The sequence below is a fragment of the Amphiura filiformis genome, chromosome 10 (genome assembly GCF_039555335.1).
Source record: "Amphiura filiformis chromosome 10, Afil_fr2py, whole genome shotgun sequence".
Classification (NCBI taxonomy): Eukaryota; Metazoa; Echinodermata; class Ophiuroidea; order Amphilepidida; family Amphiuridae; genus Amphiura; species Amphiura filiformis.
The window spans coordinates 46218649-46290737 of NC_092637.1; the positions used below are offsets into that span (position 1 = coordinate 46218649).

At 37.0% G+C, this 72089-nt stretch overlaps 2 protein-coding genes across 3 annotated transcripts in view; both read left to right on the forward strand.

The window, feature by feature from the left end:
• Window positions 1-32501: 32501 nt before the first annotated feature.
• On the forward strand, window positions 32502-57237 carry LOC140162299 (snake venom 5'-nucleotidase-like). Of its 2 annotated transcripts, none has more exons than XM_072185538.1 (9): window positions 32502-32618; window positions 37740-38103; window positions 41769-41982; window positions 42697-42888; window positions 44077-44280; window positions 45548-45808; window positions 47210-47356; window positions 55073-55276; window positions 56306-57237. In XM_072185538.1, the coding sequence occupies exons 2-9, from the start codon at window positions 37747-37749 to the stop codon at window positions 56398-56400; spliced, it is 1674 nt and encodes a 557-aa protein (XP_072041639.1). In that variant the 5' UTR covers window positions 32502-32618; window positions 37740-37746; the 3' UTR covers window positions 56401-57237. The 2 variants fall into 2 exon arrangements, with proteins under 2 accessions (XP_072041639.1, XP_072041638.1); XM_072185537.1 differs by lacking the exon at window positions 32502-32618 and adding an exon at window positions 32759-32835.
• Window positions 57238-71984: 14747 nt separating this feature from the next.
• The window catches only part of LOC140162944 (5'-nucleotidase-like), an 11220-nt gene continuing 11115 nt past the window's right edge, over window positions 71985-72089 (forward strand). The window contains exon 1 of the mRNA XM_072186264.1: window positions 71985-72089. This exon is cut by the window's right edge and continues 65 nt beyond it. The gene's annotated coding sequence lies outside the window, so the exon portion shown is untranslated.

Here is a 72089-nt window from a genome sequence, read left to right on the forward strand (position 1 = left end):
CTTTTTAAAAAAGTCACCTTTTCTCTGAAATGTCTTTTAAAAGGTCACTTTTTCTGAAATGACATCTTTTTAAAGTCACCCTTTTTCCTGAAATGTCCTTTTAAAAAGTCGCATTTTTCTGAAATGGCATCTTTATAAAAAGTCACATTTTTTTCTGAAATGTCTTTTTAAAAAAGTTGCTTTTTTACGAAATGTCTTTTTAAAACAGCTGCCTATTTCTGAAATGTCTTTTAAAAAGTCACCCTTTTCTGAAATGACATCTTTTAAAATAAAACTAGCCTTTTTACTCAAACGACATCTTTTTAAAAAGTTACCTTTTTCTGAAATGTCTTTTAAAAAGATCCTTTTTTCTGAAATGTCTTTTAAAATAGCCGCCTTTTTCTAAAATGTCTTTAAAAAAAGTCTCCTTTTTCTGAAATGACATCTTTTAAAATAAAAAGTAGCCTTTTTCTCAAATGACATTTTTAAAAAAGTCACCTTTTTTCTGAAACGTCTTTTTAAAAAAAGGTCGCTTTTTCTGAAATGACGTCTTTTAAAAAGGTCACCTTTTTCTGAAATGACGTCTTTTTAAAAATGACATCTTTCCAAAAAAGCCGCCTTTTCTAAAATGGCGTATTTAAAAAAAATTCGCCTTTTTATGAAATGACATCTTGTTTATAAATGAAACCTTTTTTCTAAAATGACATCTTTTTAAAATGTCAACCTTTTTTCTGAAATGACGTCTCTTTTTAAAAAGGTCGCCTTTTTTCTGAAATGATGTCTTTTAAAATAAAAACTAGCCTTTTTTCTAAAATGACATTTTTTAAAATAAAAAGTAGCCTTTTCCTCAAATGACATCTTTTTAAAAAAGTCACCTTTTTTCTAAAATGTCTTTTTTAAAAAAAGTTGCTTTTTCTGAAATGATGTCATTTTTAAAAAAAAAGGTTGCTCTTTCTGAAATGACGTCTTTTTAAAAAGGTCACCTTTTTCTGAAATGACGTCTTAAAAATGACATCTTTCCAAAAAAGACGCCTTTTTAAAATGGCGTATTTAAAAAAAAAATTCGCCTTTTTATGAAAAGACGTCTTTTAAAAAAAAAATGTAGCCTTTTTTCTGAAATGACGTCTTTTTTTTAAAAGTCACCTTTTCTAAAATAATGTCTTTTAAAACCACCTTTTTTTCTGGAATGACGTCTTTAAAAAGAGTCGCTTTTTTCTGAAATGACTTCTTTTTATATAAAAAGTCACCTATTTTTGAAATGTCTTTAAATATTTTTTTTTTTCTGAATAAAAAGTTGCCTTTTCTCAAATGACATCTTTTAAAAAAATCACCTTTACTGAAATGACATCCTTTTAAAAAAAGTCGCCTTTTTCTGAAATGCCGTCTTTATAAAAAGTAGTCTTTTTCTGAAATGACATCTTTGTAAAAAAAGTTCCTTTTCTGAAATTATGTCTTTTTAAATCAAATTTGTTTCTTTCTGAAATGACTTTCGGACTGACAGGGGTTCGGATTGACGGTGTTTCGGACTGACGGAGCAGACCCCACCACAAGTGCTCCTAAAAGCGCCCAAGGCAATTAGGGCAATGTGCAGGGACAGACTTAGGTTTCAGTTTTCTACTGGCCCTCCGGGCCAGTGAAACGGCAAATCTACTGGCCCTGCGATAAATTTACTGGCCCAACTTTTACAATATGTTCTACTGCAAAAAGTGCAAATAAAGAAGCATGTTCCCATGCCTGTAACCAGGGGGCAGGTGGTGAACACCCCCCCCCTCGCCAAATGACACAAAAATAGAGGTTTTCAGTCCCTGTCGGTCAAAAAGGTCAAAATTTTGAACAAAAGTCCACTTTAAAAAAATCCTGGTTATGGGCCTGCACGTTCCAATAAGACTTTTAAAGTTAGAGACTACCAATTAGGCCTACCAAACTTGACACATGTTACTCTTGTGTTAACATTATTTCATTCTGTGCCACCATGGACCCTAAAAATCTTTTTCCAGGATCTATGGTGCCACTTAAATTCAAGCAAACCTGAACATTTTTAATTGTTTTGTACTGAGCATACACAATATAGACTATAGAGAGACTAGTCACTACAAGTTCAGTCAGTAGTCCTCCCTTAATCTATAGTTCCAAAAGTTCAGAAAAGAAAAGGTTCAAGTATGCGGCATTTGCGATATCATCATCAGATAGAGCATGAAAGAGCTTGGAAATAGTACGTAGGCCTACATCGCCGTAAAAGCGGCCGTATATTTCCAACTTGCTTGCAACGCAAGGATCAGAATAAATAGACAAAAAAATCATTAAATAAAAATATAAATTACACACAGGTACAGGTGACAAGTGGAGCAGAAACTGTGTCCAATTGTGTTCATCACTGATTATATCTTGCCTCATTCATATGAGTTATATCAGGATCAAAAATCTAGTGGCCCGCCGGGCCAGCATTGTTGGAAGTTTACTGGCCCGAGGCAAGATCAACTGGCCCCGGGCCACTACTTAAATCCGTCCCTGGGCAATGTGTGTACTTTTTGGGTGTTACTAGTATACTGATGGGGTGGAAAAACAGCAAAAAGTAGGTAGAATCAGCATCTGAAAGTGTGGTACATCCCCCTACAAAAATCCCCAAATAAGCCTTGAACCCCCTTTTTGTTTTTTACAATGCCATTGAAAGAGTTAATGGGTGGTTTTAACCCAAGAATTATGAACACTTTTGGGCCTCATCCTCATAACTTGATGGATTCATCTGTGAGGTCAAATTTGGGCAAAAATACTAATTTTTGGAGAAAATCCCCCCTCCCAAATATAAACAGGTTTTTTCTGGCCCAAATTTTTATTTAAAAAAAGGCATTAATTTCTAAAAACAATTTGCAATCATAAAGCCCAATAGTTTCAGTAATTCCAGGGTTATTATATTTACCTGATAAGTCCTGGAAGATTACATAATAGGCCAAGTAAAATAAATAACATGTATATCGTCAGGAAGCAGTTATTATTTGTTACAAATTTACTATTCATTTCTGTGTAAAATTTCAATTGCAAAGGCTTTGTCAACACATAAAAATGTGGAGGCCCTGATATTTTTGACGGTATTACTACCACTAGCTTGAACAAATTGCCAAAAATGGATGAGGGAGGGGACAATATACATGTTATTTTACCTGGCCTAAAAAAATAATGGAGACTGAGATTCGCTCAATGAAGTGCAGTTATTTCAAATATAATTGAAATTTAAAAATCAACCTTGTATTAGTTTTGAACAAATTTGCAATTTTCACATCTAACCTTAAATCTTCTTTTTAATAGATTTGACCTTCAATATTTAGGATTGAACCATTAATATCATCATTAGGTGTCATAAATCCTAGAGTGACATAAATGTATAAAAATGTACCTTCATGTTTGGTGCATAATAAATGATCATGCTTCTTTTCAGTCTTTCTTTTCAGTCTCAAGTTTATTTCAAGTAGAACCTTTAGGATTTTAGGGTATAGTAATATTTTGTCATATGTAGGCTACATTTGGCCCCTGAATATGGATGAAGCAAACCCTTCAATATAAAGTCTACACCTACAAGGCTTTATCCATGTTCAAGGGCCAAAAGTAAATATGACTTTTTTCCTGCATGTACTTTGGGCCCTTGAACACGGATGAAGCAAACTCTTCAATATAAAGTATACACCTACAAGGCTTTATTCATAATGTTCAATGGCCAAAAGTACATATAAGGCTTTTCCCGCCCAGTGACGGATTTACCCGTTATTTCTTAATCAGATAATCTGTTACTCTCACAATCCAGAATTAAAAATGCTTCATAGCATTACTGAGGATTTTCAACCACCTTATTATATTCCGCTAATCTATCCTGTGAGAATATTTGTGCAATAAAGTGATTGCTTTCCTGATTCTCCACCAATTGGAAGTCATGATACTGATTGTGTATACGTATGTAGAACACCAACAGTTTTCTGAAATTTTTTAAGTTTAAAAGTCTATTTTCCACATTTCCCAGCTTCACATTTACTTGCCTGGAAATAAAGGTAGTATATTTCCACTTTGTGTTTAAGTGTCCAAGGCATTCCAGCCTGGTTGGTAGCTGCAATTGGTCTGAAAGGCATGTATTCCTATCGTAGTGAAGGCTAAGAATATGTAGAGTCTGAGCATTTTAACAAGAGTTACAGTGGAAGATGTGAGGTCTCCATGATATTGATTTTCAGTGATCCCAATCGACTACTTTCACTTCCACCATGGCACTGTCAACGCTGTTGATCAAGTCATGGTACTTTCTGACGGTCCTTTCTGAAACAACAAAATAACAATATTGATACAAGTTATAAACAGAGCTGTTGGACAATTTCATTATTATTATCCACAGCAGAAGCCTGTGAAGTTATTTTGTTATCCACAGCTGAAGCCTGTTATAGTGTAAAATGTTCTTAAAATCCCTGCACTTCCCAGGCTGCACTTTCAATCCTATGTTTTATTTTTACAGTCCATCTTATTTGTTACATTACACTACTCACTATAATGATCGATATTTCAAGCATACTGCTATCTTCAGTAGACAACAACTCCGACTATTTTAAACCATGTTGTTCAATGATATTTTGAAATCAACATCATTAAAAATCTTGAGGGTGTGTGACCAGATTGTGGTCCAAGTGTAACACTTTTTGTTTTCTACCTCACATCGAGGCACGTCACCCAAACATTCTTATTCCAAATTTGCTCCAATAATTTGGATTCTAGAATTATCTGTATTCCAGTTGTTCATAGAACAGTACATCTTGGCAGGCCTTGGGCAATGTTTGAGGGGTTCCCTAACTATGAAGGAGTTTCAATAGGAGGTTGCCCTTTAGCACACAGTAAGGGTGGATCAACATAATAATTATGTTGATCCACCCTTACTGTGTACCCTTAGAATTATTCTACCCTGTAAATTTTGTGACCATAGTGAACTGTCCACAAGGTTATCCGTCCCTTGGAAGAGGGCGCTGTTTTGAGATTTTATGCTCTGGGCCCATTTTTAACTCCACCCAATTCCAAACTAACTGTATAAAAATGCTGTGCTCATGATGCCATCAGGTCTTTTCCTTCGGCCGATCTAAAAAGCCTAGGCAGGCAAATTTGCGCCCTGTTTCTGGGGTTATAACCACTCAACTACCATGTTTTTGTTCACACTGCCTCAACTATCTATTTCAGTTCCAAAATTTCACTGGGGTTATGAGAAAATATGAGATTTCACCTGATAACAAAATCTGCATATTGATGGGATACCAATTAAGTGGGGATGAGGCCCGGGATGTGGCTGAAATCTAGTCACCCACCTTTACTAGTCCATGACAGAAAAGAGGGTGGATAATTTGCTACCAAAGAAGGGTACCATACCAATTCTAGCAATGCATTTTGAGAAAATACATGCATGTAGATGTACAGGGTGTCCCAGAACAATTAAATCACGGTACCGAATTAATTTGGTCAGCAAGACAGTTTGGAATCCACAAGTTTACTATCTTACCCACTTACTGTTTAACTGTGGTGTTTTATAGGAGATTTAAGATCTTTAAATTGCTATGTTGTCCTTCAGGCACAATTGATGAACTTGGCTGCATTTCATTAAGGTGGGACATGTGTAAACAAATATATAAAATGCATAAAAAAAACAGGTTTGAAAAAGAAATTCATTTAAAACCATACATTGTGACTTACAGTAATTCAGCGATTCACACTTACATTAATTTTGTTCTATTATTAGTCTGGTCAAAATAGCAATTTCATTGCGCAAATTTCTGTAAGTTGTGACTTCTGACACCTTCCGCCTTCATATATTGCAGCATTACATCAATTTACATGTATTTAATGATGGATCAATATGCAGAAAACATGCCCTCAATTGATACATATGTACAAGTTTTCTGTGATCTGAAGTGATCTGCACCTGAATAATAAAACAAAAACCAGACCCTTATTAGTTAATACCCCAGAAAATAAAAGACAAAAGAGATGTATAAATTTAAGCCGCCTGAAATTAATCATTTAAAATAGCAAATGAATAATTTGTTTATTTATTTATTTATTTACATAACTGGCTAAAATACATCAAAAATACACATACAAAGCATGTCATAAAATAAAAATTATAAAAGATTGTCCCGGTAGGCTAGCCAGGAGGAGCCAGGAGCGTGAACACTATCACCCAAGGGGTTTGACCCCTCATGTGAATATGATGAGGAAAATATGCATGCGCACCCACGCAAGTGACTTAGGCAAAAATTGCAACAAAATAACCAGCACAAAATTCAGTATTGCCTGAGGATACAGTTTTGTCATAAAACACTGGCCCAGATGCAAAGAAACATGTTGGAGTCCATGCCTCCTCCATCTATAGAACCCATTCAACATGTTCAATTCGCCTATTGCACGGTTCCGCCATATGCGAGGAGAACCTTGAACTGGCAAAAGACATGAAAGGAAGTATTATGTAACTTTTCACAATGTTATATGACTGGTTCAATTCCCATTCATGCATGCTGCCAGATCGAGGCTCTCCTTGCATATGGCAGAACCGTGCAATGGGCAAACAAGAACAAACTATGGATAGTGTTTGAGAAATACATACTGCATGGCTTAAGCGCGCTTCAGACTCCATATTGTACGTACAATATTGTATGTACAATACTTTTCGTGACGTAAAAAAGTATTACACGTGCAATAAATAGTATGTACCGGGAAAATATATATTGTGCTACAATCATTGGTTGCTTAATTGATACGTAGTTGCCAAATTTCTAAGAGTGGTAAATTTAGTGAGTGTTCGTGCACGGAATGATGAACATCTTTTCATGTCTTTTTGTATTCAACTGTACTTAAGGGCTGGGGTATGAACGTTTGGACAGTATTTATTTTGGGACATTAGAGCACATCAGACATATCGAATTGCATTCTGAATACGAAGAATATCCTTCGGATATCAAATAATTTTGACTTTTTGAAATTCGCAATTTAATACACATTTTATGGCAAATCATTAAAAATTGATATTTTTGATATTTAACAGTACTCGAAGTAAACTTTACAAATCTGATGATTTATACTTAAAGTGTATGTAGGTGGGATGAAAAGCCGACGATCAATTGAAAAATTTGACCTTTCGGAATGAAGATATGGATTTTTTCCCAAAACACCAAAGAAAAAGGTCTTTTGGGGAAAAAAATCCATATCTTCGATATGAAAGGTCAAAATTTTCAATTGACCATCGGCTTTTCCTCCCAGCTACATACACTTTAAGAATATATCATTAGATTTATATAATTTACTTCGAGGACTGTTATATATCAAAAATTTGAAAAATATTAAATTTTTATAATTTGTCATAAAATTTGTATTATATTGTGATTTTCAAAAATGAAAATTATTTGATATCAGAAAGACATGCTTCAGTATTCAGAATGCAATTCGATAGGTCTGAGGTGCTCTCATGTCCCTCAAAAAATACTGTCGAACGCAATAAACGCTCATTCTAGATCCCTTAATATTAAAAGGCCTATTAATACTAACGATATTAATAATATTAAAATTGTAATAATAATATAAATGGCACATTCAGTTCTTATTTATTTATTTATTTATAGATTTATTTATTTAGGCCTATTTGTTTATTTATCTATTTGTTTATTTATTGATTGATTGATTGATTGATTACTGATTGATTAATTGATTTAGCGATTCATTTATACTGACATTTAGTCATATATTGATTTAGTCAGTTTCTTAAGTATTATTTGTAGGCCTATGTATTTATTCTGGTTTTGATTTGATTGATACTGATATTTTCATTGTTTTTTAAAGTTTTGGCATATAACATTATACATTATAACACGTTGTGTTATGAATTTGCAACAGCTTTTTACATGTTGATATCGTTGAGGCATGTTATGATGGTGTATGTTATAGACCTACTTATGATCATCCCAATACATCCATAAACGTGTTAATGTGAAAGCGAGATTACTTGAAATATATATTTCAGAGTTGAAAGAGTTTCAAATATCTGAACATAATTCTGAAATATGTCTCTCTGATTGGTTGATGGTCAAGAGGATTACGGCATCCTCAAAGCCTCTTGCTGTAATTCTCTAATCGATATCTATTATAGGACCGATCTTCTGAAATCCATACAACCGTGTCAAATGAAATAGTCTCGAATCATAATTTGTGCACGATACAACGTTGATACGTCAGATTTCTGAATTTTATTAAAAATAGGCATAAATCACATTGAACAGGTTGAATGCTGGCAAAAGTAGATAAAATAACTATGGGTCGAATTTACATTAATCAGTGTCCTGGGGCCAGGATAACATTTAGGACTCCTTCGAATTCTAAAACAATACTTCGCCAAATGTCCTTGCTTTCATTTTCTCATTTAATTTGTTTTAATTTTAATTAATTTCTTTATCAACTGGCTCTCTGGTAAATCCGGTATTGCCAAATATTTCTTGTCCATTACCCGTGTTAATCTATTTATTTATTAAAATGAACCATCTATTAAATTCCTATAATACAATGTATAGGCCTAGTGTATTTGATAACAAATTTGTTTTTATTTTTGATTGGAATTTGGGTTCCACTTCCATTACACGATTTCATAATAAGATATGTTTGGGCATGGCGGAATTAGTATATGATTAAAAATAGACATACTCTTAGGCCCCCTTTTTAATGTTTGTAGGCCTACATTATTGATATCAATATTTATGTACAAAATGCAAAAGAATGTATATATATTTGATTGTTTTGTAAACATTAAATTTGATGTTTACTCATAATTATGTCTGGAAAGTCAGGGAAAAACTAAGGAGTATCGGTATTTAGTTTCCTGGGAAAGTGGATAAGATGAGCAGTGAGTAAAAACATTTGCCCTAAATCTTTATTTGATTTTTATTGTTTTATGAATTTATTAGGCTACTGGTAAAGTGCAGAAAGAACCTCCAAACGCACTCTAGGATTTTTCATCAGCAGCAGTAGAAATTTCTCTTGCATAGATTTTCTGGTGACCTCGCTTGGATTTAGCAAACAATGAACCGTCAGGGTTATAGCGCGTTATTTAATCTGATTCAACTCGTCGTGGCACGTATATTTATTGCACGTGTAATACTTTTTGACGTCACGAAAAGTATTTTACATACAATATTGTACGTACAATACGGAGTCTGAAGCTAGCCTTAGTTTAATCATCTGGTTATGGTGTGGCCTGCTCTCGGATCTTGCCCTGGGAAATAAGGTTTTCCAAAATTGGGTCTTTAAATTTTCACACATTCTAAGTTCTCTCTAAATACTTTTAAACATAAAATTGTTAAGTTTTTTACAAAATTATGAAAGTTTTTGTAGCCTTTTATCATGTATTTAATAGGGGCAGTGGAATCTTGCAGCCTGTGGATCCTTTATAGGGGAGTGTTCAGAAATACTTTGGTGGGGGCTGGAAAATATTTTTTTCATGTCGAAAATTTTAACCCCCCTCTTCATGAACCCAAAACTTTTTGACCCCCGTCTTAATGGACCTAAAACGTTTTTGCCCCCCCCCCTCATATAGGTTCAAAACTATTTTGACCCCCCCCCCATCATAATGTACCATTCTACATCAAATGGCAGAGGAAACATTAATGATGCTAAAATTTGTATTCATGTGCAATGAAATAGTACCCATGTCATTGATATAGAATATGTGGAATTGAGGAAATGTATGCAACCCACTGAACCCAGTATTAATAAACTATACATTTATGATTGGAATCAGTGGCAACGGAAGCATTATAATGTAGGTGGGGGTTGGAGACGAGTACATTTTGTTCTGGTTTTACCAGGACTTTTTGTTGCGATGAAGCACAAATCTAAGACCATTTTAGCCCAAAATACAGGGGCGTAGCACAGTTGCACAGACGAAAAAAGAAATTGCAGTTGCAAATACATACCGGGTTTTTTTTAAGAGAGACTGAATACATCTCAGCTCCCACCCAGTAAATTGGTACTTATCCCTGAGGGCTAGGGTGTCTGTGTGCTCACTACTCACTGCACATTTGTCTGGGACATTTGTCCAATTATCACACAGCCAAATATTTCTGAAAAGGTAATTTTCAGTCATTATTATTATTATTATATATGATGATGATGATGATGATGATGATGATGATGATGATGATGATGATGATGATGATGATGATGATGATGATGATGATGATGATGATGATGATGATGATGAGTTGATGATGATGATGATGATGATGATGATGATGATATTTTTCTTTAATATTTGAATACATTGCCCTTCATTTACATGTATGAGGCTATAGGGACACTGCATGTTAACTGTGAGTTGACAATTTACATGCAGTGTGTAGCTGTGTGTCACACCCGTACCCCGGCACACACTCAAATACCCCCACATGACTGCTTTCTGGTACAGGTGGTCTGATACATGTAGTTTTTACCTTCAGGAGTTACCTATTCATGTGTATGGGTCTTTGAAGTGAAATGTGTATGGTTGGTTGAAGGGGTGGGGTGGGGTTTGGTATAGTGGGTTTGTATAGGAGAGCAATAAGTGGTGTGGTGCAGTGACCTTTGACCAATGACCTTCTTTTTGTACAATTTTATCTTCAAAATTCCATATAATTTAAAAGCAGGAACTGTCAAATTTTTAAATTAGAAACAAAATATTAAATTTTGCTCAATTTTTTGAAATTATGTTCTACCCGGTGATCCATTTTTTCCAAAATGTTATATACCAAATGACCCCCTTCTTTCAAAATTTTATACCCAATTTTTTTACACCAAATGACCCATCTTTATACAAATAGGCTCCTACTAAGCAATGTCAGTAATGACCCCCCTCCCCCCCCCCAAAAAAAATGGCATGGACTCTGACCGAGTCCGGACTTGAGCGCGGGGACTTGGGGCTTATTTTTGTTGGACTCGGACTTGGCTCAGACTTGTCACCACTGGACATGGACTCCAATCCGGACTCAGGCAAACAAGGATTCGGACTTGGATACAAGTGGACTTGACTCGGCTTGGATGGACTCGGATGAGCTGGACTCGGGTACAAGTCTGGAGGCCAGGCATTTTTTAACACTGGATCAAATGCACTTTTGTTGTGGTTCAATACTCAAAACATTTGCGCGCACCCGCAGCACGTGAATTCTTTCCCCCCCCCCCCCATGTGCCAAAATTTTTGAACCCCACCTGTTCATACACCCAAAACTTTTTAATCCCCCCTATTCAGAACTCCTAAAATTTTATGACCCCCCTATACTCTGATCAGCTCTTAATAGGCGGGGACTCATAACATTGTGGATTGATATAGAACCGCGTACACACAGCTGTGCGCAGCAGTTACGTAAACTGCACTTTGCGTTTTGCGTGGACACGCATGCTTTTGTCATTTGTGAATTAACGTATGCGTAAGTTGGAACTTTATTGACTCGCCCAGTAACAAAATGGATCATAGTATACATATTTTCCAGCCCCCCCCCCCACCAGAGTATTTCTGAACACTCCCTAGGTTAAAATTTACTTTTTGATATGATTATAGTGAAGGGCGTAGCTTTTGGGTACTTTTTGCCCAATTTCACTTTGTGCAAGATGTCCCGGGTTCAATACCCCGCAGGACCAAAAAAAACATTAATTTCGCTCTTCCTGTGGCTCATCTGATAATGGCAGGGCAGATGACCCATGACAAAAGACCTTGTTACAGGCGGTTCCAATCAGGGTAATAAGCCAGATTGTTGGCTACAAGTCACAATTTACACTTGAAATTCATAATAAGCATGTGTCAGTCACGCAATATATACATAAAGCACACTTTGTGCAAGAGGTCCCGGTTCAATTCCCGCAGGACAAAAATAAATAATTCTGCTCTTCCCGTGGCTCATCTGGTAATGGCAGGGCAGATGACCAATGACAAAAGAAGCTAAAAAAGCCCCGGGGGCACATCAAAAATTTTGGTGGGTATGCTCCCCGAATTTTGAGGTGGTGGGTCTTTGGGAGCTGACGGCGTACCGGTAAAAGGGGTCTTTCGGAGCTGCGAACCGGGCTGTGAACAAGTAAAATGGGGTCTTTTGGAGCTGCGAAAAGTCAAAATCAATGGTCTTTCTTGGCTTTTTGGTTGAAAATCGCCTGAAAAAACAAGAAATATGAGGAATGAGCAATTTTTGGGGCTTTTAGAGCTGAAATTATCAAAATCAAGGGTCTTTCAGAGCTTTATTTTGGTCAAATATAGGAGTCTTTCGAGCTGCGAAACCCAAAAGGGGGTCTTTCAGGGAGCATACCCGTATGGTCATTTGTGTTGAGTGCCCCCGGGCTAAAAGACCTTGTTACAGTCGGTTCCAATCAGGGTAATAAGCCCGATTGTTGGCTACAGTAGGTATGTTCATAAACATATCAAAACGTTAGGGTACCCTAGCGTCATTGATCATTTTCTTATTTCATTCCATTAACAACCGTCCATTGACATCAACAAAATTCAGACATTTTCTCAAAACATTTGTATTACTAACCCCACAACTTTGACATTATTAGTCGTATATCATGCTTCTTCATACCAAAACAATCATGAGAATGTCCTGCAATTTAAAATCGATCGAAAACAATGTAGATGATATTGTTTACTCGCAAATAATTTTTATTCACCATCGCCTATGTATTACAAATGCTCCGATCTGTGCCTGAGATCCGCGTTTTTCAGCTTTTCTACTGCTTTTCTATGTATTTTGACCATTTATCTCAAAACGTTACAACGTCGTGGCACCATTTGTATACCTGCTTCCTGGTATCCAATTGAAGCTTGGGATGTTTCCAAGCTTCTCATCTAATAAAGAATCTGATTTGCCAAGTATCTCACTCGCTTATAGAGAAAAAACTATAAAAGGAGTATATGAACTTCTGAAGCAAAACCCCATATCACCTCTGCATGAACCAGGTATATTGGTCTCTCCATAATCTGTATACAGTGCGTGCAGTGACACGGTTGGTATGCTGAGATTTCACCAAAGGTTAAGGATGGTAATCTGAGAATGCATAGAGCCATACACAGAGATTGGGTTTGACCTTGTGATCCCTATAAGCAGTGTTGGAAAGAAGTAATAAGTCGCAGTGTGCAAAGGGTCTCTCACAGCTAAAACGTTTTGATATGATTTTGAAGTTCAATATTTTTAGCTGAAAGTTCTTTTAGTTGAAAGAGAATCAAATTATCTAAACAATAAGGGGTCAATCATGTTTCTAGTGCATATACTTTTGAAGTTACAGACAAAAATAGTGTCACCAAATTCCCCAAATTGACCAAAATTTTGTGTGTGAAATTGTGACAGCAGGCACATGTACAATATACACTACTGTATGTGACCCCAGATGACCTCCTATTCTTTACTGTAAGAAAGCTGTTTTGGATGGTCTTGATTTACACACAAATTGCTTTTGAGCTAAATCGAGTGTCGACTTGATGGAACATGGATTGCACTATGTGATAGTTTATGAATCCAGTATCATGCCAGTACCAACATAAGTCAACATCACTTAGGTTTTGGTTGTCAAAATTAATTTTTAGTAATTTCCATTGAGCCCCACAGTAAAGCCATTTTTGGACTGTACAGGCACATTCCACTTCCCTATGGACGAATAGCGCCACCTAATAGTGTGTGATATGAGCCTGACTAGCTACAGTACACTTGACTGTCCTGCAAAAAATCTTTCCTTCACCAGGTCACTAATTGTGCCTAGTCGAAGTTTCGTCAGCGTTATCGCCCACTATGATTTGAGCTGTTAACATGGTTAATGCCTAGATATGCTTGACATAAAAAACACTGTGCTCACAAATGTGCACACTTTCCAGTCTCTATCAAAATGTTACGAGTCAAATGAGTTGAACAAAGTTAGAATGGTAGGCCTACACTACATGTAGTTCTTTGGCACTTTTTTGCCAGTATAGCGTACAGGCATTTGGTAAACCGTAAACACAAAAGTGGGGTTTGGATTTTAGCCAATTGAATTGCATTTATAATAAAACATCACGGTTCATTATTCGCCCAAAGCCACATAATATTGCATTTACCACCACTGGCATGACTTTTACTCAATCATAAGGCCTGTTCCATTTTGGGGTCAGGCCAGTATCATTTTATGAATGTGGTGTCAGCATTTAATACTTTTCAAGAGCTCAGGGTTGGGGTAGGCAGTCTTGTAATAAGACTAGTAGAGTTGCACCCTATTCGGCAATCGCTCCCATGATTCAATTAGCATGTTAACAACCCCACTTTCCGTTTTTACGCAGCAAGTGTAGGCCTACATGTATGATAAAGTCAAGTGACAAAAAGTGACAAACTTCTCTGATAACTACATGCAGTCTGACTGGGGTGCCCGACATGCACATTACATGTTCACTGCCAAGGGTGGAAAATAATAAGTTTTAAATAGCGGCCCAGTCATGGTTTGTGCAAACAAAATTCCCACTGAAAAATTTCTCCCATCTACCTAATCTACCTATGATGACCAGTGGCGTGGCCAGCACATGCATTGAAAGTGGGGGGGGGCAGGTTGTTAAGTTCCGAATGGAGTCTGATTAGGAGCAAATTTTGCCGTTTTTAACATTTTCCCCGAATGACCAACAAAAGTGTGGGGGGCATGGCCCCCGTTCTTTGTGCACGCCACTGTCACTGATGATCACTATACCTGACAATTATTCAATTCAATTCAATTTTTCAATCAAGCTTAATGATCATGATGATATTTATACGGTGACATACCCAACTGGTCAGAGAAATTGAAACAAAGCAAAGATATTAATAAAAACAATCAAAAAGTGCTAGGCTTTAAATGCTGGTTTCATACCTGGGGGCACTTCAATATGAAATGGATATAGGTGTAGGGCTGGCACTTACGCACTAAGGGGCATTCGGAGAGAGCAAAATGTAAAAATATGGGGTCATTGGGTGAGAGCATGATTTTTGGCATTCGGTGAAAGCAAAATGTAAAAAATATGGGGTCATTGGGTGAGAACATTACCTTTTTTTTAAATGGAATCTTTGGGTGAGAACCGAAACAGCGCCACAAAAACCTCGAAAATCAAATATCTAGTTCTAAATGGCTTCAAATTTCATTGTTTTTTTTTCAAAGTAAGTTACAAAATCAGTGAGAAATGAAACTTGCTGTTCAAATTGAACTTGTAAGGGTCTTTGGGTGACAGATCGCGGGGACAGATCAAATTGTGGTCTTCAGGTGACAGAGCATGTGTTCGTAAAAAAATAGGCCTATGGGTCTTTGGGTGACAGCGATGCTGAAAAAGGGGGTCTTAACAGCCCTACATACGCGTCACCTCCAAAGTTGGAGTGCCCCCTCATACTACCGCGTTTTGGGTCAAGCTGGGAGAAAAAAATCCCAGGTCGACCAAAAATAGCGTATCGCACACGATAGACCACCTAAGTTATTGTAAATCGGTTTCTCCCAGGTCGACCGTAAATTTTGGGTTGCCACATTCGGCCCATAAGCGCCAGGATTTTTAGCCAGGTCGACCCATGACAAGCATGCAAATAGCCCTACATACGTGTTCCCGACCATGGCGATATACATGTGATGAGTATAACCATTGTACGGCATTCATTCATAACTTTGTGCAAGCGCCGGTGTGACTTTTACGATATCAGTTTCAGTGTCTTGACTTGGCATCTAGGCCTAACTTAATTCAGTCATAGGCCTACTCTCATTCTCGTATATATTTAATAGCATAGGCCCTATTCTTGTTTTAGTTTGCAAAATACAGAGGCAGATATAATCCCGGGATATACATGTAGTCATACTTCCAAGTTTTCTACTTTCTTGAATTTGCGTCAACGTGTAGGCCTAAACTCGCTTAAGCTTACATCCAAGTTTGCATGGACGGTACTACGACTCGATGTTTCAGACAAGGAAAGAGGTCACAAATAGGATCAAATAAAATAATCCAACAAAGAATCACCCTGCCTAAGTGCCGGACATAGACTAGGCCTACATGTTTTAAACTTTATTATTATCCACCACGAATGGAGTTGCCAATTTCTATTAGCCTAAGCTGTCTTTCTATCAACAAACGTGGAATCTCCCAGCTTGACCAATTTGGCCATACTACCCTGCCGCTTGCTGTCGAGCGGCGTGGCGCACGCGCATTGCAGACAAACGGACACAATAAACATGATAAAGGCTTGCCATTGGTTGAAACGCCTTGCCGCAGCGGCAGGAAAGTATGCTGGAGGCTTTAGCCATGCTATACTACAGTGACTATGCATGCCATGCATACATTGATACAATGATCATGCATACAATGATACATGCATGCATACTCATTTCATGTCATATATGTTGATTTACTTACCGTATAAAACACCACGGCCGGTGTTGAACTTCACTCAGTAGTTCAAGCTGTGCCAAACTCACAAACCAGTTCACACGTCTATAAGACTGCTTCTTCATACTGCTAAATGTTTGCTTTTTGGGTAAATAGTACTGGTTCCGGGAATAAATCCAATAACCAAACCCACTGCGACCCATGAAAATAATTTTAATTTCAGGCAACTTTAGGGACAGCCCGTGGTACTACTAGAACTGGGCCAGTACTTGTGGCTTGAACTGGGCAATTGCGAGTACGCTAGAATTGGCCCAATAAAAGTGTCACTTTTGCCGGCCTAGTATTGGGGCTTTTTTTATAGCTCAATCCGTGCCGCTAGATCTTGCCCAACCCTGGCCCAGTACTGGGCTTAAAAAGTGGAAAAACTCTACTCTAACCACATGTCAGTAACCAAGCAGTTGTCCAACTGACACAACAGTAAAATGCACTGACACGGAACAGCTTCCGGGACCACATTCACAGGCGAATAACTGGAACCCAGCAAACGACATCTGTGAGAATGCGTTTAAGATCCTTACACAGGTTATTATTTCCAAAGAGTAAGTGGAACCATGTGGAACGGGGCTGCGCCTGCTTTTCACACAATTTCTTTAAGAAACAGGTCTTGTTCAACACTATTCCATTTACTCACAGATTTCTTGTGTTGGGTGCCAATTATTGGGCTGTGAATGTGGTCCAGGAAGTTGTTCCATGTCAGTACATTTTGCTGTTGTATCATTTGGACAACTGTTCAGTTACTGAACAGTGTTTAGAGTAGAGTATTGAAGTAATCTCGTGTTCAATTCTGGTTCATTTTATGGACAGGAATTTAAGATATGACCTTGTGAAAAATTATAAATTTCTTTTTGAGGCCAGTTTAGTTATAGTCACTGCAACCCATACTCCCCCAACTGCTGCATCAATAGATCTTTTTGCACTCTACAACCATTGTCTTCTTCGTATTCACGAAGGTTTTGGCCTCTTTGATGCGCTTCAAAAGATCATAAAATAGATAGGGTATTAAATAAAAGGCACTAAATTTAATGCCCACTTGACCCATGGGCGCCGCCATACCAAGACCACCAAGTGAGCAGTAGATGTGCTACAATGCTAAGAGATAGGAATTTTTCAGACAAATATCATCAAAATTGCTGAAAATTTAATAGGCAACTTAATTATACATACGGGGATTCTGTTTTTTGTATGTTTTCAAAAACTAAATTTTGAAAGTTTTGGTCGACGAAAAAAAAAAGTTATCGACGGAAACTCTTACTACAAAGTTGCAAACAAATGACAAATTTGCTAGAAAAATTTGGACATGCATCCCGCATTTCCAGTTGAAATACACAGGAAGACCACCCGCTGTGGCTCGAGCAAACTGGCATATGAAAATATTGAGAGAGAAAATCAGGACTCAGCGGGGATTGAACCCCGGTCGCTGGATTACCGGTCCAGAGCTTTACCACTGTGCTACCTGAGTTCACAGTCGGTACTCGGGCAATCTCAACTTAAGTCCCCATGATAACTGTCTCATGGTGTCTCAGAGGCCAATTATATATTAAATAATGAAGAAGGAGGCGGCCTACATGCTTCACCCTAGCAGGGCGTAAGACAATGCGAAACACAAATTAATGCGAGGATCGGAAATAAATGATGCAAGCTCGAGAAATTATAATTTAAATGGCGTCATTGGGGCTCGAGCAAACTGGTATATTTTCATATGCCAGTTTGCTCGAGCCCCAATCACGTTATTTAAAAAAACATAGAAATAACCACTTTTTGTATTAACAAAATGACGGGAGTGATCAGGTAACTTTATCCAGCAAGACTATTGAGATGTACATTGCCCGTTAGGTAAAATTAGCCAATAGGCGGACAAAGTTTCAACTGGGCGTGAGAAATAAAGCAATGAGAAATAAATCAATGTCGGAGTTTATGTCTAGAACTGGAACCATAGACCCTGGAAATCCAGGGTCTATGCTGGAACTTATGCGTATCAATTGATGATATAATACCAAATATTACACAATATCTACAACAGTTGCGTCTTTGGTTCAGCAATTGTAGCTTGTTTCCAGGTTCAACTAAACTGGCTTTACATAGACTTTTACATACCCATTGCTGCAATCCATTTTTGTTTAGGTAAGTGTTAATTGTTTAATTATTAGCCAATCCGAGGTCATCCCCCCTATTCACTTTATAAATCTGACGATTTATACTTAAAGTGCATGTAGGTGGGATGAAAAGCCGACGATCAATTGAAAATTCTGACATTTCGTATTGAAGATATGGATTTTTTCCCCCAAAACACACAAACAAAATTAGGTCTTTTTGGAAAAAAAATCCATATCTTCAATATGAAAGGTCAAAATTTTCAATTGATCATCGGCTTTTCCTTCCAGCTACATACACTTCAAGAATATGTCATTAGATTTATAAAATTTACTTCGAGGACTGTTATATATCAAAAATGTGAAAAATATCAAATTTTAATAATTTGTCATAAAGTTTGTATTATATCGTGAATTTCAAAAAATAAAAAATATTTGATATAAGAAAGACATTCTTCGTATTCAGAATGCAATTCGATATATCTGATGTGCTCTAATGTCCCACAAAAAATACTGTCGAAACGCTCAAAACGCTCATTCCAGACCCCTTAACAAAGTCATGGTTTTTGTATAGAAACCTTTCCATATGCTTCGTTAGATGCATGCTGCTGGTAAATATAAGTATGAATGGTTAAGTTGCTTAACAATGAGTTTTATGGAGATGGCTTTTCAACACTTATTACCGCGGTTGCAGCAAAGTTTAAACATAAAAGAAAGGATACGAAGAAGAAATTTATTTCTTTTACTATTCATCTTTTCAAATTTAAACACTAATGTAGCACCAAAAATTCTAATTTAAATTAAATTCGATTTGCCTTTCTTTTAATAGACAGCCAAAAAAATACAAAATAACAGTCTTGGACCTCTTAATCCTACGTTGATATAAATTTGAAAATACATGTACAAGCTGTACCAAAATGGTTGGTATGATCCTTCAGTTTTCATTTAGGCCGTATAAAATTAATGTTTTGGTTCTCGTCCAGAGGATTTTCATGAATTGATGAGGGAGGTAGGTGTTTTTTTTTTTTTTTTTTTCAATGTAAAATTAGCATTGTCAGTAGTTTTGGTCTTCTCCAACAGTGCTCGAGGAAACGATGAGGCCCTTTTTTTTTTTCAAATGTGAGATTCTGAGGGATAAACCCCTATAGTACCACAAAAAGACTTGGAAGTGATGCTTGTTCTCTAATAAACTTATTTATATGTATGAAGATTTCATAAATCATTCCAAAGTCTAAAAAAATTGAAAAATCTAAAAAAAAAAAAAAATCTGACAAATCCCAGAAATTAAAAAGGGAGGGGACGAGAAACAAAATATTAATTTTACACGGCCTTATTATGGATTAGTTTGACACATCAAAATTCAACATAAGAGAACAGTTAGTTATTTTTAGATCAATTGTATAATAAGTCATACACTAAACATTCTGGGCATTTCAAGAGAATCCATTGTTGAATTTGGGAGAGGCAGGCTTTTCAATAAACATCAAAATTGTCTGACACGAACCTCTCGTTCATACACTTCAAACATATCTAGTTAATTAAAATAAATCAATTAAATTAATTACATCAATTAAATAAATAAATTAAATTAATCAAATTAATCAAATTAATTGAATTAATTAAATTAATTGAATTAATTAAATTAATTAAATTAATTAAATAATCAAATTAATTAAATTAATTAAATTAATTAAATTAATTAAATTAATCAAATTAATTAAATTAATCAAATTAATTAAATTAATCAAATAAATTAAATTAATCAAATAAATTAAATTTATTAAATTAATTAAATTAATTAAATTAATTGAATTAATTGAATTAATTGAATTAATTAAATTAATAAAATAAAATAAATTAATTAAATAAAATTAATGAAACTATAAATTGAATAAATTGAATAAATTAAATTATATTGATTAGTAATTAATTAATATTCTCTGTACATCTTCCGTAGTGTTTCCATATAATTTCCATATAATTTGTCTTCTTCAGAAATGTTGCATGTTGTTGCAGTTTGTTTGTGGCATACGGCTCGTATATTATTGAAACAATTTTTCATTGGTCGGGAACTGTACACAGTGTCAACACCCTGTATTATAAATATTTTTTCCATACAGCTCAATACTCCGTTGAAATCAATATTTTATTATTGACACAGATAAAGAAAGTTTACATGTGCATTGTGTTATAGGACTTGCACCTGGAACTTAACTGAATGGGCTAAACGCGTTCCTTTATACCTATAAAGTATAATTGTAATTCTCAAAATTAAATATATCATAATTTTTACTTTGGATTTCAAATTTTTTACTTATAAAATGCAGTAAAAGATATCCACAGCAAGCTGCTAGGCCCCGCTAATTAGTGTATTGCTTTTCGAGTGAGTGTACTGGAAACAAAACTCTGGTTTTTCCTGAAAACAAATCGATTTTCTTGTAATAGAAACATCATATGGGGTACTAGAGCATGCACAAATCGTAATAATGTGTAGAATATAGAAACTCTGTAGTATCTCATATGATAGTCATGGTATGCTTAGCCTGAGTCGCTCGGCCTATCTCGAACAAAATCGCGATGCGTAGCTGTTGAAAAACGAGAGGATTCGCTGTACTATCACGGCAATTTTTGACACGAAGATATAGGGATGATGACGATGTGCTGTATATTACTACATGCCGACGAAAAAAGATTTCAGTACTGGTTTTTTGTTCAGATTTTTTAAATCTTTTTTTTTTATCAAAGTATTGGGAACGTAGAATGAATGGGCTATTCCAGTTGACATTCATACACCCCCTGGACAACACCAGGGCCGTTCCTAGGGATTTTGCCGCCCTAGGCAAAGCCTCTCCCTGCCGCCCCACCAAAGCATACCAAAAAGTGTTAAAGGTGGTTACCCCTTGAAAACTGGTCAGTTTTGACCTATTTGTATACTGCCCACCAGTGGCGTAGTTAGGGCTTGTGACGCCCCCTCACCCCGATTCTTGAAACTATTGCGCGCTGAGCGCGCGAAAATTTCCACAAATAGGGCCTACCACTAATAAATTTTGGCTGTAATTAATTATTAATTACACAGTGGTGTAGTAAAATACCACGTAAAAGACTAAGCCTGAAGTGCTTTAATAAGAGTAAAATAAACTTTTTATATTAAAAGCGGGTCGACCCGGTTTTATTCAGAGTTCATCGATCGACTGCTTGCTAACATCTCCCGTGGATGTCAGCTTATATGCACACACGTCGAGCGCGATGCTCCGTGCAGTATTGCATGTTACGATCGGCGAGCGTAGTACACGCATTGTAGGCGCTGGAATGAAATTGCTATTTTCTTCGTTATACCTAATTTGTTTGGTTCGAAATTAAAAGGGGATAATGAGATCAGTGAAAACAAACATTTAAATAGGTATCTATACTTTATGCAAATCACACATTATTGCTTCAACATGTTTGCACTTCATGATCACTGGAATTTTCTATACACTTGGAAAAATAATCAAAATCAAAATCAAAATCAAAATATTGGGGTAAATTTGTTTTTTAAATTGATCCTGCACATTATGACACCTCATTAAATCCAATGTGACTTCAAGAAGCAAAGTTACAAGCATTTGATTAGACGAAGGTCCAGTTTTAAAAGTGACAAACTGGCCTATCAAAACTCCACGGACTGGACATCTGGTTTGAGAGTGGTGAATGGCTAATTTATGCGTGCCTTCAATTTTTAAAAAACAAAAGGAACAAAAGAAAACTGAAACAAAAGAACTGGCAAATGAAATGAGAGTTATGAAAAGTACAGAGAAACTGTGTTGTCTCTTTGTTGCGCTTGTTGAAATCTTTTTGTGCCTTGTATAGGCCAGTCACTTTTAAAACTGTAACTTCGTCTATCCAATTGCTTGTAACTTTACTTCTAGAGGTCACATTGGAATCAATAAGGTGTCAAAATGTGCATGATTATATAGTGCATCTATTGAAAAAACAAATTTACTACAATATGGTTCAGTTTTAAAATTGTGATTATTTTCCAAGTCTAAGGATACTTTTTTTGGCGCAGTATAGTTGAGAAGGCCTGGCCCTACTCCCTCTTTACAGGTTCCACGCCACCAAATAGAGTTCCTATTCATTTATGTGTTAAAAGGTATGGAGGAATTGGTCGTTTTCTCATTGTTAAACCTACCTGGTTCATTCAAAACACCATTTTACCTAATGTTTATGATATCGTCTACCATATAACCAACAAATATTGGGTAGGTAAGCAGCTTGATTTTTCGCAGTGACGCGTCGAACACTATGTACATCCTGTCAATCTTACAGCACACTATTCTATGTAGTGACGTCATCTGGAGAAGAAGAACAAAAATCGTGCCTCAAATTTCAGCATTGTGACAAATGTAATCTTTTATGCTTAGATAATGAGAAAACCATCCACAAAGTACAGCTATCACGGCTAAGCTTTACTATACCCTACCACATTACTCGATGATAGGATTACATTGAATGATGTATGGATTAAGTGCAAAAAATAAATCACTTAATTCAGCAAATTAAATAAACGAACGAGAGAGATTCAAAACAACATTGTAGTAATTTAATTAATAATGCCACTATATAATGAAGAAGAGGAACATTAGTAAATTTTAAATTTAATTAATATTCATAATTATTGCTTTGCTTCCCATAATCAGCCAGGAATCATAAATCTGCATAATGATCGGTTTCCATTCATTAATTATCTTATTTAAAGAAGAGAACATTAAATAAAAACATTAACTTTTAACAATACTAAGTCATTAATTACCGTATAATATGTAAATTATGATGCACACGAGGAAGCTTACCGTTGTTGCAGGGCTACAGCGACTTCGCCGTTTGATAATTAATCAATTAATTAACGTTCTTAAACAATTAAGAGGGACCCCACCTAACTATCATATATGGTTGGCAAAGGTCAAAAAAAATTTATGGTGTTGGTCGAAAGGGCTTTGGGTGTAGATTGTAAAAATCCACTTTGCTCGCTCATATGTTACCCGTTGCCATGGCCCATGGTAACGACCCGGAATGTATTTTAGGTGATTTTAGCTCATTTCAGGCTGAAAATGCTGAAATTTGCCTAATAAAGAACAGGCCATAGCTCCATTATTTGAGAAGATAGAAGAAATTTGATTCGATCCGTACAATGGGCTATCACAAAAAAATAGGCACATCAGCCTTCTTTTATAATTTTTTTCCATTAAATAAGCCCTGGGGTCTATTTCACTAAACTTTTAACCCTTCGTAACTCGGGTAACCATTCGTAAAGTTACGAATACCCAACACTAGACGTAACTTTACGAAGGGTTCCTGTAGTAAATCCCTATTACTTACGAAGGGTACCATTCGTAAGTATGTTTAGTGAAATGGAACTTACGACTCGTCGTAAGTTACGAATGATTTTGAGACTTACGAAGCTTCGTAAAGTTTAGTGAAATGGACCCCTGGTGTGGTTCTCACAATAAAAACACCGATTTTGTTACCAGCCATTTACCTTGGTGGTGTGATTTGGTTGGACTCTACACGTGTATGGATTTCAACTTGAATAGTCCATAGATAGTTGGATCGAAATAATTGATGCGTTTTACGCTTATTCTTCGTTTCAGATTTATTCTCTGCTTTTCTGCATTAAACATCTGTGTGACGTCATAGTGATCCTACTTCTACCCTGGTAAGCATGGTAAGTCAGATCAATAATAATTATTATTCGCGGCTACATAATTAGTATCGGCAATGATGCCCGTGAGGTCACAAATGTATTACAAAAATGAGTGATTTTAATACATGTACGCGATTTTTAGAAATCTCAGAAACTCGACTCAAGGCTGGGAGACCCTCGACCCGCAACTCCGCCCACCATCCCACTGCAACAAAAGTAACTACACTTGCCAACGTAAAGTGACTTTTTCCGCCTAAAAACGCCCCTCCTCTGGCACTTGTAATTTTTTTTTACGGCAGTGAAATGATGCCACTTGCACCCACATCTCATATGCACAGTTTATCCCTTACATATCCTGTGTCTTGAATAGCTATTTTGGCTCCAGACTGACCTCAAATGAGATGGTCAAATTAACAATATGGGCAAGAATTCCAATAGAAGGCTATTCATGCTTCGCACTCTTAAAAAGTTCGGGGTCAATAGGCCTACATCTGAGTTAATGACTGCTTACAGAGGATATATTAGACTCCTGGTTGAATAGTCTGATGTCACATGGCACTCCATGCTCACTTCCAAGCAGTCCATCAAGCTTAAGGACATCCAGGAAAGAGCTCTGAGAATTATCCTTGGGTCCAATTATGGGTCTTATGAAAATGCTCTTGTTATGTGTAAAATCGATCCATCAAGTTGCTTCCTCCCAGCAGAGGTCAAGCTCATTAAGAAACAACGCCAATCCCACCCAGTTCCGTGCGCGTACAGAAAGATTTGCTATGAGCCAAATTCCCTACTTTGTTACCCATCATAATTCTGCCTACTCTTCAGCATTGGCCTTGCTGGTCCTGATTCTTTGTGGCTGTCTTGGGTTCTGATCTCATCTGATGTTTATATTTATTTAATATGTACAATGTAATTCGGCATCCGGGCCATGATTTTGTGCGAATAAAATCATATCAATCATCATACCATAATAATAGTGAATCAAGTTTTTTGTTCACAGAACACGAACAAATACGCAAATACTTACCATTTCGAAGCTAAAATATTAATTATGATGAAAATGGAACAAATTTGCTCGAAGCACATGCAAAATGTGCAATTTAAAAGTTAAAACAATAGGCAACTATAAGGTTAATTTTCCTTCACTAACTGTGACAATTTTTTTCCATATGGAAAGGTTTCTATACAAAAACGATTCTCTTATAAACCATCATGCGCACAGTTTCCACCTCGATACACCTGAGTACACATTTGCGTCCACAAGCTTCCAAGCAGAGAACAACAAGCAGTGAATGTCTCCACCATAGTCTTTGATTACGCTACACGATTGAGTGCATAGCAATGTAAGACCTGTGGAGCTTCTAGCTGAAAAATGGGCCTCTTTGATTGGTTTTTGTTGAAACCTCAAGTGTTCCCTTCACTCAATCAGAATTTTTTTTATATCACACGAAAGCTAACACTTCCCCCTAAAAACACTTTTCGTCACTAGGTCAACAGATAACACAATTCAATCTGTTGAAAACTACCTATCCAAGCACATTTTTTGACCAAAATGTAGGTTTTAAAAGTCAAAACCTCAAGTGTCCGATGTGGGGCAATGTTTTTGATATCTAATGGTGCGTCCTTAATTAAAGTTTGTTCTAAGTCGGAAATTATTTGGCTTTTGTTACTGCGCGCGTCAATAAAGTCCCAACTCATGCTCGCGTAAATTCACATAAGCGTGCGCCAGTCACGCATAACATGCATAACGCAACGCACAACTAGCGTAAGCATTGCGCCCAACTGCGTGCATGCCATTTTATATCAATACACGGGTTATGAATCTTATTTTTTCCGAGCTTCCCGAACAAACTTTAACTGTGGTTTTATTTTGCTTTGAATTAACAGATTATGGCCGCACCGGACAAGACCTGTTTTGTTATTCTCATTCTGGTGTTTTCACCGTTGCTAGCTATGGCCCGGCCTGCAGAAGAAAACGAACATGACGAACTGGACGATGCGGCTACTAGGTTTTTGCGTGAAATCCTCGGCCCCCAAGGTGACCTGGGAAATGATCTCGAAAAACGCCGTGGTCCTGGAGTATCTAACCAATCTGGTGGTAGACTTACAAGAAAGGGAGATAAATGTAAAATGGAAGGTGGATATGGGTTGGACGGGTGTCAGAAATACGGGTGGTGGTATCTTTGGTGTTACACGTATCCTTACGGTTGGGAATCGTGTTGTGCAGATGGTTGCACGTATATTGAAGGCGTGTTTACATGCGATGACGGGGACGGTAGCCGAGAAACTTGTAGTTCATTCGTCTTTGGGAAGAAATAAGGATAATTTACTGGGTGGGCAATTTAATTTATTTTTGCCCTCAGATTAGGGAAAATAATTTACTGGGTGGGCAGAAGTAATTTTCGGATAATTATGTAGACCTCTTCCTGTGAAGAATTTGGTTTCAATGTAATAGTGCACTTTACCCTTCCCATAAATGGACCGCACAGTGTCATCGCCCCGATATCTTCATGGCAGAAATCGCCATTGTAGGTTGAATCCACCGCCACGCATGGCCATTTTGTTCCGACCTGTTTAATAGTTTTGAGACGCATAATGGTTTGCATTTAGTTTATAATGAAGCCAATTCTATATACATCAAACAACCGTGTTATGCCTTAGATGTCACTGGACCTGGAACGGATAAAGGCCACTACAGACTTTTTAGTTGATGTAAAATATTCGATGTAACAACATTATTATTTTTAAAATCTATTCCCATTCTATTGATTAGGAATGTTTGATGACGTAACACCCATAATTAATTTCCACCAGACATTCTACATCGATATTACGTCATCAAACATTGATTTCGTTAGGGATTAGGGTTAATGATTAGTGTTAGGGTTAGTCTTCCATGCTAATGACTAATTTTAATGTAAAAGCATTACTAGAAATAAATCAGAATAAAATAAATAAGGAAGAAATGTTATATCTCATATTCTGTATGGACCTTTATAGTGCCTACGTAAGGCTTGTAACCTGTACCATAATACGCCGTATAAGTGACGTAGTTAATCGGATTAACTATCATAGCAATAGATGAATACAATTTTGACTATACCGCCCTGCACTACAACGTTCACGCGGTACCGATGCATTGAACCATAGATGTCAAAGAAAGGCTGATCACTCGCACCTGTAAGATAAGTATCTTTGAAAAGAGTATTGTATTCAAGCTATGTTTGCTGACATACACAGGTGATTAGTGCAATCTGCTTGTAGTGCAGGGCGGTCTATTAAAAAATTGTATTAATCTATTGCTATGGTAGTTAATCCAATTATGAGGTCACTTCTACGGCGTATACTGGTTGTACGATGATATATTGAAATAGTATCGGTATCATTACCAGGGATATAAGACGGCCTAAAACATTGGTACTCATTAGGTAATTAACAATTAAAATCAAAGACGGGTCTCTGGTGCATGAGGTGTCACATGACCTGGAACGCCTAATAGTGTTTATGCGTAAAGCTTGTAAATTGTACGATGATATTTAAATAGTATTGGTATTATTACTAGGGTTATAACATTGTTCTCACTATTTAAACAGGTTAATAATTGGTTATTAGTATCTTTTAACATGTTTAAGATTACTAAAAGACTTTCGAAATAAAATAATTTGGGTTGTGGGTAATCTTTCAGTATAACATTTGTAGTTTCCTGATTTTGTGAGAGTGTGTGTCGGAGGGGGATGGGGTGGGATGCACTCAACTTTGAAAGTGACGGAAGTACAGCAACCAGGTCTTTCGTCGAGAGATGTGACCCCCGGGATTCAACCCCAGGGAGCCCTAAACTTTTGTAAACTTTTGACATAACTTGTCCGTATACCTGTTGATTAGGCTCTCTTTTCTGAAGTCGAATATTTTAAAGTCCTACCTGTACCTGATGACCCCATTTTTAACGTTCGGTTACCCAATGACCTATCATACCAGACTTCATCAGGCAACTGACCCGTTGGACTGGTCACGTGATAGACGGCTAGGTATCGATCCGATGGCCCGGTCCCATGCATGAGATAAGTTAAAGCGGAGTCCTCCTTTCTTGTTCAAACATAAAGTGAACACCATTTCCCAATTGCGCGTGGCTGAGAGGATAACTAATACTTTTCGCGGTTGCACTGCAAATGCACCGTCAAACTGCCCTTATATGCATGCGTGTACGCTCTGCGCGATTAGATTTACGCGCGTAATTCGATACTGAGACCAGCGAAATATGCAGCTGCGTCACTACCGAACTTGAGGCGAACCAATGTATAGCTACGACAAATACACTCTTAAAACAGCGTGGTCAAATTGACCCCAATGTAGTCAACTGTGCACTTTTGGTCAAATTTTTACCACAAAAAGGTCAAAATTTGACCACAATTTAAAGGTAAGGTGCATAGTTGCCTACCTACGGGTCAATCTGACCACGCTGTTTTAAGAGTGTAACAATTTAGACAAAATTGACCAAATCAGGAAGAAAAGTTAATGGAGCACGACTTGCTTGTGGGCGTAAGTGAATTAAGGGTATACGACATATTGTTGGTCGAAGCAGCAGAAAAAAGTAGTTCACAGCATCTTGCGAATTGTAGTGAGCTCAATTGCTCAATTCATAGCGTGCGTGTAGAAGAATTCAAATATCACAGATATACTTTTGTAGGTCATGTGCTTCTTGAGTTATGTTGTAAAGAGGGCTGAAACAACAACACTTTTGTAAAACGTACATAACTCATTAACAACAATAAATGTAACGAAGTTTTCAAAGTATATGATTTGTAGAATGAACTTTTGCAAAACACCAAAGTTATTTTTCAATAATATATTGATTCAGATAATGAAAATCGACTGCTTCGACCAACAATATCTCGTTTAATATCTCGTTTACCCTTAAATAAGTTAACGTTGGTGATCTGTAATAATCCATACACCTATGGGTCATATCTTGCTTAAATATGCATCAGATCAAAGCGGTAATACGACAGCATATTGACCAGTAACAAGTTGCTTCAAAAATAATAATAAAAATAATCAATGCAGTTGGATTAAACAGTGTACCGGTCTTCTTTAATCGTCAAGAAAGGATCCAGAAAGTGTATAATCAACGGAGTAACTTCGGAATCCCCTTCACATGTGTAATGGTTGGACAGAAGCACTGAATATTGCAATAGACTATATTCAGGTAAATATATAGTTAAGAGTAGGATGCACAGGGTATTATTTTGAGCTAATTTGAGCCGACGATAATAAGGTAAAAGTGCATTCTTAAAGTTAGCAACTATTTTAGTTGCTAACTTTAATTGCATTGATCATTTCATAGCGAGTGTGTAGAAGAATTCAAATATCACAGATATACTTTTGTAGGTCCTGTGGTTCTTGAGTTATGTTGTGAAGAGGGCTGAAAAGGTACATAACTCATTAACAACAAGCAAGATTTCAAAGTATATGATTTGTAGAATGAACTTTTGCAAAATATGAAAGTGTTATTTTCAATAATATATTGATTTAAATAATGAGAATCGCTTTTTTGGCTGCTTTAACCAACAATACCCGGTCTACCCTTAAGGGAGTACTACACCCCTGCCCAATTTTGTGCCTATTTTGCATTTTTCTCAAAAATTATAGCGCATTGGTGACAAGTAAGATATGTATATTATAGGGGCAAGGACTACAACTACTGCACTGGAAATTTTATTTCAGCACAGACAACAGTAACAATAACTACTTGCCTTGAGTTGCTGAATTTTCAGTGCAGTAGTTGTAGTCCTTGCCCCTATAATAACCATATCTTACTTGTCACCAATGCACTATATTTTTTGAGTAAAATGCAAAAATAGGCACAAAATTGGGCAGGGGTGTAGTACTCCCTTAAAAATACATTATTAAATTGGAGTAAAATAATTGAACAGAGCAAACATCTAGTTAACATTGAAGTGTTTTAGAATAAAAGTTAAGCACAAATTTGAGTAATAAATGACTCAATATGTTGAGCTGTTTACTTTTTATACTCAATATTGAGTAATTGTATTTATAGTGTAGGTTGTGCAGGGGTAATTTCCTTCGTGCTGTACTTGAATATAATTGAGGTATGGAGTTTTCTTCAGGTACACCTTAACACACGTTATGAGATGGTGCTATAATTAAATTGACGCGATTAAAAAAATGGAATCATTTATGGAATGGATTATTTTGGTGAGGTACAAAAAACGTGAAATATTGTACCACCTACATTTAATGTAGAGGCTAAGTACAAGGTTGCATACCACCAATAGGCCTGGGCGATACATGGAAATATGACGAAAAAACTGCATTATAATCGCTGAAATTGATCAAGTTATATAGCCAAAAAGTACTTTTTAGGGTTTGATGTTTCAAAATGGTATATTTTCTCTCATTATACGACGTTTTTGTTATTATAGCACCAAAATTCATACGCACGGCTTCGGTTTTTAGTAAATATTCGCCCTACCATATTGTAACTTTCGGCTTCGAGGGCGCACTGCCGTTTTAAGGTGTTTACGATTCAGTGCGTTAAAACAAGATAAGTCTCATGTCAACCTATGTTGAGTTTTTGATCATTTGGCATCTAAATCATATAGTTTCACCTGATATTAGTGGCATTTAACTGTGAGAGTTCTGAATATGAGAAAATTCCACCCGAAATTAGCCATTTTCCCATTGAAACACGTGTAATACATAATTAGTGGTATTTAACCATAAAAGGCCTATGTCCTTTCAACTCAACATCTACCAAAAAAGAAGAACTTGGTGTGGATCCTGTAGTAATTAAATCCACGATATTCTGGTCAGATCTCGTGCGCGCTAAGCAACGGTATGTAGCGGGTCAGTTCGAGTTTAAATATCTCAAGTGTGACGATCAACACTAAAAAGCTGACCAAAAGGGCACTGTGAATTCTGCATTTCCATAAAGGTTAAAGAATTTCATATATTTAATCCTTGATCCTTTTTGTATAACTCAACACGGTGGATGGTTAAACATAATCGCAATTACCAGAATTGCCACCTTCTGTAGTCATGGACTGTGCCGCTTAAGGGATGGGAGTATGAGCGTTTGGACAGTATTTTTTGTGGAACAGGAGAGCACACCAGACATATCGAATACGAAGAATGTCCTTCTGATATCAAATAATTTTGATTTTTTGAAATTAGCAATATAATACACATTTTATGGCAAATGATTAAAAATTGATATTTTAGTCCTCGAAGTAAACATTATAAATCTGATGATATGTATTTTTAAAAGTGTATGTAGCTGGGATGAAAATTTTGACCTTTCGTATTGAAGATATTGGATTTTCCCCTTCAAATACCCCCAAAAGTAGGTCTTTTGGGGGAAAAAATGTATCTTCAATATGAAAGGTCAAATTTTTCAATTGATCGTCGGCTTTTCCTCCCAGCTACATACACTTTAAGTACATATCTTTAGATTTATAAAGTTTTAAAAAATATCGAATTTTAATAATTTGTCATAAAATTGGTATTATATCGCGAATTTTAAAATATCAAAATTATTTGATACCAGAAGGACATTTCTATTTAAAAAGCAATTCGATACGTCTGATGTGCTCTGATGTCACACAAAATACTGTCGAAACGCTCATACCAGAGCCGCCCTTAAGACGCACTTCCACCCCTCTGGAAAAAAACGAGGTATTTATAAGCAAGAATAGTATTTTGCAGTAAGCCTTTGACGAGCGCGTATGTTGCAAAGTCAGAGCTGAAACGCACTCTAATCGGACACATTAGAACAATAAAAGAAATACGCACGTACGTCACTATCGAACATGAGGTAAGCCAAATTATAATGAATATTAAGGTTATTAATTATTTTAAACTGTTGTGATTTTGTAGTTCACAGCATCTTACAAATGGTATTGAGCTTTGGCAAAAACTGCATTGCTCAATTCATAGCGAGCGTGTAGAAGAATTAAAATATCACAGATATACTTTTATAGGTGCTGCGATTCTTGAGTTACGTTGTAAAGAGGGCTGAAACAACAACACTTTTGTAATAGGCTATGTAAATAACTCATTAACAACAATAAATTAAGCAAGTTTGCAAAGTATACGATTTGTAGAATGAACTTTTGCAAAACATCAAGGTGTTAATTAGGTTGCTTCGACCAACCATACGTCGTCTACCCTTAATTGGCAACATTTACCAATATGTGAGCGCTCAAGTCGGACACAATAGAACAATAAACCCTGCAGTGCGTTGGGCATGTATGATAAAAAATGTCAGACTCGAAGTAGTCCCATATTGTATAGAGTTTCGTGGAGGACAAATCAGTCGATATCAGGGCTTTATGTGTAAGTACTGAACCGTTACTGAAATAGTTATAGACGATGACATACCAGAGGTGACAAATAAACTAAATAAGATGTACTGATTGGGAACAAGAAGGTAAGCGTTAATATAATATTATTAAATCGAGTGTTAATTGTTTTACTCTAAAATACTGGTTAATAGTGAATGTGCCCCTCACCATATTGTGTATTATGACCATGATGACGTCCGGGGATGACGTCCAATTTTGTCATTATATTGGAAAGGAACCGTCTGCATCACGCGTCAGCAACACTCAGGTTTGACCGTTCCACACCAAATACAGCAAGATAATGTAAGAGAGTAAATGTAAACCTGTATTTTAGCTAGAGTATTTTATCTCAAGCTATTCCACACCAGGTCTCACACTATTAATATTACATTTAACCTCGTATAGTTTTGAACCGTCTATTTTGAGTTTATTTTGTAAAATTGTCGGGTTTTGTTTTGGGCCTCATTTTTCCTAGTTCCCCCCAAACCATGAAAATAATAATAATAATAATAATTTCACACCCAGCAAATACAAAAACGTTTTTAAAACGTTTTAAATAAGTTATATTTTGGGTTTTGGTTTAGGTAAAAACGTTTTAATAACATTAAAATGTCGGGTTCTATAAAGGTCATGCATGAAATCGTTTTAAAACGTTTTGTATGAAAGCACGCTACAACAATATTTTAAAAATGTTTTCGAAATGTCATTGTAAACTATTTTTGCAAACATTTTTGGCCAAATATTTTGTCAACACTTAAGGGCTGGGGTATGAACGTTTGGACAGTATTTATTTTGGGACACTAGAGCACATCAGACATATCGAATTGCATTCTGAATACGAAGAATGTCATTCTGATATCAAATAATTTTGTTTTTTTGAAATTCGCAATTTAATACACATTTTATGGCAAAGCATTAAAAATTGATATTTTTGATATTTAACAGTACTTGAAGTAAACTTTATAAATCTGATGATTTATACTTAAAGTATATGTAGGTGGGATGAAAAGCCGACGATCAATTGAAAATTTTGACCTTTCGTATTGAAGATATGGATTTTTTTCCCAAAACACCACAAAAAAAAATAGGTCTTTTGGGAAAAAATCCATATCTTCAATATGAAAGGTCAAATTTTTCAATTGACCGTCTGCTTTTCCTCCTGCTACATACACTTTAAGAATATATCATTAGATTTATATAATTTACTTCGAGGACTGTTATATATCAAAATTTGAAAAATATCAAATTTTTATAATTTGTCATAAAATTTGTATTATATTGTGATTTAAAAAATGAAAATTATTTGATATCAGAAAGACATGCTTCGTATTCAGAATGCAATTCGATAGGTCTGAAGTGCTCTCATGTCCCACAAAAAATACTGTCGAAACGCAATAAACGCTCATTTTGGATCCCTTAAATAACATTATGTTAAAATATTTGCACCTAGCAAACACTGAAATGTTCTTAAAATGTTTTTAACAAAACGTTTTAATAACATTTAAATGTCGGGTTATATAATGGTCGTGATAACATTTTAAAAACGTTATTGTAAATATTTTGGGCAAACATTTTTTGCAAAATATTTTTTCAACCTCAAAATAACATTCTGTTTAGAATGATTTGTACCAAGTTTTCAAATATGTTTTTGGAATGTTATTAAACCGTTTTTATACCCTTTAACCCGACAAATCGTTGAGGATGGATATTCTCCTTTCAAAAATAATGCATATACACATGAATGCTGATCATCCAATCAAGGTCTTTTTGCTCATTTTTTTAATGAAAAGTAATAAGACCTTGCTTATCGTCAAACCAAGGTCGCGTTTTTTTGCAATGATGTAACCAAGGTGTCTCTGATTTGTATGATCTGTACAATTGACTCGTTTGTAATAAGTTTGTGCAATGATTCCCGTGGTTAAGGCTACATGCTCTTTTTGGTTGAAATTTTTGACGGGAAATAAATAATCCCGCCAAAACATTAAAGTAATCTTTTCCCAAAACTAAATATCATAGTTAGGAAATTAATGATGCATCTGGTAGCTTAGATCATAACTTTCATTATACTTAGTTGCAATAATCCCAGATAATTCTTGATTTGCTTTTACATAGTCTTGAATTGTCGATGTTTTTGATCAAAAAACATCACTCGGTGTATTTTGAAACTCGAGGCATTAACTCTTCTCAAATTAGCCACAAATCATAATTTATTATATGCACGTGTAGCAAACACCAATGGGAATAATTGGACGTTGTTTGCGGAGCCTAAATTTGGTTTAATTTTATTTCCTAATAATTCTAAGGTGAGAATTTTGACTTGACATTTCCTTTTTGGATTTCCAATTTAAATTCATTGATATGTGATATTTTGAATAAATAAAGAGTACGCTTACCTTTCTGCAATACTTCCCGGTATCATTGAGCATCTGCTGATAGCCAACATTTGAGCTGAAAACAGTCCCTTCCTATCATTTTTGAACAAAATATGGTTCAAAAGTACGTACACTGCGCGTATATTCTGGCAAAGCGAGGTAATGAAGAGAGCTATTTACGGTGGGGTATCTATTGTAAGCTATTAGGGTAGGCCTATAGTATATCTTCCCGCAAGTGACCAAATGTGTCAAACAGGTGCATACATAAGGGCGGTATATTCAAACGGTATTGTCTGGATCATTGAGTATCGATTGCGCACGTATACACGGACGTGTGTGGTCATGGTCCTCCCCAGGTTTTGACTTGAATTACAAATGACGTCGTGAATGACCCAGCGTTTTCATTTTATTATTACAAAATTAATCGTCGTTTATCACGAGTCCTAGTTCAATTCATCAAAATTAATTTGTATTAAATGACAAACAAACAGACAAGTAGAGTCATATGTCTTTCTATGACTGTATTCCTACCAAAATCTGATTTTCAATACAATAGAAATGTGTTGATATGTATATCTTTGAAAATCGCCGAATGTTAAGCACAGTCACCGTGGCACAATATGCATCTTTAGCATTCATAGTTTCTTGGCAGTGGTTCGAACCCTGGTTAAAATTTTAGTATTTTTTATTCTTTTTACTAATGCGCTGTGCCGTTTTTCAAACACATCCCTGAATGAAATTCAGATTTTGGCACCTTTGTTAGTGCCATCATGGTCTATAATAGATGTGATAACGTAGCCTGCTAGTGGTAAAGCTGAAAGCCATAAATTAAAGACCAAATACGACATTTTACATGAATCTGTAATTTAATGTATTTGAATGGGGCTTCAACTTGATCAATACTGCTCAATTTGTCTTCTTTTTTGCCTGCCAAAATTTTCATTAAAAAACCTAATGACAACTTTGATAAGTTCTACTTGACTTTATGGCAATTTATACACAACTTTAATTTAAAAAAATCCTTGGATCACTGAATGGGCTTTTTAAGGTGGTGTTACACCCCCTGCTAAATTTGTGACTATTTTTGCATTTTCTCAAAAAATAATAACACACTGGTAACAAAAGTTATATTATAGGGGCAAGGAATCCACTTACCTTACTTAAATTTCAGTGATTCAAGACAAGTGGTTTTTGATATATGTTAAGAAATGAGGTACATCCTAGCGGTACCTCTTTTCTTATCACAAATACCGTACCACTTTTCTTGAGTCACTGAAATTCCAGTGTAGTAATTGGATTCCTTGCCCATACAATATACATAACTTTTGTTACCAGTGTGTTATTATCTTTTGAGAAAAATGCAAAAATAGTCACAAATTTATCATGGGGTGTAGTTCCACCTTAAGTCTTATTTTATTGAGAAATTATTGAGGTATATGCACCATAATTATGATTGATGGGGGGGCTCTAGTTTAGAAGTGGTGGGTCATGTGCCTGTCAATAGACCCCCTTTCTGAAATCGAATAAGTCATACCCGATGATCCCCCTTTTTAGGTTCGGCTACCCCAAAAATTAGGAGCAAGTCCAACTAAAAGCTTGATCGGGCGCGAAATGTTTTCTCAACTTTTGTGTCAAAACTCCCACTCCCCCACCACCTGGCATAAATATTGAACGGTCTCAAAACACCACGATACACTCATTTAAGGTTCCCATAGTTTAATTATGATCAAATTTGTTATAAAATTGGATTGAGTGAGCGTTTGTTTCCAGAATCCTGTCTTCCTGAATATGCAAATGAGGCTAGTATCGTCCCAGCAAACACAAAACGTTTTAGACATCATTCGCCAAAGGTTAGATAAGGTTGCCAGAAAATGTTTAAATGTCGGGTTTTATAAAGGGTATAAAACGTTTTCATAACATTAAAAACATTTTTTGATAACCTCCTACAAATATTCTAAGATAATGTTATTTAAGTGTTGACAAAATATTTGGCAAAAATGTTTGCAAAAAATATTTTACAGTAACATTTTGAAAACATTTTAAAAATAGTTCTGTGTGTTTTCATACATAACGTTTTAAAACGTTTTCATGACCTTTATATAACCCGACAATTTAATGTTATCAAAACCTTTTTACCAAAACCAAAAACCCAAAATTTAACTGGTTTAAAACGTTTTAAAAAGTTTTGTTTGCTGGATGGGGTGGTGAAATGGTTGGATCAAACTTTGACAGATACCAAAGTTCACAAGGACCATGCTGTCACAAGGCCTAAGGGGGATGTCATTTTCTTCGGAAGAGGGGGGTGGGTGGTGGTCATGAATATGTCGGTGACCGGGCTAAATTTTTTACGACCCGCTATCTCGAGTCGAAAATTTTTATTAACCCCCTTCCGCCTACACAGACTGACGACAAATTATTCATTTAATACCGGAACTAAGGCGCGGAGCGAGCAAACTTTAACTTTAATGTAAAGGAAGTACGCGTAGTGCATTAAGGTTTAGATTGCATGTGTAAAGAAGGCGCGAAAGAAGGTAAACAATTTGGAATTATATAATTTGTGCGTACATTTTGATCGTAAGTTAAAAGAATGCGCGCGAAAATTTTGGGTCACCAGCCCTTAATAATTATATAACCCCCCTATTTTTGGTGTAAAACAATAATACCCCCCTATTTTTGGTTTAAAAATTAAATTCTATAAACCCCAGTATATTCATGACCACCCCTTCTGAAGAAAATAACAGCCCCTAATGAAAATGATCTGTAATCAGTTGATAGATGTTGGAGCCCATTTTGAGATTAATTATTTTAATTTAAAACAATCATCGATTTCAACAGGATCATCATGAGGTCTTCACCCAGGTTACTGGTTCAAATCCTGACGCTTGTTGCAATCGTTACAGCCACCATTGCACAGGATGACGACTTCCATCTCACACTTCTTCATACAACGGATGTTAGCTCTCGCTTTGAACAGTTTCTATCCTCTGGGATGAACTGCACAGAATCTCAGGCCGAGATGGGAAAATGTTTTGGCGGCGTAGCTCGGCGTGCCACCGCAATTAACAAAGTTCGCAATGAACGAAATGATATCAACGTTTTGTTGCTGGATGCAGGGGATCAGTTCGTCGGGACGTGGTTTAATTTCTTCGAAGGAGAAGCAACATCATATTTCATGAATTTACTGGGGTATGATGTAATGGTATGTTTATGTATTGCAATTAAAGTCATGTACGTTAACGCTTCTTCTATTTATTTCACAAACCTTGCGTATCACCTTTAAAAATCGTTTAATCGTTTAATCAAGGAAACGCAATATGGTGGATTATACTGATAAATTGCATTACTTTATTATTTCAGAGAAGTAATAATGCTAATATTAGAGAGATTGCGAAATTTACGTGAAACGTGATACGGGAACGCCAACGGCAAACTACATTAGTCAAAAATAGGTTAGTGTGCCCTCTAGAGGGTGAAATCTATTGTGAATTGGTCAATCGTGGAATTACCGTAAGGCGATTACGTTGCGGTTGGTAGCAAAAAATGACGTTCCAAAATGACAAAAAGACGCATTATAAAATGCAGAAAAATGTTATGTTTGTCTTGTTATGAAGCGAATCCAAGTATCCTAATAGAGCAAGTAGAGTCCGACATGTAATAAAATCCATTTTGGCGGTTACAATTTGACCTAGTATAGACCAGAAGAAGTGAATAAATTTCGATTTTTTTCGACGCAAATTCGAACGGGAAGATTACCTATTCATTTGTGTGTGGAAAATGCCGTCCAAAAATCATCTTGCGAAGAGGCGTTTTAGGCAAGATCATGTCGTGTTACGGCAAATTTGCCGTTGAATTTTGTTTTTGTACGGGGGACAGAAGTTCATGCAACGCCATTTTCCGCCTTGCTTTTTCATTGTTTTAAACATGTTAAACAGCTGTCAAAGTGTTTTGCTTATGGGATTGAGATTTGGCTATAGCCGGCGCCTATAGGGTAAGCACAGATTTGAGGTCAAAGGTCATTATGTAATTCCAGTACATAACAAAGAGCTTCAAAATGCTTCTTTTCCTGCAGATTACATGGTATACAGAGGTGCGACTGACACATAAGCATTGACATTAGCTGGTGTCTATATTGTAACAGATTTTGAGTTCAAGATCATGTAGGGTCAAACATAGTTTATTACTGAAAACAACTTTGAAATTCCCTTTTGCTGCATATTAAGTGCTGTGATCATCAGAACAATGGCATCATGTGCATAGGGTTATAATTACAGTTGGCTTAAACATGGGGAGGGGTCTGTTTTGGGGGAAATTCTAAAAGTTTATCCAATTTGAATGAAATTAGTATTATGTGATGTTGATTCAAAACACGATGGAGGTCTTTTTAAGGTCATCAGAGGTCAAGTCAAGGTTAAAATTGTTTTTATTAGATTGTCATTAAACTTAGTGCCTATATTTTTTCACAAAAAGACAATTTTGACCAAAGCCATTTCAAGGTCATCAGAGGTCATTTCAAGGTCACGACTGGACTTCGCGGTCTTACAAGACCGCAACATATCTATCTCTATGTCTTTCTTTTCGATCAGTGTTCCGGGGGAATTCGTTGTGACGACGAGTCATAAACTCATAATCGATGCACGAAGCAGTAAGCGAGCATGAAAAAGAGCAATGATGAACAGAAGAAAAAGATTCACCCGTTCACTCAATCATGAACAAATAGAACTGGAGCACGCAATATATCATGTCTAGAGTTGAAAATGATGTAAGAATAATAATAGTAGTAAATCAATAATAAATATGAAGTATAAATAAATTAAATTAAAGTAATAAAAGTATTTACTGGAGGATATTTATAGATAGAAGAGAAATATAATTGAACAAAGTGCAAATAAATTAATTGATCCATGGATAAGTAGTGTAATAATCAGCATGGTAAAAAGCAGATGGTCTCACAAACAGAGAGTTTGCTCTGAAAAAAATCAGTGAATGGATGGTACAGCTAGCAGGTGAAAAGGGCAGTTAGACCAAGCAAAAAGGGTGCCATTTCCATTGTTCTTGCCCTACAGTGTGCGTACGCATCGTAGTTTGCTCAGGGCACGTGCATTTTAAAACGCCTACCGCATTTCATATACAAGAAAGCCATTGAACAGTGTAGCGGCTCGTTCATGCATATCGATAGACGATGTCAAGTGGTCTATAAACAAAACCATGAATGAAATAAGATTGTATAACTATTTGCCGTCGTAGTGTGATGTCAAAATCGATCGATGCCAAGTTAACTGGTTTACTCACGGAACCACGATCAAAACGAACACAACACAAAGCCAGTGGATTTAAATTGGCACAATTTCGTACAAACTGTATAAACTCTGTTTTTTACTGATCATACTCCCTTCACCATCGGACACCAAACTCTTGTTTTGGTTATTTAGACAACTAATGACATACACCTGTTAAAAAATACTCGTTTAAAAAAAAGCCCGCAAAACATCGATGCTATGATCTAAACTGGACTGAATGCAGCCAATCGTATTTCATACCAATACAAATGTGGGTTCGATACACCCAAGGGTGAAATGGTGATTCATATCTCTTTATTGAGGTTGTGCATATAACGTATCATACCGTGAATATGACGGACTACTCAAATGCATTCAACAAAAGCATGATCCAATCTACCGCGACATTTAGTCTCACACACAAAGCAAATGCACTACGATCATATAGGTTGATGACAACATTTGTTTGAATGGACTGGACTGCGCCATGATTACGGTGAAGGACACCGGTTAAATCCTTTGTTTGGAGCCAATCGATAAAAACATGCAGGGCATCTATAGATATATTTGTTTCAGCATAGCGCCACCATAAATTTATTGTAGTTAAGTTTCGAGGCGAACGGCATTATGAGGTCCGCCCGCACAATGCCGTAACAGGTAACCCGTATGGCGTTTCCAGTGAACGCCTCTTCGCAATCTCTCTATTAATAACACTATGTAATACCTCTCGATGGTAAATTAGAGTAGATTACGTTATCGATCATGTGTGAGCACAGAGGTCCACTATACACAAGAGCCGAACCACTGTACATGTTCACGTAACCGCCTCAACTCATTTGCATAATTTTGGAGGTGGGCTGATCGTATTCTGATTCGTCGAACATCTAATTTGCATAGTTTTGGAGGTTTTCATATTTGGGTTTACCTAATTAATGACCCGGACGTTGTTTACATCATGACGTCATAGAGCTTGTTACTCGTCCGATTCGAAACACGAAAAACATTTGCACTTTTCTTTCTATTAATGTTATATCATGAAATACCATATAGCGGAGGTGTTAGTTTTTTTATATAAGGAAAATATTCCTGGCGATGACCACATGTTGACAATGGCTAACTATGATGTATTAGTTCTGGAAAGGGTCCGGCGACGGTCCGCCATTTTGTTCTTCAGATTTTGAGATCATTTAGTAGACTTGCTTACCAGTCGTTTTCATTATCCTAACTACAGTTTGCACATTGAAAAGTGAACTTCGACCTTTTTTTTTTTTTTTACATGCATGTTTCAGCCGAGACGGTTACGTTTGCGGCCACGCAGCGGTATACAAATAAGCTCATCTTGTTTTACTAAAGTAAAACATCTTTGTGTGTTAGGGGGCAATGAACTGCTTCAAAACGACGCTAGTCTTTTACTAAGATAACTGTACGCAGGTAGTTACAATAGTAACCATATTCAATTTGAATTTAGGTTTTAAATGGGCCAAAGAAGATGCACATTGTAATATTGGTTCAATTCGTGCCACACCTAGTAATACGACATTGCCTAAAGCTTATTGACCATATTTTGATGTTTTATTTTCAATGTCAGACATTTGGCAATCTGGAATTCGCTGCAGGTCTGGAGGTACTGGCACAATTTCTTGAAGATATCAATTTCCCAATAGTTAGCGCTAATTTAAACATCACCAATGTACCAGCATTACAGGGATTGTTTAATAAGAGTACCGTTATAGAATATGAAGGTGAACGCATAGGGATAATTGGCTACGGGCACGAGCAGATCAATGTGATAGCACTACTTGGTAAGTCTGCCCTCCCACTCTCAAGTAGAAAGTAATAATAACTAAGGTGAAGGCAGATACAAAATCAATCTACTTTAACACTAAAATGCAGTATCTAAAAGTTACAAGAACACCAGTGGCGTAGATTTCTTTTTGACATTGGGGGGATGGAGTTGGAAAAAAATTCTTGAAATATAGTCAATCCAGCACCGTATGGCGACAGAATAAGTTTATGGTACAAATGCGTGCGAAGCGCGTGAAAATTTTTGTTATTTTGAAGCTAAACTGATAAAATATGGTGTAAAAGTAGAGTAAATGCGCCCGTAGCGCGCGCAAATTTGCACTTTTGGGTCTAAAATGGGCAAATAATGAGGTTAATTTCGTCAGAAACCCATTATCAGGCGTCAACATTTGGGGGATGATTGTATGGACCATCCCCCCTGGCAAAATATTGGGGGGATTTATCCCCCCCCCCGGGATCTACGCCTATATGAAGAACACAGCATATACTGACTTGTAGCTTTTTCTTTATTAAACAAATCAGACCTGTCCCTGAAATGACCACTTTACCACACAGCCAAGTCAACATCGGCAGCTGTTTCTGATGTCGACAAACATGATGACATAATTGCATGTCGATGACAGTACTAATTAAACATTATAACCGTTAATAAGATCTTTTCTACATATTCGAAACAATAATGTATTTATATTTTCTCCTTCTATATGAGTCAGGTGGTGCCGAATTCACCGATCCTATCCCAGCTATCCAATCAGAGGTAGATGCTCTGACGTCACAAGGAATCAACAAGATCATCGTTTTAAGTCACCAATGGGGATCTATCGACACAGATTTGAAAGTCGCCCAAACTGTGAAAGGAGTCGATATTATAGTAGGAGGTGGACAAAACCACTTCCAGTATACAGGTAGGCCTATTTTTAATCAGAAAGGTAGACATACGCCTCATACACACAGGTATAGATGCACATTTAAAAATCACCAACGTCACCCCAATCCATGAGATAACCCTGTTAATATATTGCACTAATCACACCATTACGTGGAATCCCATTGAAAGCGAGGTCGCCCACACACTTTACCCACATACATACAAAATAAAAAGCTATGAGCAGATGAACAAAGTACTATCAGAATTATGGAAGGTATATATAACACGTTGTCATTGCTGATAGCTAAAGTATTTAGAAACAAGAGGTCAGTGACGGCGCTAAGGAGGGAATTGGTCATTCTCCCCCGAAATTGGGCTCCCAGGTTTTTTCCAATCAGATAAAACAAAACGAAACACAAAAACCTAACCACAGCAATGAACATATTACTCTTCTTGATGCCGCCAATGCAAGATGCTATTACTATAAAAGATGTTTTGATGTAGGCTATATCAAGAGAGAACGGGGATCAATTGCTATATGCCCAATCTTGAGAGTTACAAATTATCTTTAATCTGAGAATTTGTTTAAAAACAATACTAATCCGTACATGTAAGGCTGCCGAATTCGGATAACATGCGTTAACTGGTCAGCAATGGAGACATAAAAATCATTATTGTATCATCAAAAAGTACGATTTTAAATTTGGATTCAAAGTGCCTCATTTTTGTAGATAATTTTTGCTCATTGCTCTTGGTTAAATACCACTAATTATGTATTACAGGGGTTTCATGGGAAAATGCCTAATTTCGGGCGGAATTTTCTCATATTCAGAACTCAATGCCACTAATATCAGGTGAACACCTTAAAATGACAGTGCGCCCTCGAAGCTGAAAGTTACAATATGATAGGGCGTATGTTTACTAAAAACCGAAGCCGTGCGTATGAATTTTGGTACTGTTACAACAAAAATGTCATATAATGAGAGAAAATGTACCATTTTGAAGCATCAAACTCTAAAAAGTACGTTGTTGGCTATATAACTTGATCAATTTCAGCGATTTTATTAAATGCAGTCTTTTCGAATGCCATGAAAACAAATAGTTCCTCGTCGTATTTCAATGTATCGCCCAGGCCTATTATTAGTGGTATTTAACCTCTTGGAGCAGTTAGGCAAAATATCTCCCTATGTATTTAATTCCACTTACATCTGTTATGATACACCAGGTTGTGCTCCGGATGTAGAACCTATCTTGGACGAGTACCCTATCGTCATCACCCCAGATCACGATCCCGACGGCACAGTTCTTATCGTCCATGGAACCGTCTATGCTAAATACTTAGGTCGACTGAACGTAGTCTTTGATTGTGATGGTAATGTTACAGAATGGTATGGCAACCCTATTCTTCTCGATGATAGTGTTGAACAAGGTTGGTCTCTTTTTTCCCGTCGAAATCTTAAGTGTTATACGCTACATCTCTTTAAAAAAATCAATCCATTTTCTCCAACGGTTGAGCTGAAATATGGGTAATCTGGTCTGTACAAGGTTATCTGATGTTAACTGAAATGATTCACCATCTGGGTCACATATTGCCCATGTCTTTTAGACAACAGGTAAAGAATTGCTATGAAACACTTACAATGGGTCTATAACGTAACCTTGGTAACACAGTGAAATAAGTTCTACAAAGGAATCTTATTCACAGGGCTTCCAAGTGCTAGCACTTTTTGAAATTAGTACTCTAGGTCGGCAAACATGAATGAGATTTAATTTTTCTCTAGAAAAGTCCTTTCCCTAGAGAAGTCTTTTTCGGATTTCAGCTAAAAGTTTTATGGCAGACGTAATGTCTTTGGTCCTCCGCTGGAATCTCTGCGACAGACATCATGTATTCGGTTCTCAGCTGCAAGCTCCGAATTGGACTGCAAGCTCTGAAAAGGACTTCTCTAGGGAAATGTTAACTTGGATATAATTGACATTTAACTCATGCTCAATATCCTTAAGCTGTGATCAGGAATTTCCTTTAGCAAACTATGATTGCGATCGTCCTTAAGGGGGTACTACACCCCTGTGGTAAATTTGTGACTATTTTCGCATTTTTCTCAAAAACTAATAACATACTGGTAACAAAAGTTATAACAAGTATACTCTACAAGTGACTAATTTTGGAATTTAGAGTGCTCAAACCCATTACAGGTGAGCTATAGAAACAAATTCAAAGTATAGACCTCTGGCAAGGCAACCATTATGTATATTATTGGGGCAAGGATTCAAATTACTACACTGAAATTTCAGTGACTTACGACAAGCGGTTCAGTATATATGATAGGAAATGAGGTACATCCTAACGGTACCTTATTTCTTATCATAAATAACGAACCGCTTGTCTTGGGTCACTGAAATTTCAGTGTAGTAATTTGATTCCTTGCCCCTATAATATACATAACTTTTGTTACTTACCAGTGTGTTATTAGTTTTTGAGAAAAATGCAAAAATTTAAATGCAAAAATTTAAATTTATTTAGGGGTGTAGTACACCCTTAATAATTTTAGTAATTTAATTTAATTTAATGTGTAGACGTATAATTATGAAAGATTTTACAAGTATATTGCACTCAATAAAAGGTATTCACTTCCTTATAGATTAAGTAATAATCGTAATAATCATTATTTATTCTCGATCAACTCTTTTCATTTTAGATCCAGAAACGCTTTCTGAAATCGAAGAATATCGTAAAGGCATCACTGCAGTGACGGACAAGGTGGTTGGTAGGTCGTTGGTTTATCTTCAAGGATCTCCAAGAGGTGTTCTGACATGTCGCCAGAAAGAGTGTAACCTGGGTAATCTTATTACTGACGCAGCTGTGTGGTATTGGGTGACGGTATTTAATGATAAGGAATGGAACGACATATCTATGGCGGTGACTAATGGAGGCGGATTAAGAGATTCCATAGATAAAGGTAAATACGTGCTTTGCATAAAAATAAACGGCTCTTTTCAGAGCCACCACAAAATCGTCATGATTTTCGCATACTGGCGTATAAGATATTACTTTTAACCCATGTAATTTGCCGAGTACTGAGGGGTAACGACAATACCACAAAGCGTCGAGGATAGTGAGGGGGTGTGACCTAAAGCACGGACCACCCTGTCATTGACCGAGAGGTATCTTCTGCCATCTGAATGCCCGAACTGTTCTCAGGATGCTTTCAGTTTAGGTCATGTATATTGGACACCCCACCGCACCGCTTAGGTGTGTATCTGGGGTGAGGGGGCCAGCAACCCCCACTCTAAGCTGCAGTGAACCACTGATTAGCAGATGTGGTTGTCTTTTATAGTAACTATGTGCCTCCCGGGGGGGGGGGGCACTCAACTTTGGAAGTGACGGTATGTGCCTGTCAATAGGCCCCTCTTTTGAAGTCGACTATACCCGATGACCCCCTTTTTTAAAAGCCATACCGATGACCCCCTTTTTTAAGTTGCGGCTACCCAATGACCCCCTTTTTTTTGGTTGAGGCTACCCAATGACCCCCCCTTTCTAGAATAGCATCATCAAAATGGAACAAAAAAATGCCGAAACTGTCAAATTTTGCTCAATTTTTTCAAAATTATGCCGAAATTTTCAAAATATTGCTCCATTTTTTCAAAATTTTCTACCCGATGACCCTTTTTTTAAATCTTATACTCGATGACCCCCTTTTTCTTAATATTGTACCCAATGACCCCCTTTTTTATTTTGTTTGTACCCAATGACCCCCTATTTTAAAATAACGCTTTGTACCCGATAGGCCCCTACTTCGCGACTCCGGTAGGCACATACCCGTCACTTCCAAAGCTGAGTGCCCCCCCGGGATGTGCCTATATAAGTTCTTGACCTGTGTCACTCCTCATGGGCTATTGCTCACCCTAGCAAGACATAAATCATTTGGAAATGCTTTTGTGTACTCGTGTAATGAAATATCATCTTTGCCGCGGCCTTCACTTGTTACAAGATAACAGTGCTAAGTTCCAGATCTATGTACCTTGAAAAAAGTCAGCGATGATCCTCTGCATATATAAAAATGATAGAAACTATAGACCACTTGGCATCTGACGTCATTGCCCGGCAGTATGCGCGCGCATTATGGCAATTTCAATTATTCTTTGCCCTGCAGTGTGCGTACGCATCGTAGTCTGCTAAGGGCACGTGTATTTTAAATCGCCCGCCACATTTCATAGTACAGGAAAGTCATTGAACAGTGTAGCGGCTCGTTCGAGCATATCGATAGACGAGTCCCTCGCCTTTGTTGATACACAGTGATGTCAAGTGGTCTATAATATCTCAAGTTCTTACTTTTGTTATTTTTGTTTAATTCACATAGGTGCAATTCTATATCGTGAAATCACCTCTGTGTTTCCATTTGCGAACACATATGATGCGTTACAATTAGAAGGACGTTACGTTAGAGAAATGCTGGAACATTCTGTGGCCAACTACCCCACATCGGGAGCATTTCTACAAGTCTCAGGTCAGTAAAATTGGAAGATATTTTCCTCCCACACGGTTGTCAGCCCAAGAAGACTATCGCCTCAGGATAAAAACTACTCCCTATTCCAGAAAAAATACAGTGTATATCCACTCGTATAGCGTATATCCTGTTTTGCCAAATGAAACATAGCTACCTCCTAATCCTTTAGTTTTAAAAATTAAAAATTTCTTTAAAATCCTTCACATTTTTAATGTTTGGCCAATTTGTGGAAATAAGGGCCAAAAACACTGCGTTTTAGGGTGTTTATTTCAGTTTATGCATTCTAATTCTGGAAAGACATGTTTTAATTTTACAACCAATCATTCAATTAAAGAAACAAAAACAACTAGATATATTGCATCCTTAGTAAGGCTGCGAAGTCTAGCCGTGACCTTGAAATGACCTCTGATGACCTGGAAATGACCTTCTCCACATATTTTGCATCATATCCACATAACGTATACTAATTTCCATGCAAATTGAACAAACTTTGCAATTTGACCCCTTTTGACCTTTGGTTGACCTCTGGTGACCTTGAAATGACATCCATTATATTTTGAATCATATCAAGATCACATACACTAATTTTCATTTAACTTGGACAAACTTTAGAACTTGACCCCTTTTGACCTTTGGTTGACCTCTGCTGACCTTGACATGACCTCCAATATATTTTGAATCATATCAAGATCACATATACTAATTTTCATTTCAATCGGACAAACTTTAGAATTTTACCCTTTTGACCCCAAAACAGACCCTCCTCCATGTTTAAGCCAAATCTGATTACAATCGTATATGAACATAATGCTAGAGCCCTTTTGGCATTATTCGGATGATCACAGCACGTAATATGCAGACAATATTGAATTTTAAAGTGATTTTCAGTGATCAACCATTTTGTCCCCTGTATGACCTTGAACTCAAAATCTGTGAGGACCCCATAGACACCAACTAATGTCAATGCATATGTGTCAGTCGCATCTCTGTACCATAGAATCTGTAGGAAAAGAAGCATTTTGAAGGTATTTGGTTATGTGCCGGAATTACCACCTTAATGACCTTTGACCCCAAATCTGTGAGGACCCCATAGGCACCGGCTATAGCCAAGGTCAATGTATAAATCTCATTACTGTACCATGTAATCTGTAGGAGAAGAAGCATTTTTGGTAAAAATCACATTTTTAGCCAAAATTACTCATGATGACGTTTGACCCCAAAGGGTCTGGTCAAATGTAAAGGTTGGGGTAGTGGAGCTTGTGCCCAAGTTTGGTCATAATCGGTCAAATAATAAAGGAGCTAGAGCAAATTATGTTAAATGTTGACAGAAAGAAGAAGAACGAGATCTGATTGGTTGCGGTCACCTGCGACCGAGAGCACAGCCACCAGGCGGTTTTGTTGATAACCGGAAGTGATCCCTTAATAACCTTTGACCCCGCAAAATATTACATACTGCTCAGGATGTCATAAGGAATATTCCTGGTGAATTCCAGCTTAATCGGAATTTATAAATGGATTTTGATTTTTTTAAATTTATGATTGACCTTTTGACCCCTTAATGACGTTTGACCTCAATGAAAAAAAAAAAACCTTATGTACACCGACAAAATGCATTGTTCCAATTTTAATTAAAAAATTCTACTTTGTTTAGTTGTTGAGATAAAAATTCTTAAAGTTATTTAGCTAAAACAGGAAGTGACCCCTTAATGACCTTTGACCCCCAAAATAAAAATACCATGCATACACCAGGTAGCACTAATTCATGTATGATGATTATATTACTCTGGTCTGTTTACATTTTGAGATAAAAATTTTTAAAACTTTTTTGATAATTTTGATTTTTGACCGGAAGTAACCCTTAATGACCTTTGACCCCAAAACTGTAGGCATCCTAAAGACCCTAGCTAGTAGCGATGCATGTGTGCTAATGGCGACTCTCTGCTATGTAATATGTAAAGACAGTGATTTGTTGTATATTTTTTACAAATTTTTCAGACTTTTACCGGAAGTGACCCCTTAATGACCTTTGATCCCAATTCTGTGAAGGACTTTTAGACACTGGCCATAGATGATGCATGTGTGCAAGTGACGTTACGATGCTATGTAATATGTGGAAGAAGAAGCATTTTTAGTGAAAATCACATTTTTGGTCATTGACCGGAAGTGGATGATCTTTGACCGGAAATTGATCATGTGACATTTGTAGCAAGTGCCAGTGATGAGTGTGTCTAAGTTTGGTTGAAATCCATGAAAGTATGTCGGAGCTAGAGCAATTTGTAAATTTCAAGAGAGAGGTCGGCAAAATGTTGACAGAAAGAAGAACGCGGTAAAAACAATGCACAGCGCCGATGGCGGCTGTGCAACGAGATCTGATTGCGTTCGCCTGCGACCGCGAGGATGCACAGCCAGCAGTGACAAATGAGTTATGACCCCGAATCTGTGAGAACCGGAAGTGATCCCTTAATTACCTTTGACCCCACAAAATATTACATAGTGCTTAGGATGTCATAAGGAATATTCCTGGTGAATTTCAGCTTAATCGGAACTTATACATGGATTTTGATTTTTTAAAATTTATGATTGACCTTTTGACCCCCTTAATGACCTTTGACCTCAATGAAAAAAAAACCTTATGTACAACGACAAAATGCATTGTTCCAGTTTTGAATAAAAAATTTTACTATGTTTAGTTGTTGACATAAAAATTCTTGAAGTTATTTAGCTAAAAACAGGAAGTGACCCCTTAATGACCTTTGACCCCCAAAATAAAAATACTCTTCATACATCAGGTAACACTGATTCATGTATGATGATTATATTACTCTGGTCTGTTTACATTTTGAGATAAACATTTTTTTAAATTTTTGATAATTTTGGTTTTTCACCGGAAGTAACCCCTTAATGACCTTTGACCCCAAAACTGTAGGCATCCTAAAGACCCTGGCTAGTAGCGATGCATGTGTGCTAATGGCGACTCTCTGCTATGTAATTTGTAAAGACAGTGATTTTTTTAATATTTTTTAAACTTTTACCGGAAGTTACCCCTTATTGACCTTTGATTCCAATTTTATGGTATAACTTTTGGACACTGGCTATAGATGATGCATGTGTGTAAGTGACGTCACGATGCTATGTAATATGTGGGAGGAGTAGCATTTTTAGTGAAAATCACGGTTTTGGCCATTGACCGGAAGTGGATGACATTTGATCGGAAGTTAATCATGTGACATCTGTGGCACCACCCAATAGTCCTAGTGACCAACTATGATCAACATGGCTGAAGGCACGTGGCTACGATGGCTGATATTATATGATGTTGACAGAAAGAAGAAAGAACTAGATCTGGTTACAGATCTGGACCTAGCCGGAGCCGGAAATGCAAGTCTTCAAGTTTATGGACGTCTCATACCATTAATGGTGCATCACTGTAGCATGTAGGGGCTTTATCCGTCTTCCATAGGCTGAGATATAGCTACTTTCCGTAATTTTAAACATTTTTTTGCAAATTTGACGTTTTGACCTCCTTAATGACCTTTGACCCCAATACAAAAAAACCCTAATATACACCACGAAAATGTATTGTTACAGTTTAAATAAAAAAAATCTGCTATGCTTAGTTTTGGAGATAAAAATTATTTAGCTTTAAAGTTATTTAGCTTTAAACCGGAAATGACGTCTAAATGACCTTTGACCAAAAAAATAAAAATACTATGCTCACATCGGGTAACACTAATGCATATATGAAGTTTATGCAACTCTGGTCTGGTTACGTTTTGAGATAAAACAAATGAACATATTTGATGATTTTTGGTTTTTGACCGGAAGCGACCCCTTAATGACCTTTGACCCCAAAACTGTAGACACCCCAAAGACCCTGCTTGGTAGCAATGCATGTGTGCTAATGACAACACTCTGCTATGTAATTTGTAAAAACAGTGATTTTTGAATATTTTTAGCTTTCAGACCGGAAATGACCCCTTAATGACCTTTGACCCAAATTCTGTGAATAATTTATAGGCACTGTATATAGCTGATGCATATGTGCAAGTGACGTCATTGTAGGATGTAACATGTAGGAGAAGAAGCACTTTGAAGATATTTGGTTTTATACCGGAAATGACCCCTTAATGACCTTTGACCCCAAATTTGTGAATATCCTATAGACACTGGATATAGCCGATGCATATGTGCAAGTGACGTCATTGTAGGATGTAACATGTAGGAGAAGAAGCATTTTGAAATTTGTTGCCAGAAGAAAGAAGAAAGAAGAAAGATCCGATAGCATCACAAGACCTAGCCGGTGTCCCGGCTAGGTAAGAAAGAAGAAGAAGAACGCGGTAAAAACAATGCACAGCGCCGATGGCGGCTGTGCAAGAAGAAGAAGAAAGAAACTACTGGGAAACAGGAGTCTAGCCGCCGCTCGGCTAGACTAAAAAACAAACAAACAAAAATGAGCAAACAAAATGTTGTCAAATACTCAAGATTTTGAGTGCTTAGACTTGTTCCAAGTCTTTGATTTTTGTGACTCGATTGTCAGAAAACATGCAAAAAATACATGTTTTTTTCAAGAAATTAGTAAAATAGTGAACTTTTTCTTTTATCTCCATTTAGTACTAAATAGATGATTAGGATTGAGATAAGATTCATTTGGCAGACCTTGATAATATTTTTTAATCCCAAAAATTTAGTGCTGTATTTTTCTGGAATGTGGAGTAAGTGGCCTTCTTGTGCACATGTTGTACTAGTCAGCCCAGTGAAATGAGAAGGCTATTATAAGTGAGGGACAGAAGGGAGTGTAAGGTTGGGGAGGGCATTTTAGACAGACGTCATGTTTTCGGTTCCCAGCTGCAAGCTCTGCGAAAGACGTCATGTTTTTGGTTCTCTGAGTAAGATTTGATCTTTCCCTAGAGAAGTCCTTTTGAGAGGGCTGAGCTTTCGGAACTCTAGCGAGTGCCATCTTCAGAGCAACTAAATAAACATGATGATGCGCCTTATATACACTAGGGGGAACTGTCAATGGGACATGTCAAAGTGATTGACATAAAATGTCAAGAGGAGGGATGTCAAAATGATTGACAGGAAGTGTCAATACGTCAATTGAGAGAACTTCCTGTGTAGAGAAACAAACAAGCTAATTAACTTGGTCAGAGGTCCTTTTGAATAATCTATTCCATTCAGGAGGAATGTCCACTCCTTTGTCCCTATTGAAATTGTCTGGAGTGGAATGGATATGCCAAGCTACCATGAACTTCCTTTCGGACCACTTGGTGTTCATGTCCAGAGTCTTGGTGTTGTCCCAGTCAATGTCGTGTTGGTTTTGCCACACATGCTCGGCGACGGCTGATTTTTGTGTGTTGCCAGAGTTGGTGTCTCTTTGGTGTTCACTAGTTCTCTTCTTCAAAGTTCTGCCAGTTTCACCAATGTAAACTTGGTCACAAGATCCACAAGGAATAGAATAGATAGCTCCGGGCTGGAGATCCTTGGGAATTGGGTCCTTGGGGTGTACAAGTTGCTGTTTAAGAGTATTGGTCGTTTTGAAGTAAACGCGAAGGTTTTTCTTCCGAAGAACTTTGCGTATAGCTTCAGAGGTCCCAGCTACGTACGGCAAGATGACAGTAGCATTAGGCCTAGGTTCGTCAGTCGTGTCAGTCCTGGCAGGTCGGGATGTAAAGTCATGAACAAACTTAGAAGGGTACTTGTTGAGCTTCAAAGCTTGTCGGATGTGAGTCTTTTCATGGCGTTTCTCCTCAATGTTCGACGAAACATTGTCAGCTCTCTGGAACAGTGAACGCAGCACTGAACGTTTGGCTGATTCTGGATGGTGCGAGTCAAAGTTAAGATACTGGTCAGTGTGAGTTTTCTTCCTGTAGACTGCAGTATCAAGTGAAAGGTCAGGCTTTCTCTTAACGAGGATGTCAAGGAAAGCAAGCTGGTCATTGGTTTCCTCCTCATAAGTGAATTTGATAACATCCTTACGAAGATTGTTGAGGTGGGTCAGAAAAGACGCTAAGTGTTCACGCTCGATAACACAGAATGTGTCATCAACATAGCGTTTCCAAATCCGAGGTGGGTTAGGAGCGGTCAGAAGAGCTTCTTGTTCAAAAGACTCCATAAACAGGTCAGCCACTGGTGGGGAGATGGGGGAACCCATCGTCAGGCCATCAGTTTGAAGGTATAGGTCCTCTTCAAACATGAAATAAGCATTGGGTTCTCTGCTGGAAGGTCTGCGATAGACGTCATGTTTTCGGCTCTGCGACAGGCGCTACGTTTTCTGTTCCCAGCTGCAAACTTTGGTGGATCTCTGTTACGATTTCCCGCTCAAATGATGGGCTTTATCAGGATTTTTGCTCTTTTTCCACGACGTTGGAAAGTTTTGACGACTATTGAAAACGCTGAGACACAATATCCTCTGCGTTTATAACAACGCATATAAACAAGGTCGGATTTATCACAGGGCAGAGTTGGCCCGAGCCCAGGGCACAATCTAGAGGGAGGGCCAAATCTTGAGAAAAAAATGGATATACATCTTCCTTTGACCCGGTTTTAGACAACAATTATCGTCCAAATTTTGCCCCATTAAAATATTGCAACATTTGTCCCGATTAAATAATTTGAAGATACTCTGGCAACTTGAATTAAAAAAAAACCCAAAGGTTTACACCTTGTTTACAGAGTGGCTCTTTAACCCTAACACCCCCAAAAAAACACAAAATACCACGATGAAAAATACTGCGCATGTGTTTCCCAGGGTCTGCGATGACGCAATCACCCTAAGTGTTATATGCTCACGGAATTGCTGCCCGGGCAGCGATAACCCGTGTAGCTACCGGTCCGTGATCGTGTGCTTGGCATGCGGTGGGGGGGGGGGGTCAAAGGTTGGAATCCAGGGGTGCTAAGTGACTTCTTTGTTTAAAAGAAGTTTACAGGTTTTTTGAATGTGACGTCATGGTAGTCTCGGTCCCAGCCGATTTGTGCTCCTTCGTCACTAAACAAACCGTCTGGCGACAACCTCAAAAAACGTCTGTCCTGATTGGCCGAATTAACTCCGTAAAATATTGTGTTGCCAAATAAGGCAAGTGATGGACACCAATGCGGTGATATAAATCTCCGTATTAATCAACACAATATCACCTACAGAGTACATTTTGCGTTTGCGCTATCTACAAAGTACGATGTTTGTGTCACTTACACAAGTCACGCCCTAATTCATCAGCCATAGCCAATTGAAAACCTTTTTATTTGGAAATTCATTAAACCAATCAGCCATCGTCATTTCGGGGTTGTCGCCAGACGGTTTGTTTAGTGACGTAGGAACACAAACCGGCTTGGACCGAGATAAACGTCATGGAGGCAGTGCATACCAAAGTCACCCAGCCATCTTTCAACATAGACTGGAGCAAGGCAGTTAAGCGAATTCCCTGGTGCCGTGTGTCATTACCGCTCATGCACTGATTAACAGAGATGTATCGTTCGAGTCCGGACTCGAGTCCACTTTTGCTTGGCATGCAGGGGGGGGTCAAAGGTTGGAATCCAGGGGTGCTAAGTGACTTCTTTGTTCATCTTTTCTCCTTTTCGTATCTTCTTTAACTTCCGATATCAAAAAGCAGGGTTAAGTGTTAGGGTTAATGCAAAGAGTCACGTCCTACTTTTGTTCTGTCTTCTCAGGTTTTGCTTATGTTTTTTTTTAAACGCGATTATTTCTTTCATTTATTTCAGGAATACGAGTAACATACGATATATCAAAAGATCCTTATAACGGACGAGTAGTTGAGGTATTGGTGCTATGTACTGAATGCCGTATCCCTGAGTATTTCCCGCTGGACGATGAGCGACTGTACCGGATCGCTATACCGTCTTTTATCGCGTCAGGAGGAGACGGCTTTGGAGTCTTACGCGATCATGCAAGGACCAGGGCACAAGGTAGGTGTAAAGTCACAAATTTTATTGCAGGTTTTTGACGATACGAACTCTCAATCTCCTGATATATAATACCCGGGTAGTAATAATTATATCGGACAGTTTATTGTAGTAATCTGTATTAATACGTATGAGGGAATCACGACAAAATAACTTAGAAAGGTACTTAAAAGGTATCTTTTTCAGAGCCATCATTGAGCAGCGACGTAGCTTGCGACACCATCACGGCGTCTTCATTCAGCGTAGTGATGTTTTGTTTACAATCCCTCGGTCACATTACCACCCGATGGGTGGTCAAGTGTCAGCAGATCATTGTAGATGGCGGGCAGGTCGTATCCGGCATCCCTGTTGAGCGTGGGTTTTCGTGTCTTTATAGTCTATGCTTTATCTCTATGGCTTCCCTGATCTTCCTGTTCCAAAAATGTTCTTCCCTGCCGATAAACTTCCACATCTTGATATCATGTTTATGATCAGCTTTGTGGTCACCGACTGCTTTTCGGGTGGTGGCGGTTTTAGTGTGTTATTTGAAACTGGTGCCGAGAGATCTGGTGCCGACTTGTCTCACCAACATAAGTGTTCTCACTTATAATTGAAGACCGAATTAACAAGACTAGTTTGCGTATGACGTCCTGTCAACCAGACCAAAAATGCCATACTGCGCAGGTCAGCAACCAATCACGGCGCGCCTTTGTCATGACGTCAGACGCAATCTAGTCTTTTTAATTCGGTCTTTAATTATAACCACCCATCAGGTGGTCATGTGACCGGAGGATTGTAAACAAAACATCACTACGCTGAATAAAGACGCCGTGATGGTGTCGCAAGCTACGTCGCTGCTCAATGATGACTCTGAAAAAGGTAACTTTTAAGCAAATGTCACACATGATAGAGTCCAATATCAGTATCCATGCTGCTAAATATGAGTTTGTTATTTTTCTTATTTCTTTTCTATCTGATGATTCTTTTCAAGTTTAATACCAAGCAATTAATTAGCATAACTTTTTTTAAATATATTTTTCTTGTTATTTTCAGGTGGAGTTGATGCTGAGATTTTAGCTGCATACATTGAAAGTTTTACTCCAATTTTCGTCGGCCTCGAGGGAAGAATAAAATTCGTGGATTCGTAGTATATCAATCCTCTGCATGCTAGCCATAGGCTTCACGGTTGTTTGATGTGATCATTTTTTAGTTTTTCAAACAAAACATCATGTACATCCCAATTTTTGGCTTAAACAGCTTAAAATGGTATCATGCTAATGTATACAGATGTTTTTGAGTCATTTTCAACTCTAATTTCCCCTTATTTACAACATTATTCACTTTTACAGTATTTTTTAAGCTTTTTTGGATATAAAATGTATCTATTTATGACAAGATTGGTGGCGCTATTTAGATACTGGAAATTACTCTATCAGGCTTTTAATACAAATAATTAGTTTTCTTTGTTGCTGTTTCAACTATTCCATCTGTTTTAATGGCAGTATTGATTACCTACCCCCTTGCAAATTAAGATATGATTTATAATAAACAGCGCCACCTATAGTTTGCATTTTCATAATAATGAAGCCAATTCTCCCGGCCAATGCTATATACATCAAACAACCGTGGCTTCAGCATTAAAAGTTTTTACATGTTTTTTCAAAATATCAAGCGATATCTCAAGAACTACTGAACGGATACTATTCTTCTTTGTACCCATTCTAATACATTTTACATTAAAATGAAAATGTACAATTCTAAAATTTTTGAATTAAAAAAATCTTGTGCAGCCGACACTCGCTTAGAGATAGGTAAAGCTTCTTTGACCTTCGAAGTTAAAACAAACAATTCAATGTCAATAAATAGTAGATTCCAAATGTTACTTTGGGGGTAGATTTATTCAAAAATATTAAAATATTTTGCCTCCTAAACAAACGATTTTTTTATTTTTAAATAGTAGAGAAAATAAAGTATCGTATTTAATCACAGAGTCTGTGTTAAAGTCCAAGGTCTAAGTTTACAGGTGTTTTGAATGAGACGTCATGGTAGTCTCGGTCCCAGCCGATTTGTGCTCCTTCGTCACTAAACAAACCGTCTGGCGACAACCTCAAAAAACGTCTTTCCTGATTGGCCGAATTAACTCCGTAAAATATTGTGTTGCCAAATAAGGCAAGTGATGGACACCCATATGCGGTGATATAAATCTCCGTATTAATCAACACAATATCACCTACAGAGTACATTTTGCGTTTGCGCTATCTACAAAGTACGATGTTTGTGTCACTTACACAAGTCACGCCCTAATTCATCAGCCATAGCCAATTGAAAACCTTTTTATTTGGAAATTCATTAAACCAATCAGCGATCGTCATTTCGGGGTTGTCGCCAGACGGTTTGTTTAGTGACGTAGGAACACAAACCGGCTGGGACCGAGACAAACGTCATGGAGGCAGTGCATACCATAAAATATTGTGTTGCCAAATAAGGCAAGTGATGGACACCCGTCACCCAGCCATCTTTCAACATAGACTGGAGCAGGTAAACACTTCCCCCAGGGGAGAGGGAGGGGCGCTCACATAAATGGTCTGTACGCATGGGTGACCAAAAAAACAAGGAAAAGGGGGTGTTTTTCTAGGAAAGGCAAGTTACGCGAGTGACGCATTTAGGGTCTAAAAATACTGATTTTTAAGAATAGTGGTAGTTTCCAGAAACTGAACAACTTGTTTTAGGGTACCTTTTCATTTTTCAAATTTCAAATTTTCAAATTTTTGGTAAATTTCGAGTCCAAAAGGATACATTTCTTCATTTTACTAGCCAAAAACTCATTAGGGTGTCAATTTTATTTAAAATTACCATATTAAGGGCCTAAATTTGCTGGTAGGGTAAAACTCGTTTAGGGGGTGTTTAAAGAAAATTTGGTCACGCATGCGTACATTATCATACTTGAGTGGCCACCCTGTGACACTTCCAGTATCCTACGAGACAGTGATCAAGTCTAAGAAAAAAAAGAAGTCACGACCTGATAATATACATGAGAGTCTCACTCTTATGATGAAAGAAAAATGGCAATCTGAAAATTCCGAGACAGGAATAATTCTTTGCGATTGGATGAAAAGCTTTAAACTTTAGTCATTCAATATACCAACACAGATGAACTCTCATGACCATTTACACTTACAGTTTAGTGAGAGAGAGTAAGTAGGTGTACGCCTTTAAGATCCCCATATCTTTCCAATGTCTGTCAAGTTGTGATTTGAAGGAGTTTGTATTCTTGGTATTAATGGCTTAGGATGGTAAGGAGTTTCAATGATAAACGACTCTCCGTGTAGTGCTTTGTGAAACGGTTTGTTTACGTTTTGTTATGATGATTGACATTTCTGAACGCAGCGGATCACAGCGTGTCATATGGCTAGTTTTGCACTTTCAAAACATGTAAACGGTATCAAAAGTTCAAAACGTCCTAGTAACAGGAAACTTTCTTAAAGCAATAACGTGTGATTTGCATAAAGAATAGATAGATTCCTATCTAAATGTTTGTTTTCACTGATCACATTATCCCCTTTTCGAGCCAAACAAATGAGGTATAACGAAGAAGATTGCGATTTCATACCAGCGCTTTCAATGCGTGTACTACGCTCCGATCGTAACATGTATTACTATACCTCATAAATATTTATTAGGTAATCCACACATCTTATTGGTTAATAACGCCAGCGTCCGAGTACGGTATTTTGACTACTTCCCCGCGCCTGTGCAATTACGCGCACGCGGGGAAGTAGGAGAAACTTCCGCACCCTACTACCACACGGTGTATCGACCCCGCGAGTCACTGTTCCTTTTGACGTAGCATTATGCTACACAACGGCGATTCTGCAGATGAGTTTATCGTGAAAATGGCGTCTGCTGCAGTTATTTTGCCGAGATACCGATGGAAAATAACACGCGAATTTGACGTTTTATGAAACAAAATGTTATTTATGGAATGTTAAAAAGAAAATTCGAATAATATAGGTCAAAATGTAGATTGATTGAACAGAAATCCTCCAATAAAATCAGGTAAGCAAAATATTAAGCTTATTTACCATGCCGGCCGGCACGTTGACTGGTGTGTGTTTTGATTTTTGTTTACGATTTTCCCGTGATAGTGAAAATATTTATGAGGTATAGTAAAACAAATACAACATGTTCCATTTCGGGGAAGTATTCTAAACTCCTGGTCCCTCGGTGTTGATGATTTGACTACTTCCCTCCGCTGACGCGTCGGGAAGTAGTCAAATCAGCCAACACCTCGGGACCAGTAGTTTTGACTACTTCCCCTCAAAACATGTTGTATTTGTATAATACTGCACGGAGCATCGCGCTCGACGTGTGTACACATAAGCTGACATCCACGGGAGATGTTAGCAAGCATTCGATCGATGAACTTTGAATAAAACCGGGTCGACCGGTTTTAATTTAAAAAGTTGAATTTAACTGTTATTAAAGGGGTACTATACCCATTGCATTTTTTTGCATTTTGTGAAGAAATGAGAAACAAAAATTGGACGAAGTGGTATGCAAAATGAAGGGGCAAATCTTCTCGTTCTATTGGTCGCACCGGTATCAATGTAGCTTACATGCTTTTAAAGGTAGAAGCCAAAAGGTGGTACATCACTGATGTTTTTTTAAATCCACTTCATTTTGGAAAGCTTACTGTCAACGGATTTCGTTAAAATATTGGATATGTGTTGCAAACACATTAGAGAAATGATGTTGATATGTTAAATGGGAATAAGTGGTTCCTGATTTCTTTTATGACTTCATGAACTTGGTGCTCCACACGTATCAAAAAACGTACTGGTTAAAATGCTTCTATTTTCAATGTTGAGCTATATTTTGTATTTTTAACTTGCAACATTATTTCTCTGAAACTTAATTAAGCCATAGCTAACAGGTTACCACAACCACAACCACACTACAGCAATGTTGAAATTTTTTTTTATTTCTTATCACTTATACTTTCTAATAATCTAATTCCATGTTGTTTCATATCAATACAAAAATGGTCCTTTTCTGTCAAAAAATTACACCAAATTTGTGACCATAACATATTCCATGGTTGAGTAACTGTCTTTGAAAGACAAGGCGGTCTCAAACAAAATGTGCCAAATCTGTCATTGTCTGCGCCATTTGCACCAGTAAACATGAGTAAGGAGTATCACACTGTTTCAAAATCAGTAACGATTAGAGAACCCGTATTGCGCTCACAGCAGCATTGCATCTTCCGAATTTCACATGCTTCTTATCAACCTGGCCACACGCTCCTATGGGATGGCATTCCCCTCTTCGAGCAAGATCTGTCTTAAACCAGCCAAGGTGGTTTGATCTGTCACTCTAGTGCGCACAACTCGAAGGTTGGTCCTAAGGAGGTTCTTTATGGTAGGCAGTAATTTGCTCATCCGGACGATCATGAAAATAATCAAAATTCAGATTTTGGTACTTTTGTCATTGCCATAAATGTGTTAACATATCCTGTTAGTGGTTCAGCCGAAAGCCGTGTATTTAAGACAAAAACAAGGAATTTATATGGATCTGTAATTTAGGTACTGACAGTATCTAAATTAGCTCATGTATTTGAATGGGGCTTCAACTTCGTCAATACTGTTGTTTTCTTCATTTTTTTGCCAAATGTTTCATTTCAAAAATACCAAATGACAGTTTGAATGACTTATCCTTAACCTTTAAGCAATTTATGAACAATTTAAAATTTTGTACACTTTCGCTGGGATCACTGAATGAGTCTTTAAGTCCTGGTTATTGGCTGGCCACTCTATGCGTTGAATTCCTTCTTGCAGGAAGTAATTTACAAGCTCTTTGTGGTCGAGCGTTATAATCCTGTAGAACAACGTTCGGTCCAAGGTTTTGCAGAAATGATATACTGCAAACGACTTTTCATTCATTCTTTTATTCATGCATTAACCCACTCATTAAGGGAAGGGGTATGAACGTTTGGATAGTATTTATTGTGGGACATTAGAGCACATCAGACATATCGAATTGCATTCTGAATACGAAGAATGTCCTTCTGATATCAAATAATTTTGATTTTTGAAATTCGCAATGTAATACACATTTTATGGCAAATCATTAAAATTGATATTTTGATATTTAACAGTACTTGAAGTAAACTTTATAAATCTGATGATTTATACTTAAAGTGTATGTAGGTGGGATGAAAAGCCGACGATCAATTGAAAATTTTGACCTTTCGTATTGAAGATATGGATTTTTTCCCAAAACACAAAAAAAGGTCTTTTGGGAAAAAAATCCATATCTTCAATATGAAAGGTCAAAATTTTCAATTGACCGTCGGCTTTTCCTCCTGCTACATACACTTTAAGAATATATCATTAGATTTATAGAATTTACTTCGAGGACTGTTATATAGCAAAAATTTGAAAATATCAAATTTTTATAATTTGTCATAAAATTTGTATTATATTGTGATTTAAAAAAAATGAAAATTATTTGATATCAGAAAGACATGCTTCGTATTCAGAATGCAATTCGATAGGTCTGAGGTGCTCTCATGTCCCACAAAAAATACTGTCGAAACGCAATAAACGCTCATTTTGGATCCCTTAAGTATAAGGTAATTTTGTTTGTTTGTAAATAAGCAAAGAGATGAAACGTAGTTCAAGGAACACTTTTCTAAGGTCATCTTCACAAGCACAAGAGGACACAGCAAGGTGTTTAATTTGTGTATAACTGTGTAAATGAAAAATAAATTTTCGGGGCTCGTGCATAAGACGCATCAACATTAGCGCGCATGCATTATTTTGTCTAATTTCTCTCCCAACAAATAATACACGTTCATTAACCTGTAAGTTTGCAATATTTGTTTGTCTTTTAACATGTCTTGAGTGACAAAGAAAACAGTATTTACCATGATAAAATCATTGACATGCACATGTATAGACTATGTATTTAATTTTACTGCAGAATGTGAAATGTCTATTTCTCTTTTAACTTGTTTTAAGTGGAAAAAGAGAATCATATAATACCTGATGATAATAAGACTGTAAAAACTATTTTTATTGTTGTATAGTTGATGCGTTATTTTGATTTCACGAAGGATCTCTTGATAAACTTGATGCTATCATTGAATTACATGTACAGTCCTCTTGATCTTCCCTAGTAAAAGTGGCACAATTGTGATTTTACCCTTTCGTTGTTAACTAAACATATCTCGAGATTAAAACAAGCAAATTGAACAGCACAAACGGCATTTGAGAGCTAAGACTATGCCCTTGACGTTGATGTAAGCATCATTTCACAACGGTATTTTCTAATTGCCATAGAATGCGCTTTTCACTTGCACAATTGTTTTTGAGACAGGCGGTATGTGTTCATCATTGTAACCTTCCATCATAATCCATCTACTTCGTTTTATTTCATACGATCCACTTCAACAGGTTAGATGCTCCTTGATAAGGCCAACCCCCCAATAAAACGCAGCAAAACAACAACAACAACAAACAAGTTTGTTTCCTGTAGCACGCCATTACGTTTTTGACGGCTTATTTTGCGCATTAGATTTTTTTCACTTAAAAAAAAAAAAAAAACAAAACGGGAAAAAAATCGCAAAAAACAATATAAAACACTACTGGAGTAAACATTTACACATCACAACAAACAAGCGTAGTGAATGCATGATGGGGCTTCCTTAAATCATCCTCTGTAGGAGGGTACACCACATTTCGCCATAATTCATTCTAGAAACGCTTGCTGTTAGAATAAGAAAAAGTTTAATGCTAAATTATTGCACATTCTAGGGAAGCGTGGTTACCGTTTTGAAATAACCGAATGAGAGGGTTTTCAAGAAAATATTTTTCCTGTCAAAACTGAAGCATCCTCTGTATAAAAGAAAATATGAATATAAACTGCACACCATATATAACGATTCGTGATACCCAATTGTGGCACGTTTGATGTCGTTTGTGAGGCAGAGAATTTTATTTCAATTTTATATACGCCAAAATATTTTTTAATTGAGCAAGAATAAGGATAGAAAAAACGTTGAAAATTCTATGTATAAATAACATTAGACCCGGCAAAAGATTACTGTTTCGTTTTGATGGTAATCTAATCTTTTATTTCCTGAAAAAACATTTGGGGTCTAAAATGGATTTTTTATGTAATTGATAAAAACATCGAACGTGTGTACAAGAAAAATGGTAGGTTCCTCTATAGTATTTTACTGACCATAGAAAAGTACTGACACCGTCGAGCACATGTCAAAATCGATATAATGTATTGTCCATATAGACGCGCATTTATCATGTTTATTGTCGGATTAACAACAATTAAGCGCTATTAATACACATTAGTGTTTTTAGGCAAATAAAATTCCAAAATATGGTACGCTTTCTGCTTTTGCTTGTCACGTGGTAGGCCTATTTTGAAGTTGCGATTATATCTTCAAATAAGTTTCAAATGGATTCCATCAAGACAAGTGGCCGAGTGGTCTAAGGCGCTATAGACTGTCAGCAGAGGGACATTTTGGTAGACGAACGAGGTACCAATGTCTGACCACAGACGTGTGTAGGGGGTCACTTGAAATTAATGGAATGGCGTGTCTGCCGGGTTCCATCCACTGCGTGTGCCCCCGGGGGCCCTCCAAATAGCTAAAAAAATAGGTTCAGGGTAGATGAGCGTAGATGAGCATTTAAAACCACCACCTTAGTGTGTGCAACGCTCTCCATATATCAACATCACAAACGGCAGACATTTTAACTTCTGCCAAAGGCCTGTCAGACCCCCAGGCCCCCCTGAAAATCAGCCAAACAAAGACGGGCAAGGTACCACTTGGGAACAATTCCAAATGAATGAGTGTAGTGTATAGAATACTAAATGGACAATAACAGACACATAGTCCCCTGCACTACCGGTATCAGACACCCTAAAAGTACCGCCGGTCCCTCTGCTTTCAACTAACCTAGGCTAGATATTGTCGATACCACTCAAAAATAATCTTAAAAGAACAAACATAATTCATAGAATACGAAATAAGGTAAGACAGACATTTTGTCTGCTGCAATACCGAAAACAGACACCCCAAAATGGGCCACTACCCCCAGCTTGCCAACTAGCCCGGGCTAGATATTGTCGGTACCACTCAAAAATAATTTTAAATGAACAAACATAGTTCATAGAATATGAAATAGGGTATGACAGACATTTTGTCTGCTGCAATACCGAAAACAGACACCCCAAAATGGACTACTACCCCCAGCTTGCCAACTAGCCCGGGCTAGATATTGTCGATACCACTAAAAAATAATCTTAAATGAACAAACATTGTTCATAGAACATGAAATAGGGTATGGCAGACAATTTGTCTGCTGCAATACCGGAAACAGACACCCCAAATGGACCCCACCTCCAGATATCCAACTAGCCTGGACTACAGTAAGCCAAAGAATTAAGGTACCAGTTATGTTCACCACTGTATATCCTAAATAGAGACAAATATGTCAAAATTAAAGCAGTCAATGCCTGTACTCGTTAGCTCTGATTTAAGACCTTATCTGTTGAAATTGGTTGAGAATTAAAGAAACGGTGATCTAAAAACCTAATGAAGAAACAAAATCAAAAGTTTTTTTGTGTTCTAATCAATGAAAGCACGACGCTAGTTTTAACGTGCTAATCAAATCAAGGTATTGTTGGTCGAAGCAACCTAAAAATCGATTTCCATTATCTAGATCAATATATTATTGAAAATTAACACCTTGATGTTTTGCAAAAGTTCATTCTATAAATCGTATACTTTGCAAACTTGCTTAATTTATTGTTGTTAATGAGTTATGTGCGTTTTACAAAAGTGTTGCTGTTTCAGCCCTCTTTACAATGTAACTCAAGAAGCACAGCACCTATAAAAGTACATATGTGATATTTTAATTCTTCTACACCCTCGCTATGAATTGAGCAATGCAGTTTTTGCCAAAGCTCACTACCATTCGTAAGATGCTGTGAACTACCAAATCACAACAATTTAAAATAATTAATAACCTTAATGCAGCAAACTGCAACTTTTAAATTGTTATTTATTTGGGTTTTGGGATCGCTGTGTCTTTATTTCTTAAACATTATTTCAACGAATAAGATCTTAAATTCGCGATACAAGATGCAACTATTGGCTGCTGGTTCCAATTATGGCATATCTGTCTTTGTTTAGGATATACAGGAGGTGAACATAACTAGTACCTTAATTTTTTGGCTTACAGTAGATACTGTCGGTACCACTCAAAAATAGTCTTAAATGAACAAGCACATTTCATAAAACTCGAAATAGGATATGACAGACATTTTGTCTGCTGCACTGCTGATACCAGACCCCTCCCAAAATTAACATCCTACCACTCACTGTCCTCGCCCCCCCGATCACACTGATATATCTAGTCAACTTATTATTTATCTTTCAGTTATCTAATCAACTTATTTAATAAGGGGACATAATTACTGTTCTCAACTGGTGACTCGTATCTGCATATTCTACCTATTTCTTTCACAACAACAACGGGGGATAATGGATCCATGGTGCTGAAAGTGGGCATGTCAACCTCATATTTTGATTTGAAACCTGTGTGAAAGTTTCAAATGTGTGTTTTAACAGAAAAGTCAATTTAGCTAAAAGACCTTTCTGCATTCACATGACCATATGTTCCATTTTGTGCATCTCGTGTATCTTAAATAATGAGCACAGGACATCTTCAATGATGTTTTTTCTACATTGTATACCCGAATTTACACATGCATAGAGTTTAAACTTTGGAAGCAACATGAGCCATTTCGTCGGCAGAGCACTATCGTAAGTGCAGTTTGGACAGAGGAGCATTTTTGTGTTTTGCGAAGTCGTTTGTTTCCCAGTAGCCATAAAATGACATGGGAATGTAAAACAATTTAATTTTAACAATTAACTATATAAACATGATAAATGTTGTTAAAGTTAATAAATAGATAAATTATTTATTGATTTAGATGTCGTAAGTGGCACATACCATAGTGTTACATGCACTCAAATAGAAATAAGTGTAGAGTGCAATACTATCGTATGTGCCACATAGGATAGCGTAGCAGCCACTGCTATTAGGATATGCGTAATATCAGCTCAAATGTCCAATATTTGTCATTTTATGTTACTTAACAACTGTTAATTTATTTAGGCACATAATATTTACAATAGCAAGAAACCTTTTGCCCTAATGTTATCTCTCAAGATTTATTAATGAATCAAAAAGAAAAGAACACCATATTTAAACTTAGCCAGCTTGGTGACATCGCGTTTAGCCGTCACAGTTGGTGACTGTTTTGCACTTACGATAGTGTAGCATTCCGTGATTTTGTTGTTTAGGTCCAAGAAAGTATCGTGTGTGGCACATACGATGGTCTTGCAGCAGATGAAAAACAAAATTTAGCGTGCTAGACTATCGTAAGTGGCACATACGATAGTCTTGCAGGCATTAATAAAATTGCATTGAACTTATTTTATTTTATTGATTAAAAAATAATTAAGCAATTTTAAAACTTAAAACCTGGTTTAAAATATGTATTTTAACGACCTTCCATAATTCAACATCTCAAATTGGCCAAAAATTTCACTTACGATAGTATAGCCGACGATTTGGAATTAAGATGTCCATTATTCTGATGCAAAGTGAGTAGCTGTATTAAAATGTTCTTGAAATCATGAAGTTTCGAGGCATATTGAGTAAGTTTTTTGAAATGTTTAATATGTTTTCTTTAATGTAAATTCTGTGGACATGACATCATGATAACACAAAACTAATTTGAAAATAATTGTTTTTGAATTTAATTAAAACACAATACCGATTGTCACACAAAACATCAATAATTGCATTGAAGATTTCTTTTTGTACTTTGGGTATTACATATTACTTATGTCATGTATGTAGCCTGGTCGTGTTAGTAAGTTGGGTGGGATGTCCATTTTGTGTGTGTGTGTGGGTGTGGGGGTGGGGGTCTGGGTGGGCGTGTGTGTGTGGGGTCTGGTATATTTAGTGCAGCAGATAAAATGTGTGTCATTACCCATTAGGTGTTCTATGAAATGTGCTCGTCAGTTCATTTAGGATTTTTTTTGGTACCTACAATATATAGGCTGGGTTAGTTGGTAAGCTGGGGTAGGGGACAATTTTGGGGTGTCTATGAAGTATGTTTGTTCATTTAAGTTTTTTGAGTGGTACCGACAACCGGGACCGACAATATCTAGCCCGGGCTAGTTGGCAAGCTGGGGTAAGGGTCATTTTGGGGTGTCTGTTTTCGGTATTGCAGCATACAAAATGTCTGTCATACCCTATTTCATGTTCTATGAACTATGTTTGTTCATTTAAGATTATTTTTGAGTGGTATCGACAATATCTAGCCCGGGCTAGTTGGCAAGCTGGGGATAGTGGTCCATTTTGGGGTGTCTGTTTTCGGTATTGCAGCAGACAAAATGTCTGTCATACCCTATTTTGTGTTCTATGAATTATGTTTGTTCATTTAAGATTATTTTTGAGTGGTATCTACAATATCTAGCCTAGGCTAGTTGAAAACAGGGGGGCCGCGGCGGTACTTTAGGGTGTCTGATACCGGTAGTGCAGGGGACTATGTGTCTGTTATTGTCCATTTAGTATTCTATACACTACACTCATTTATTTGGAATTGTTCCTAAGTGGTACCTTGCTCATCTATGTTTGGCTGATTTTCAGGGGGGCCTGTGGGGTCTGACAGGCCTTTGACAGAAGTTAAAATGTCTGCCGTTTGTGATGTTGATATATGGAGAACGTTGCGCACACTATGCTGGTGGTTTTGAATGGTACCACGCTGATCTACCCTGAACCCTATTTTTCTAGCTATTTGGAGGGCCCCCTGGTGCACACAGTGGGTGGAACCCGGCAGACACGCCATTCCGTTAATATCAAGTGACCCTCTACACACGTCTGTGGTCAGATATTGGTACCTCGTTCGTCTACCAAAATGTCTCTCTCCTGACGGTCTACTAGGCTCATAGAGCATATCCAAAGCGGCGTGGTGCGCCGTGAGTTCGAACCCCGCCTCTGCCAAACTTTAAAAGAAGTAAAATTAAAATTAAAATTTAACTATTTTTAAAATTTCATATTGGGGAAATGTGACTGGGAGAATTTATGTATGGCGTGGAGTGGTGTGGTAGGAGGGTGATCCTATCTAGCGAAGATATTACAAACAGTGATGTTTACTAAATATACAAATGTATAACTAAAATGTTCTTATTATATTATGTATATCAGAGTTTCGCCGGAATTTAACCTTTTTAAGCACAGGAAAGATTCAAGTCCGTGTGATTTGGAGGTGAAACCGTGGCATGAAATTAAGCTCCTGATCAAGTTTCAAGTTTCAAGTTTTATTTCTTTTCATCTCAATTCACAAAAAGTCATACAAATAGAAATGCAAGATAAGAAATACTTAATGATAATTACTTATAGAAATACAATATAAGAACATGAGAAGTGAAGAGATGTGGATGCCGCAAAGACGCAGGAGCGTGAAGCTTGTGGCACCCAATCTGAACAAGATGGAAATTTAACTTACGCTACAATATTAATATGTACTACAGTGATGATATCATGTGGCCGAAATAAGAATAAATGAAATTTAATTGAACGGAATCATTAAATCAGATAATCAAAAGTACAATAATAAAAAAATATAAAATAAATCATATATTTTGACACAAAGCTGAATGAAAGGAGAAGAGCCCCTATATAGGGTTACTTGAACGTTTAATGAGGTAACAATCATAATTTGTTCAGAATGTAGGCGTAAAAATTGCTTCAAAAGCATCTTTTAATACATTTGTCCAAATTAGTGTGTATGAGGTGTGTTTTGAGCACAGAACAAAATAGTCTTATTGTTGAAGCAAACGATTAATTACCAAAACATAGGATAAAGAATTCAGACAAAAACGAACGAATACTTACCTAAAGCTTTAGGTTGAACAATTAAAAAAATTACCAAACATTTGATTAGGTAGTTTACCTAACATGCATACATTTTTGCATACCCCAATGGGTTGATCACACACGGGTAACAAAATCATTTGGTACCTTCTGGCCCATGGACTATACCGTGAGATAAATAGGTGCAGCGCCACCAGTAAGCTATACAATAAACTTACAAGAATATCACTTAAAAAGTCTTTCACGTTGTGAGTTATGAACTATTTCCAAATTAATAAAACAAGTTTGGCATTTGTGTTGCGAGACCTAGTGCTATGTAAAATCCTGTACAGTCAGTGGATGGGGAGAGGCAACAGGGGCAAGAGCCTCGCCTCAGTGCACAGCACGTTGACGCCTCGGGTACTCAAATAAACACGACCTTGGCCATGCTAGATCTTCACATAATCATGATAATGCTCTAATGGTAAACCCTACATTATGTAACCCGAGGTGTCACATTACTTCTGATGGACTTATAGACCACTTGGCATGTGACGTCATTGCCCGGCAGTATGCGCGCGCATAATGGCAATTTCCATTGTTCGTTGCCCTGCAGTGTGCGTACGCATCGTAGTCTGCTAAGGGCACGTGCATTTTAAATCGCCCACCACATTTCATATAGTACAGGAAAGCCATTGAACAGTGTAGCGGCTCATTCGAGCATATCGATAGACGAGTCCCTCGCCTTTGTTGATAAATAGTGATGTCAAGTGGTCTAAAATGTGATACCAAAACCTCTATTTCCTAAGCCAGTCTCATATTTTCGCGTTGGTTCTCATTAAATAAATGTTGGTATTTATACAGCGCATATCACATGTGAACATGTACCAAAGCGCTTTACATTTATTCCGATGTCGTTAGAATTATACCAGCTGCCATACAATGCCCAAGGCATGCTCATACCTTTGGGCGGCGCTCAATGGACAATATTCATAACAGCTGCCATTTCACCCCTGTGTAGAGAGAGAGGCACGTAAGGTAAAGCGCCTTGCCCAAGAGCACAACACGATGGCACCGCCGGGGCTCGAACTCTCAACCCACCGATTACAAGGCAGAGCCTGTACCGCTGCGCCAACGTGCCCTGTCATTATTATGAAAATATGTGAGACAACATGACAAGGCCTTAAGGGGGTCGATCTTTTGTGCGTAATTATAGAGGGCCAGGGGATTCACTCTATCATTAAAAAAATTATTTGAAGAAGTCAAAGAGCCCTAGGAATAAAAACTGTAGTGTAAGTCATGCCAGATACAATTTCTTTATACGACAAAAATTAATTTTTGTAATCGATCAAAAAACAAACGTTTTATATCAATTTTAAATTTAGCCTAAATCCGTAAATATGGTACCTCTCGCCCTTTTTTAGGTCAAGGCTATTTTTACCATTATGCAGCGAACCATTGTTGAAGCTATTTCACATACATGTACAAAACATTCTAGAGAAAGAATGAGGACATATAGTGTTGAAATATCTTTTGTTGATTTCGAATGATAATGTCATGAAGTCGTAAATTTTAAGGTCAAATTCCTAAAACCAAAACAAAACATTGCGACGCAGATAATTCCCGACTTACGCAATTTCATCATCACATCAGTGTCTTTATTATTTGTTTGAAACCTTTCCCAAACGCTCGTGCTATTTATGCATAAAACGGCTAATCTATCTTTACAAAACGCGTCTTTTTTTAGTAAACAAAAGGCTAAAGATGGCATTATGAGATTTATCTTTTATCATTACACTCCTCCGCTCAACTGCCACGGTGGCTGAGTGGTAAAGCGCTAGACGCGTAATCGAAGTTTAGAATCGCTGGTTCGAGTCCCAACGAAGCCCGTGTAAACTTTTTTTCTTCAAAATTCATGATCGCATTCCGAAATGAGTCACTTGTCGGTAAATCATGTATCGTATCCTTAAATGATGCAATAATAAAGACATTCCAGACATTGATGTAAACATTAGGAAATGAATTGGGAGAAAGCCTTCCGACAATAAGATACTATGCTTAGCCATCAGCCTAGGTGGCTTACGCTCCAGTAACTTCAGATGATTGAGCTCAGTAATACATCAAAGAATGTCGTCCAATTTATGAAAACAAATAGATAATCAGCTTATCGGATTAAAAGCTTAGAGGGAAGGTCTTGCTGCTCAGCGAGTGTTAGTAATTATCAGAAGGTTTTCTCCAAATTCATTCTCTAATGAATATTATTTGGATCAGTGACTCTCTATATCACCAAATGTGACATAGATGAAGAGTTTGGCATGATACATAATTCTGGATATGGCACCAAGTGGAATATTGTTCAACAAGAGTTCATATGAGTTGCGGTAAAGTAATTATATTCAAAACTCCCGCCAAAAAGGATGACATTATGTAGCTCAAAAACGGGTCAAATTCTTTATTCCACGCAAGATGTATTTTGCAAAAAGTCAGGAAAAACACGAGGACGCACCTAAAATACTCGATTTACAATGACAAGTAAATATTTCAAAATCATTTTATATTGTACATCGCCAATGGTTTTACAGAATATTTCAAAACACAGATCATTTCGGCCAAACTTGGAAAACACCAACTTTAGAAAGATGTTGTGCAATTTCGATAAGGAATGTCTAATTCTTAAAATTCAAATTTCCCAAGAAAAATGTTAAAAGTAACAAGCAGATCTAAATAGTCATAGATATGACAAACGACGCCAAGGAAAACGACAATATGTCATGCACGAATGACGTTGAAAACACAGCAAGAGTTCATGACCAAACACATATCAATTGTCGTTATGAAACCTTTCATGTCGGGCACTGTGACAGAACTATATAGATAGACGA

Coding starts and splice junctions, on each gene's coding strand:
- LOC140162299 (XM_072185537.1), top strand. Junction 44,281..45,547: donor CGATGATAGTGTTGAACAAG/GTTGGTCTCTTT, acceptor TTTTCATTTTAG/ATCCAGAAACGCTTTCTGAA. Junction 55,277..56,305: donor TGCAAGGACCAGGGCACAAG/GTAGGTGTAAAG, acceptor TGTTATTTTCAG/GTGGAGTTGATGCTGAGATT.